Below are 50,865 nucleotides of genomic sequence, written 5' to 3'. Positions count from 1 at the left end.
ATGCTTCACTCACGTGTTGCGCATGTTGCAACGCAATTCACCGCCAGAACACTAGGCGGAGTAACGTTTTGTTTCGAAAACAAAACACACAAAGAAGAGACGTCTTCTTCTTCGTCGAATCTTTATTTACATCGCCACTCCGGCTCCTAATAGCCTATTTCTGGCGGAAAAATCGGCCAGTCAGTGACGGGTTATACAAGTGGTCATACTTTCGGATCTCTTCTGCCATGTGCTCTTCTATTTGTTCCATATTCGTTCTTCTAAATCTTCCGTGATTTCCGCGTATTGTGGGGCATGAAACCGGAAACTAGACACCGGACGGGATGTAGTAAGCAGACCAATCACAAGCCTTGCGGGCTGCGTGAGGCTCGCGTCGTTTTGTTGTGTAGTTAGAAAAATTGGCGGACGCACGCAAGCCCGCAGAGGGCACGAAAGGGGCGTGTTGCTTGTCTTGAATGCATGCGTGCGTCCTTGCAACACGAGTATAATTCGGCCTTGAGGCCTTTAGTAAATAACTCACAAGGCGTTGCTTAGCATACGTCACATACTACGTTGCTCTGATTGGTTGTAGGTCTATCCAATTGAGCGAAGAAGAATTTTACTTCCTGGTCAGTTGAAACACGCCCCATAATCACAGCCCAATGGAGCGGTCTCAGACTCACATTCTGACTAGAATTGTGAGTCTGACAACGTCAGGCTAAGAATCTTGTACATATTGCTATTTATTTTGTAGGACTTGTGTGTGTTTGAGAGAGAGAGTGAATGATAGTGATATGTGTTCATTTTAATCACAGACACTCATCGGGTTTTTGCACCATTTATTGTTGGTTGGTATAGCCTTTCCAAGCTTTATCAGCGGGAAACTTTACAAAGAAATCTGCAATTGAATGAACAAGAAGAACACATTAAACATCCTGTCTTCTGCACCACCGCCTCTCACAGGGTGAATCTTGTTGGCCTGAAGGCTGAATTATAGTCCTGCGACTGCAACCGCGGAAGGCCACGCAGCTGCATCGACGGACTCGTTTTGGTTTATACTTCTCTAACGTGCTGCACGTGTTGCAACGCAATTCACCGCCAGAGCCCTAGGCGGAGTAACGTTTTTTTTTCAAAGACAAAACACACAAAGAAGAAACGTCTTCTTCTTCGTCGACTGTTTATTTACATCGCCACTCCGGCTCCTCATAGCCTATTTCTGGCGGACAAATCGGCCAGTCAGTGACGGGTTATACAAGTGGTCATACTTTCGGATCTCTTCTGCCAAGTGCTCATCTATTTGGTCCATATTCGTTCTTCTAAATCTTCCGTGATTTCCGCGTATTTTGGGGCATGAAACCGGAAACTAGACTCCGGACGGGATGTAGTAAGCAGACCAATCACAAGCCTTGCGGGCTGCGTGAGGCTCGCGTCGCTTTGTCGTGTAGTTAGAAAAATTGGCCGACGCACGCAAGCCCGCAGAGGGCACGAAAGGGGCGTGTTGCGTGTCTTGCGTGCATGCGTGCGTGCCTGCAACCCGACTATAATTCGGCCTTTAGATTAATCACATTCAGATCCTCCCTGCTCACGCCTGTGCCATGCTGCCATTTTTCTCTCTTTGTATAAGACAAACATTTTCGCAGGAAGAATCCTTCATATGGTTGTTTAATGAAACGTAAACTGTGTATAGTCTGTTTAGAATGAGCACAACAAACAGAACCAGCTTGAAGCTGTTTTATGAACCAACAAAGAGCTAATGAAATCAGACCAAGTCTAATCTGGTTTAGAACATTATTTTGAAAAGATCCTGAAACATCAAGCACAGATCCCATCCCATGAAAGGTTTTGGCAAAATTGATATTGTGTGATGTGTATAAAACCTATATATGAAAGAGGATTTCCACAATAATATTATTTGCTGTTCAAGAGCTAAGGTTAAATTGAATTATTCTACTTTACTTGGTTTGTAAAAGTGTCATATCATTCATATGGTGGAAGAATAGATTAAATACCTTCACACCTTTTGTCTGTCTCTTTTATGGATTTGATGATGACTGGACTCAGAGGCTTTCATATAAGGTGGCAAGAAGTTGCAGAGAAGAATTTAATATAGTGCACAGGCTTACAGTTGCTTTGGCTGGTTACACTGCAGAGCTGAGCACATGAACTAACCAGGAGGACGGGAAGCGCACACTACAAGGGCAATAGGGGTTATAGGACCCATGTGAAACCTCAGGATGAGGCAGACAATTGAAGGTCAGGACAGGAAGTAAAGCCGACAACAGATAAATAAGGTAAGTGATATCAAAATAAAACAAGAAATAAGGATCCAAAAAGTCTGTAAAACTGTGACACAATTTATTTAAGTATTTCTGGGTGTCATGGTAACATGCCAGCTTATTCCTGATCAAAATAATGTACAGTTTAGGCTAATGGGTTCTTTTATTTGCAGGTATTACATTTTTGTTGTTTGGAAAAAAAATTAATTGAGGTCTAACAATGTTACTGACAGAGCCTAACAAGTGTTGACAGGAATGCATTACAAAAGTAGTAAGGAAATTTGACTCAACAAATTTCCAGCTCTTGGAGGGACTGGAGAGGATCAGCATAGTTAGATGGATACGTCATCTTGGAACAATGAATGTCTGAACCAAATGTGCCAGAGTTCATATAGTACATTTTAGCCATTTTAGTGAATAGGTGAAAAAATGACTTTGACAATGGTTGTGCTACATAAAAAAAGTCACTTCCAAATTATTGGAGATTGAATCAAAGGACAATGTTTGAGGAGAAGAGAAAGTATTGATTGGATACATGAGTTTCCCTGTTAAACAACATGTTCCCATACCACTGAGATGTTTACAAATGTCAGAATAGGATATATAGCAGCTCAGTATAGAGCAGAAACAAAGGTGTCAGATGTGCTGAAGAGAATATATCCAGGATGCTATGTGGAAAAATGTAAATGAAACATATTGTGAGAATTGTGGGGCATGAATCCATATAGTCGCACTTTAAGCATAGACTCTAAGAGGTTTAACCTGGGGCAGAAGTGTAATTTGGGGTAAACTGTATTACAGGGGAGTGAGGAATCTGATTCAGCATCATAAAGATCTCTCAACCGGATGTTAATTAGGAAGTAATGTTAGGATGGGTTGGGTGTAAAAGCTTAATATGACAAGCAAATGGATAAGGGAAAGTAAGGCAACATTTAAGACAAAGCAAAGACACAATGTTATTTTCTTTTAATGAATAAATGACCTGTTTCACACTACACAAGCTGGAAAGAGAAGCTCTGTGTGTCATGTGTCCCCCGACATTCTAGACCTATAGCAGCATAACTAAGAGCAGGTCCAAGACAAACCTGTACCAACTCTAACTATAAGCTTTATCAAAAAGGAAGGTTTCTTAGCCTACTCTTAAACGTACAGATGGTGTCTGCCTCCCGAACTGAAAGTGGGAGATTATTCCACAGGAGAGGAGCTTGATGGCCGAAAGCTCTGGCTCCTACTCTACTTTTAGAGACTTTAGGGACGACAAATAAGCCTGCATTCTGGGAGCGCAGCGCTCTAGTGGGTTTATAAGGTACTAACAGCTCTTTAAGGTATAATGGTGCCATATTAATAAGGGACTTGAAGGTGAGGAGGAAAACTGTGACAGAAGAGAACACGTTTTTTGGGGGGGAAATAAGTACAAAACACTTACATTTACACAAACCTCCACACACTAGACCTCCAAAAGGGGGGACCTGCATGACTCAAAATAACAAGGACTTACATAGTTCCTTATCAAATGTCTGACACAGTGCATTCCCTTAGTGATGCAGAAAATAATTAAAATCCTTTATAAACCATTCAAAAGAGGGGGTAGCAATTTTTCAATTTACTACAATGAATATATCATTCATCCATAGGGATTTAAATTGTTAAACAAGTCAGACGAAAACAGATGAATTTAAATTATCAAAATAAAAATAGGTTATAGTGTTGTTTACTCTAAATGATAACCAATTTCTATTATGTTTGCAAAAATACAGGGCTTAAAAACAACATGTCTTCTAATGTTTTGCATATATTATTACAAAAGGTATAAAGGTCCACCTCAAAATTAAACAATTTATTTAGAAATTCTGCCACTGGGTAAACCTTGGGAATTATTTTAAAGTGGGTCTCCTTGACCCTGTGGGAAATAGGCCATATATAAAATTTAGGAAAAGTATCCATACTATACAGGGTCTTTACTCTGTAAAATTGTAACACTTAAGTATAATCATATATAACAGCAGTACTTAATTATTATTTTAATGAATATTTAAGTCACAATCTTTGGTTACTAAAATATAAAATTACAATACACAGAGGTGTTCAGGATTAACTGCATTAGAGATAAAGGGATTGCAATCCAATAGATAATTTACAAACAAAATGCTTTACTATACCAATCACATTTCAATATAGATTTCATATTAATTGAAGAAGAAGAAAAAGAAGGAGGAGGAGGAGGAGGAGGAGCATCATGCATCATTATCGATCAGCCCATCGTCATCTCCACATGTCTGGTGAAAGAAATGGTTGCAGATCACAGGACCGACTCTTCTGTGCTTTTGGATCATCATTGTACTAGAGAGCTAGCTGGTTATCTGCTACTTAGCTGACCAGACAATCAGTTTAAACAGACAGGGACAGACTCTATTTACCATTAACTCCTGCCTGTAGACTGCAGATTATTTGATACAGCTCTTTATTCTACTTGTTTATCTACTGCAGGAAGTCCCTACATGCAGATTTCCCCATTTAGAGAACTGAAATGACTCTCCCACATTACCAAAAGCATGCTGTCCCACATTATCAATCATGTTTGATAAAGTGAGACTACTAAATTTTTTTGAAAAAACAAACAAAAACATTTTAAAGAACTTAGTGCATATTCTGTTGCTTGAATACATCACAAACATAGTTAAATAACATTAGGAACATTGTCTTACTACTAACATATGTATATCCTTAACATTAATCTTGTCAGACTCTTATGTCAATGACCTTGTCATCCAAAACCAAGGGGGAGCTTCTGATTGACACTTTACCCCCCCCCCCCCCCCCCCCCCCCATTCTGTGACCTCGCCCCGGAAGTCACATGATGTCCCTGCTAACTTGTAGTGAAGGTAACAACAGACTGAATTTGAAGGGTCCCACATAAACCAGTGTCCCAGATTACCCCAAATTAGAAGTAGTGTTAGTATTATTAGTAATAGTAGTAGTAGTAATGTGGCTGTTGTCCTGCAGGGGGCAGTACAACCCGCTCAGGTTGAACCGCACAGTAGCAACATCAGAAGAAGACAGTGCAGGCTAGGGGTCGAGGCAGCAGGCTCTACTTTCAGCGTACACACGTCATATAGAAACACAGTGTACAACTGAACCCTTTTGTCACCGTGGACATTACTCTGTGCACTCAGTCTTTTATCTGCTCACTGACACGAGAATGGGACGAAAAGTGACTGTGGCAACTTGCTCGTTGAATCAATGGGCACTGGACTTTGAAGGCAACTTGGAGAGAATCCTGAAGAGTAGGTGGAACTAGTACTAATACTAATACTAATACTAATACTGATACTACACTGATACAATACTGGTACTGGTATTCGTAAAGTTTGCTACATTTTCCATGACATATGTCATGTCACTGACCATCAAATGAAGTGCCACCAATCTTCAACAAAAACTAGTGGACAGAAGGGAAACCTCGCATCGTTGTTGTCACATTGTTCCCCTCCCTCATCAAAATGACCAGACAACATCAGTGTGACAGCGCCTGAACAGATAAGAGAACCATGCTGATTGGCTGATGGTGCAGGTACAGTCTTACCATGACAGTGTCTTAACAAATAAACCGTTGACCAAGAAACTACCATAATGCGTAAAATAATTAGCTATTAGTAGTTTTGTATGTGCTCCTGTTAGGGGCCCCCTCTGCTTTTAGTTCACATTTACAGCACTCAGAATTTGTGACTATTTACTATTCTGCCAATTCAAATATTTAGTTGATGTAATAATAATATGCTAATGTTTATAGAAAAATGCTACTATTAATACTTCAGATACTCATCTTAGAAGGTGATAACCTAAGGTTATATGAGAGATGTTATAGAAAAACCTTGCAGTATAATAAGTGAAATACTAAACAAATATGAGGAAGCAAAATGGAAGGTAAAAAAACAATTTGAGATTTAAATAGTATTGAATGCACCTCTGACATTTTTTAATCCAACTATTTGAAGTAATTTTGATACTCTGTGAAAACACTTTAACTTAGTTGTTCTCAGTGATGAATCTCCAGCATGATTTCACAACTCAAATGTTTTTTCCTATATTCAAGAGCGTGGTCTTTCATTTTGAGAGCATTATGTATTCATTGCAGCTTCCGATTTTGTAATGTTTTCCCTGAAAACCCTGCACCATTCTGTCAAACAGCCCCTGTTCCTGTTCAAACCTGTGCACTCAGATATGATGTGACTGCACAAATGTCCTGTGCTCTAGGTGACTCCTCCTCCATTCGCAGCGCACTGCACCCACTTCAGGTTTTGTGAGTTAAGATAGTCATTTGCATGTGAGCCAAGTTTAGGCTCGTTAGAGAAACACTTACAAAAATGTAAGTTATCCTGGAAAGACACAAGCAGATATTTCCAACACAATGAAGTCAATCATTCAAACTCCTTGTCTGTGCATGTCACAGGGACACGGAATAAACTTGAAAGTAATGAAACAAAACAAATGGGATTAACATGTGTCTGACGATGGTTTTGTATGTTAAATGTGTTATATTTAATTGCAGCACCAGTTTTGACCAACTATTTCTGATAGCATCTTACGTAAACGTTAGCCAATGTTCACTTACTAATTCATCTTGGCAAAATCCTGTCTTAGAAGGCTTTTGTCAGATTGTGTTGATGTGATGACTTTCCAGCATAGAGATGAAGATAGATGGACTGTCGTTTTTTTTGTCTTATCAACCAAACTCAGCGCTTTGCAGTACAAGTAAATTTCAGCCATTCACACACTCATACAGCCCTTATATACACTGCTCTTATCATATCACACATTCCGTATCATCATATCACTGCCTATATTGTAGGTGCAGTGAAATAACTTTTCTCTATACATGAATAATTTTTTATTAATTTACAATATCAATATCCCAGGGTATACCATCAAGTCACTATCAAGACTTATTGATGGCATCGATGTCATTGTAAATACAATGTCATTATTTTCTCATCACCAAGATCATGAGATGCCATTATTGAATATTTTAGCCTATCATGGATTTCCACCCAACTTTGCGCAGTGCCATCACCTAATAGGCCTTTTAATAGGCAATTATATAAATGGGTCTGTTTATGTGGGGAAAAAATATTGTCTGTGTGTTTCACTGCAGGTATTGAGATTGCGAAGAATCGTGGAGCCAAATACAGACTGGGACCAGAGCTGGAGATATGGTATGACGGGAAAGCATTAATTAGTATCCAACATGAGTATATCCCTATAGTTGACCATTATAGCAAGATCATATTCTGGTTGGCTTTTGCTCAGGAGGTAGAGCAGGTCATCCATTATTTGGAAAGTTGGTGGTTTGATCCCTGACTCCTCCAGTCTGCTTGTGTCCTTTGGAAAGACACTAAATCCTGAAACTGTCCCTGATTTGTGTGAATGTTTGATTGATTGAGAAGCATTAGATAGTAGTACCGTATGGAGGTTTTGTGAATAAACAAATGTGACTACTAACGTAAGTCCATTGAATAGTTAAGACTAGAAAAGGGCTTGACGAATGCATATCAGCCAAATCATCTGTTCCAAAATACTGTTTAGTGGATTACCACCAGAAAAACTCTGTAAGTGACTTGCACTTTACAAGTTGCTAACATTTCAAGTTTCCAGTTTTACTCACCTAGCATCTCTTTTCTAATTCACTACATTTTTACAGTGGGTATGGCTGTGCAGACCACTTCTATGAGTCAGACACGTTGCTCCACAGCTTTCAGGTCCTAAGGAAACTTCTGGAATCTCCCATCACCCAAGACATCATCTGTGACGTCGGAATGTGAGTTTCACCTCCAAATAGTTAGTCAGACCAGCCACAGTATGAGCATTAGTAGGGCAGAGCGGGGTAATGTGGGACATCGGGTAATGTGAGACACCCCCTGTATCTAGGCAACGGAATACATTTGTGGTCATTTGACCATTATGTTTTCAAGCCCCTCCCATTCCCCCCTTGCCATGAAGGAAAAGTTGGTGCTGGTGCTGTGGAAAGTATGTTTTTTTCTCAAATTGTTTTTGCATGTAAAAGTAAATTTTCTTGCTTTGAGCTTAATCAACTGTTGTGTCAAAACAAATTGAATCAGGTAGACAAACTTATATCATACATGTTGGTGAACTTCCAACATATAAAACCATGTGATTGATGCTAGCTGAAGATTAGCCTGAATTGCTAAGAGATGTTGTTTTTTCTAAAACGTTGGCTGTGGGGTAAAGTGGGACAAATGCTGTGAAGTGAGACAGTGTCTCACTTTACCCCACCATGAAGCACAAGTTAAGTTTAGTCTTAAACATATTTTAGTGTTATATTACATTATATATGTTTTATTTTTAATGTCATAAACACAGAGATCACATGAATCATAATAATCATAAATTGACCAATCCCCATGATTCTGTTACTAGTCCGATATAAGTGGTTGTCAATCTAGCTGTCGGGATTTTAACTATTACAACATGTGTCGTTATGGTAGTTTTAAAGTAGAAACAAATTTGTGGACCACTTTACCCCGTAGCTGGGGTAAAGTGGGACACAAGACCACTTTTTTTAAAACAATCATATTTTCACTGCCCTTTGTCCTGAAGACATTCTGATCATTTCCATTGCTAGAAAACATCCTGAATTAATGGAAAATGAGTACATTTTACTGATATATCATTTTAGCTCGCCTAGAGGGTAGCAAATGTAAAAAAAATTCCCACATTACCCCGCTCTCCCCTATGTCATGTAAGGGAAACAGGAGATCATTAAATATTTTAAAGTATTTTTTGAGTTTAATTCTCTAATTGTTTTGGATTCTGTACCCTTAGGCCCGTAATGCATCATAATGTTCGCTACAACTGCAGGGTTCTGTTCCTCAACAGGTATTGCAGCAGTCCGCTGTCCACACACACACAAACACACAAACATGTTCATATATTAATATTTAGATACATATACCACATACAGGCTCATATACATATATTGATGTTGAGATACATATGATATATATGTGTGTGTGTGTGTGTGTGCGTGTGCGTGTGCGTGTGTGTGTGTGTGTGTGTGTGTGTGTGTGTATTTCTATTTCTATTTCTTACATTGTGTAGAAAGATACTGCTGATCAGACCTAAAATACTGATGGCCAACTACGGGAACTACAGAGAGATACGCTGGTTCACACCTTGGAATCAGTTAAGGTTTGTATTTACTTAGAAGTCACTGTTGTTTTAAAGTCTTTTATAAGCACTTATTATTGTTATGTCTCTGTCTTTATGAGAATACAAACTATAAGAAAGCCATTTTTAATGATTTCTGTACTTGGCTGTTCATTTGTTGGGTATAAGAATTTGAAAAGAGGCAGTTTCAGTTATTACACCCTTGAATTTGAGCCGTCTTCAGTAACTGAACAACCTTAATCAAACAAGTTTTCAGTAAATCATGAAAGGGGACAGAAATGTCATATTGCACTTCCAAAAAGTTGGAGGAAGTTGAAGAGACAGATTTTGTAACTGTGTGCAGCAGAGGTCAATATATCCTGGCGTTTGATTCCTGGTATGAGTCAACCTGCAAAAATCACAGAATCTTGTATTAGCATCATGAAGCAGGATTGCACTTGTTTTTGATTGTCTTTTTGTTTGTATCCTTAAGGAAAGTGGAGGAATATTTCCTGCCCAGAATGATCCAGGAGGTAACAGGGCAGGTAAAACAAAACTTTGTCATTAATGTGTGTTTTTAAAAAGTGCTGTGCAAATAAATCATTATTCTGTGTTTTGCTGATCATCTGAAGGAGGACACAGACCATTTACTATCCACAGAAAGTGGCAGTGATTTTAGTGTACAGTCTTTTTTGTCTTCATCAGGATACAGTCCCATTTGGTGAGTGTGTGCTCTCCACAAAGGACACCTGTATTGGCACTGAAATGTGTGCAGAGCTCTGGAGCCCCAGAAGGTAGAGCAACAGAGGGTTGTGTTGGTAGTTATCTGCGCAATGTCAAAAGTGCTTGAAACTCATCAGACGGAATGCTTTCTCTTTTCCTTAGCCCTCATATTGGGATGGGTCTCGATGGCGTTGAGATCTTTACCAATTCGTCTGCTAGCCACCATGAGCTGCGCAAGGCTGATCAAAGAGTCGCCCTGGTCAAGTCAGCCACCACCAAGGTATGTTTAAACCAGGAGCAGAGATGTTTTCATCTATTCATGTAGAAAGATACATGTTGGTGCTTATACTTGGTCCAGATGCATGTTCTTTCAGAAAAAAACTATCACAGGGTGTAGAACATAGGTGCAATGTTAATCAGAGCAAGCAATTACATATATTCTAAAAATGGTCCTGTGCTACCATCACTTTTGCCAAGACAAATGTGTTTTTGTCACCCATGTGACCGGACACAAAAAATCCCAAATAGAGATCACCAGAGGGCAGTGTTGTACCACAAATGTAGAACATATAAACACCATAACAGTTGGTGGTGACTTAACACTCGCTTGCTTTTCATGTAGCACTCATGTAGGCTCTCCACACACAACAGCCAGTCACCACTTATTTTTTATTTCCAAAACATCAAAAATAAATTCCCCGACAACATAACCTCATTCAGGTCGCCGCTCAGCTCAACCCGCCTCTGTGCCACTCATCTTTGTCACAGCTCCTCCGTTTGTCCTCCGCTACACGGCCACAGTACCCATGTTATCTGGTTAGAGCGGCTGCACTGTGTGTGAGCCTCATGTCTCAGGTGTAAAAGCCTCCTTGGCCTTCTAGAGAGTCAGGGTCTTGCCTATTTACTTTACGTGCCAAATTTGGTTCACAGCCAAAAAGACAGGGGAAATGATTTTTCTCCACAGTTGCAATATTTGTATCTCTCAGTTGTGTCACAAACATAAATGTTACTATGCTTTCTGTACCCATTTCAAAGTAACAGCACTCATCAACATTTCTGTTGACTGAATCCACAAATTTGTGTCTGTTGTTTCAGAGTGGAGGTATCTACCTGTATGCCAACCAGAGGGGCTGTGATGGAGACCGTGTCTACTATGATGGCTGTGCTATGGTGGCCATCAACGGAGACATTGTGGCACAGGGAGCCCAGTTCTCCCTTGAGGATGTGGTATGTGTGGGCCATTAAGTGAGTCAGCCCCAGCTCAAAATGCACTAATGTGACATTACTGTAAAAGCCGATAAAATGACAAACAATGTGTCCAGCTTTCCTGTGTGCAGAGGAGAATTAGATATGTGTTACTGGGCAGGTGATCTGTTTGAGAGCTGTCAGACAGCATTCATGAGCCTAAAGATAAACATAAGTGTTTATATATATATATATATATATATATATATATATAATATGTGTGTGTGTGTGTGTGTGTGTGTGTGTGTGTGTGTGTGTGTGTGTGTGTGTGTGTGTGTGTGTGTGTGTGTGTGTGTGTGTGTGTGTAGGAGGTGATCATAGCCACAGTTGACCTTGAAGATGTGCGGAGCTACAGAGGAGAAATATGCCAGCCACACATGGTGAGACAGCATCAGCTTCCAGCTATTTTAGAGCATAAATTTGCCAATATTATGGCTTATTACTGATTCTAGATTTTATTGTTCTTACTTATTGTTGCTTGTCATCATATCTGAAGTATAAGACTGCATAACAATTACTGATTGATAGTTTGGGTGTTTCACATTAGAGCGTGTCACAGTAGTGCCTCCCTGTTTTCTCTTACTTTTTTGCTGTAGGAAAGTGAACACAAACCCTACCACAGGGTCAAAGTTGACTTCTCTTTATCTACTGATGATGATCTCTACCTCCCTACCCACCAACCATTAAAATGGCACTTTCATACACCAGAAGAAGAGATCAGGTACATAATATGTATTATTCTTTGACAAAAATGGATCATCTTTGCACCTTTTAAAATAAGAGAACTGTAAAGCAGGTGTCACCTGTGTTGTTCAGTCTAGGGCCAGCCTGCTGGCTCTGGGACTACCTGAGGAGGAGTGGACAGGTGAGGAAGAGCGCGCACTGAAAACAATGCTGCAGTGCTGTGTGGAAATAACATTGATGTTTGTGATAATGTGTCTTTCAGGCTGGTTTCTTGTTGCCTCTCAGTGGAGGCGTCGATAGCTCCTCCACTGCCTGTATTGTCCACTCTATGTGTGTGCTGCTGTGTCAGGCTGTAGAGGACGGCAGTGAGTATAATTCAGTTTGTTTAAGTCTAGACACAAACTCTGTGACCATTGATGTATCCCCCTAACAAGTATTGCATGTATGTCCTTCACAAATATTTCAACAACTGTATATCCAACTGGTTGTTAAAAACTACAGCAACCAACTGTTTAGAAATCTCAGCGCACCTTTTTATCAATAAAATCATATTTGTGAGGGGTTTTAAAGATTTACATTTTCATTGTGAAGCTGAAAGCCTCTGAAAATTGTAAAAGTATCATGAAATGTATAAAACATGATGATGAGTTACATCAGCTAAAAACTGGAGATTTTAGTCTACTTTCCTTCTCCACTCCCTCTCCTGTCTCACTTTGTCTCTCTGTTTGTCAGACATGCAGGTACTTGAAGATATTCGAAGGGTGGTTGGGGATGATTCCTACTGCCCCCAACATGCAAAGGAACTATGTGGTCGCATCCTCAACACATGTTACATGGCCAGCAAGAACTCCACTGAGGACACCTGCAACAGGGCCAAAGACCTGGCCAATCAGATCGGAAGGTAGTATTCGACAGGAGATTCTACGTCACTATGTGCTCTGTAAATTTAACAACAACCAGTAGGCACATTTTAGGCACATGACGGGGGATGCCATTTCCTTTAAACCAAAATTACCTCAAGATTTCATTGCGAGTATGTCAATTTTCATCCCTTTTTAATAAATTTTTTGCTTTGCAGCACACACATGAATATTAACATCAACATGGCAGTGAAAGGCATTCTGGGAATCTTCTCTGCAGTCACTGGAAGGTGGCCTCAGTTTAGTGCCAATGGAGGAAGCCACAGAGAAAACCTGGCTCTGCAGAACGTGCAGGTCAGACGACCTCTCACACTGTTTTTTTAACCATCACACATGCGTTCTGACAGTTTAACCACAGTCTTCACACTGATGCATCAGTAACACAACTGTTCTTGTTTTATCAGCATTTCTCAGCACAGATGGACAGTTTTGACTTTGCTTCCTCTGTGTGTGCTTTGGAATGTATGAGTGTCATTAGTGTCCTCACTAAGATAGAAGTACAAACATGTGTGTGTTTGTATGTTCATGTACCAGGCTCGTGTCAGGATGGTCCTGGCCTACCTCTTTGCCCAGTTGAGTCTATGGTCCAGGGGTAAGCCAGGTGGATTGCTGGTTCTGGGCTCAGCCAACGTAGATGAGAGGTATTACTTGAGCAATTAGCTGACCACAGACTGGCTGTTATAAAAAATATAAAAAGAAAAAGCCTGCATGGAAATTCTAATTGAATCAGAAATTTAGGACCTAATTCTTCCTATGAGTCTGCTGCTACACTCATCTATTAACCAAAATGCTGCAGAATACACTGGCCAGTGCAATACTAACATTTTAATTGGGTGCCAAGTATCATAATAGTATTGAATCTGGATATATGCCTTTTGTCATAGCTCCAGTTGTTGGTAATGTTAAATGTCAGGAATGATGATGCAAACCTTTGGTATGGTCCTTTGGAGGTTATTCACTTGTCTACTGGCAAAATTGCAGCCACAAACTACTGAAATAGACATGTTCTGTTTCCTCAGACCACATCTAGTAAGTTAAAGCCAATTAATTTAATCACTGTTTCTTGCTCAGCCTGACAGGCTATTTCACCAAGTATGACTGCTCCAGTGCTGACATCAACCCAATAGGAGGCATCAGCAAGACAGACCTGAAAGGCTTCCTGCTTCACTGTGTTGAGGAGTTCCAGCTCACTGCTCTCAGAGGGTAAGGGCTCTGCTGGAGGACATATATGTTTCTACTGTGAAAACCAAACCAGAAATGAGGACTTTAGGTCTGAGGCAGAAATTAGTTCCAGTAATGTGTGGGGCGGCTGTGGCTGAGGGGTAGAGTGGTCGTCCTCCAACCTGAAGGTCGGCAGTTCGATCCCCAGTCTGACCCATCTGCATGCCGAAGTGTCCTTGGGCAAGATGCTGAACCCTGAATGGCCCCCCATAGAATATCAAAGTGCTGCGAATAGATGCACTGTATGAATGTGTGTGTGAATGGGTGAATGTAACACTGTACTGTAAAGCGCTTTGAGTGGTCATCAAAGACTAGAAAAGCGCTATATAAATACAAAACCATTTACCATTTAATGTAGCCTCTCCCCCAAAAAGCTTGTAAACTTTCTTGATGTGGACAAGAGATACACCAGCATTGATGGGTAATATGTGAAAATCTCCGGCACCATGTGTTTAGGTTTCATGCAGCAGTCATTGTTTTAATGACGCTTTGTGTATACTACTAACCAGAATAGGACCACCTTGTATAGTTTTCATTTTATCAGGGGTTTTGGTTTTCTCTGCAGAATCCTTGCTGCTCCACCCACAGCTGAACTGGAGCCTCTCACAGATGGACAGGTGTCACAGACAGATGAGGTATTGTCTACAGACTTACATCGTTCTCCTAATTATCCTTTTTTTTTTTACATAAACGTTACTAACTGGACTTCGCAAATTTCACTAGGTCCTGATTTGGTTTGAGGGTGGGAATATTGTTTCACCTGCAATACTTATACTCAAGCAATATTTGCACAAGCGTAATATATGGATAAGGCCAAATGGACGATAACATATTTTGCCCTTCTACTATGTGATCTCCCTGAATATCATAAAAAAACAAGCATATAGGGCAAACTATCCCTTTCCTTAAACTAAAGATGTGACCCAGCATTAAATTATTATTTAATACTGTCAGTTGAAGTTGAAGCTGGTCCTGGATGCTATTATGTCAGGTTTCAGGTATAACACTAACTTTATACTTTTGATATTATCTCTTGACTCTGATAGCAGAATTACATTTTTCAAAGTTATAACTTGTTTTGTTTGAAAATACAAACATACAATTAGCTCTTTGTACTTGTAAATGTATTTTGTATTAGTAAGCATTCACAATGAAATACTAGCCTGATATTATAATACTCTATGGTGTACAGGGTCAAATAAACCACCATGCAATAGATGAAGTATGCTGCTCCATCATTTCCATCTGCCCTCTTCATTGATCATCTTCTTGAGAGGATTTCAACCTTTTACCTTGACATGTAGCTTTGTTCTCTCTTTTAAGCCTCATAGGGTTCTTGTTTTAAAATGAATCAGCCAATCCATGGAACTACCAACTTAACTAGAGCAACAACAGTCATCATTTCAGCTGATAATCATCTGTTTTTTTATAACCGTCTGAAATCAAGATCAAATTTCAGCTGGTAAATCTGCCACTATAATCATAGTTCATACTTGGTATTAAAATCAGTCCCGAGAGATTGAAGAATTTTCTCATCCAAAGGGCCTCTAGTTACAATCAGCAATCGTTCACACAAATTCAATTACATTTTATTTGTCTAGCGCCAAATCATAACATATATTATCTCAAGGCACTTTAGTAATATAATAGTAAGGTTGAATCCTTAAAAATGATAAAGAAACCCAGCAGTTCCCATAATGAGCTCTGGCAACTGTGGAGGAAAAAAACTCCCTCATTAGCAGGAAGAAACCTCCAGCAGAACCAGACTCAATGTGGGGAAAAAGGGGAAGAGAGGCGTTGTCGTTTTTTTTTATTTAAAAGGCTTCACTGGTCTATGTCCAGCAGCTCAGAAACTCTTTACATGGGCTCTTTAGGAAAAAGCATTTCCTGTATTTCCTGTTTTCTTTCCTCTACTCTAAACACTACGACTGCTCCCTCCTCAGGAAGATATGGGGATGACCTACTCAGAGTTATCTGTGATTGGGCGCCTGAGGAAGATCTCCAAGTGCGGCCCATTCAGCATGTTCTGTAAACTCATTCACACTTGGAAGGACTCTCTCTCACCAATGGAGGTCAGTCAGCCCCTTCGTCATGTGGAACATTTTCCTGCTTGTCCTCGGCTGTAGGACAGTGTAATACCGTCAGAGGGATTTTGTGTATCCATGCTTAAGTTTAAGGGTGTCTATGTTTACAACAAGCAAAGGAAAACCAGATTTTCAATAAATCAGTAATAATATTTTGGCTTTTCACTTGTTATTTCATTATCAAAGAATATATACACTAGCCTTCTTTTCCTAATAGTCATGAATGTACAGAATAATAATGTATGTCATATCAGTATTATTTATAAATTTTGTGCATTTAGCAGTAGCTGATTATAGTGAATTGTTTTTTTATTTTGATCTGAAAATAAAAAAACGGCATAAACGTATAATCTAAAATTGATCAGTTACAGCACTATTTTGTTGTCTTTCTCCAGGTAGCCCAGAAGGTGAAGCACTTCTTCAGGATGTACTCAATGAACCGCCACAAGATGACCACGGTTACACCATCTTACCATGCAGAGAGCTACAGTCCAGATGACAACCGCTTTGACCTCCGACCTTTCCTCTATAACACACGCTGGCCCTGGCAGTTCAGGTGCATCGACAACCAGGTAGACAATAGTGCAGAAACTTTGCTTCACTTCATTTTCCTATTACAAAGGTTGGCTAAACTGAACTAATTAAAAAGAGAAAGACGATGATTATAAACATAAAGGGAAAAAAAATTTCTTTAAGAAGCTTTTTTCATTTTCTTGCTTGCAGGTGTCTCAGATGTCCGAAAATACCCCAAAGCAATAACAGCCTGAGGTTCGGACTGACTAGCGAAGATCCATCCAGTGTCTTTTCTTGTGATTGTCTACAGCCTTTCTTCAAGTCATGATTAAAAATCTGTACAATTGTGACAGTTGACTACATGTTCACTAGATATCACTAGTCTTAAAAGTTGTAAGGAAACAATTGTGCAATTAAATAGACCTTACCTTTGATTCGTCCTAGATTAAATAATTGTTTTTCTATCAAATCTATTTAAAACCCTAAGGTGATGATGCCCGTCTGACTAAATCCACTGTTAGGGTTTTCAGAGTTTTCTAAAGTGTAATCACAAAGTATATTTCTAATAAATATTGCACAAATATATCTTCATATATGTGTTCAATGTCTTGTATTATAAATAGGACACACTGTCAAAGCCATGGTTGTTTATTTAACCACAGATTGTGATACAGCAATAAAAGTGCTAAATGGTTCGTATTTATATCAAGGCTGTAATCATTAAGTGAACTTTGCGGGGGGAGACCAAAATCTCACAAGTCATTACTACCACGCAAGATAATTTTGTATGTATTGTATGTGCAAACACAATAGGGCCACAATGTTTAATATATTATCGTATTCTTTTATTTTTAAATGAACAGAAATATATGCTTTGGTATAGATATATGAAGGCCAGTACAGTTAGTTTAGCAAATTGGTATTGATTGACCCTACACTAACCTTCCCTTAGAAAGCATCCTTAACCCTTCAAAGTTCCATAGTGACTATTCCAGGTGGAGCTTTTTTGCTTGTCATCATAGTATAACAGTTTTGTTATTATTATTCATTTACAAAATCTTTATAACAAATTTTTCAGAATTGTCAGAATTTTGAGGAAAAGATATAGAAATCTGAAATATAAGTCAGAATTTAAGTAAACACACTAGGGGAGAGCGGGGTAATGTGGGACAACGGGTGATGTGAAACACCCCCTGTATCTAGGCAATGGAACACATATGTGGTCATGTGACCATTATGTTTTCAAGCCCCTCCCATTCCCCCCTTGCCATGAAGGATAAGTTGGTGCTGGTGCTGTGGAAAGTAAGTTTTTTCACAAAAATGTGTTTTTTGCATGTAAAAGTAAATTTTCTTGCTTTGAACTTAATCAACTGTTGTGTCAAAACAAATTGATTCAGGTAGAAAAAATTATATCATACATGTTGATGAACTTCCAACATATAAAACCATGTGATTGATGCTAGCTGAAGATTAGCCTGAATTGATAAGAGATGTTTTTCAAAAATTGTGGCTTCGGGGTAAAGTGGGACAAATGCTGTGAAGTGAGACAGTGTCTCACTTTACCCCACCATGAAGCACAAGTTAAGTTTAGTCTTAAATATATTTTAGTGTTATATTACATTATATAAACATTGTAGAAAAGCCATCATGCCAAGAAACTACACCAGGAAGACAACCTGGGGCCAAACACCCCTCCCAGAGATGGAGAGTGCAGCCGCTGAGGTCATGCAAGGAAGGAAGTCCTTAAGAAAAGATGGAAGGGATAGAAATATTGATAAGACAACCATCAAAAGATTCATAAAGAAAAAAGAGAAAGGGCAAGTAAAATCAGTAGCCTGGGGTGCAGTAGCTGAGGTAAAGAGAATATTCACAGATGAGATGGAGGAGGAGCTTCCCAAACACTTGAAACAACTAGCTGACCAGTTCCATGGCCTTGCTCCAGTTAAGTGCCGTGAACTGGCATTTGAATACGCAGAGAAAAACAATATCCCTGTCCCTGCCAATTGGACAGAGAAACAATGTGCAGGTAAGCTAGGGTGTGCAAGAGATCACATGAATCATAATAATCGTAAATGTGCTTAATTGACCAATCCCCATGATTCTGTAACTAGTCCGATATTAGTGGTTGTCAATCTAGCTGTCGGGATTTTAACTATTACAACATGTGTTGTTATCAGTGTTAATTTTGGCAGCTATTTTTGATTTAGTCTTAGTCTTAGTCTTTTGACGAAAATGCATATTAGTTTTAGTCAGCTTTTAGTCATTTTAATCCTTCTTAGTTTTAGTCTAGTTTTAGTCGACGAAAACAAATTACATTTTAGTCTAGTTTTAGTCGACGAAAACTAATTCCATTTTAGTCTAGTTTTAGTCACATTTAATAGCCACATTAAACTCCTTTTCTATAAAAACATATAGCTGCAGACTAATAGCTTAAAAATATATATTTAATTTTAAATGTGAAAACAAAAAGGGAGAGCAGGTCAGACTGGAGCCGGACACAGAAACTGAACATCGGTACAAACCAACTGCAGCTTCTGCTCTGATGAAGAAGCTGTGGCGCTGATCTCTGAGCAGCTGAGACCAGAGAAACTCTGGTTTTCACTGTTTCCATAGTTAAGAAGCAGCCGTCACTGAGAGGCTGCTCCACGAGAACGCGCTCTGCTTTCACTGTGTCTCTCTGAGCGAGTGCGCGAGGCGGGGGGCGGAGCTACGGACCGGAGCGCTATCTGGGAGCGCACAGGCACACACACACACACACACACACAGATTCACTCGCCCGCTCCTGATACTTCATGACGGCCTGATACGATGATGTTTTAAAAATTATTGTGACTTAGTCAACCACCAACATTTTCGTCTCGTCTCGTCTCGTCAACGAAAATTAAAATAGATTTCGTCATAGTTTTTATTTTCAAAGATTCGTTTTCGTTACGTCTTCGTCTCGTCTTCGTCATGGAAAAAAGGTCGTTAACGAATATATTTCGTCATCGTCTTCGTCAACGAAATTAACACTGGTTGTTATGGTAGTTTTAAAGTGGAAAAAGTAAGTGGACCACTGTATCTGATAGATACATGAAAAACTGTACTTCATTAAATCCCACCACTCTCAGTGAACCTTAGGTCTAGGGTTTCACTTTCTGTACAGGTCGCTCTGCCTGCTCTCTGCTCTCTGCGGACGCATGTCAGGTTCCTGTTCTGTCAGCTGGAGCTGCAGCGTCGAGCTGTAGGTGGAGTTTGTGTTCCTGTGTAAAGTGACACTGGAGACCAGGAGGGGAGGGGGCAGCGAGCAGCTACTTCCTAAACCCAATCTGAATGCTCTGAACCAGGTTTGTTATGTTGTCGGACACAACTTCCACTTTGTACCGTCAGTGACTGAAAAGACGGAGCGAAGCCTGCTACTTCACTCTGACCTGCGGAGCCTTAAGGAGACCATAGCTGCTCATTTCCTGGATGGAGACGGACAGTCTGGTGACCGGGTCTGTGAACGGAGCCGGGGCAGACTCTGGCTCCTCTTCGTGTTCTGAGCACGGAGGTGCCCCGGGCAGGAGACGGATGTCGTACTCTGCCATCGGGGAGGCGTGTAGCGTTGACAGGGGTGCAGGTGAGTGGAGGGGAGATACGTGCTGACAGGTCACTGTTTATATAGCTCTTATTGAAACTACTTTATTAGCGGCTGCTGGTTAGATGTTATCACATTTAGATAAATTAACATGCATACCAAATAAACATCCATGTACGTTAAGCTGCTTCTATATGACAACAGATAATGTAAATGTTTAGCCTTGAATAGGAAGTCACATGCGAAACGTTTGTGAAAGTCAACAACAATAATAACCATGCTTGACTAAGTGTCACCATGGCTGAGAAGTGTCAGCGTCGTCTCAAGCAAAAATCGGTCACTTCCCAGCCTGTTCGTGGATTTGTCCGCTACACATCCATTCTTAAGAACTCTGGTATGATGACTGAGGAGAGGGTTGACGTTCACTGAACATGTTGGTAGTCGAGTGCTTTGGGACATAATGATTATCATGGTGGAAGTGGAGAGATTATAGATCGGCCATAAAGAGATGCATGCAGTATTACCTCCCACCCTTCCTCTCTGCTAAGGTCATACTAATATTGATCCTCATTACCTATCTGCCTCTCATTATTCTTCAAATAATCAAGGGAAAACGAATGAAGGGATTTCGCAAGCATATAATTAATTTTGGTTCTGACTACAAAACAGGTAAAACTGCTGTATACTTTTTTGGGGGCCTTTGGTTTAAATAAAAAAAGACCCAGTATCTTCATATTTTTGGTTTGAAATGAAGAAGTCAATAACCATTCATTCAGTCCAGCAACCCAATGGTAGACATGACATGTCATGTTTCTACTGTTCAACCCCAGATATAATTACTTTCCGATTATAAAAGACCGGAAAATACAGCAAATCTTTTCATCAATTGTTTAAGATGTAGACAGTTCAGGCTCTATTCAAATAGTTACATGAAACACAACCTTCACATGGAAGTTGTTAATATTTAGTCAAAAACAAAGTATTGGTGGTAGATTCCTACTTATATTCCCTTGACTATTAATGCTGATAACCTCAATTTTAAGTTGCTTCACACAAGTCAATGTAAATGTATGTATTCTGAGATGAGTGACTGATGGAACATTTTGAGGACTTGAAAGATTTTCTGCTCTGTAAGTGTACATTTTTTAGGTAAAACTGAATGAAATCAGGCTGGCAGACTGTTATTTTAGATTAGGTTCATGTAAACCAGGGTCCTGAGTCCAGATTTCCAAATGACAGTGCAGGGCAGGCAGACATGCCAACGTCTTCCAAAGCTTCAAACCAGGTTTCCAACAGTAGCGAGGGGGGATGTGTACATTGATGTACTTGACTTCCGGCTCTATTTTTGTTACCAGGTTCCCCATTGACTTCAGGTTCAATCTGAAATGATGGCAATTTTTCACTCTAGCTCTTTCAATGTGACCCCCAAATCCTCCGACTCTCCTCTCATCACCTGATAAGACTCCAATCTGTGGTGTTACTCTGCTGTTGCAGGGAGCACACACTTTCAGTGTGAAACTGTCTCATCAGACTAAGTTTAGATTTATTCCAATTTTACAAACATGATTATGTGAAAATTAACCAAAGAGCTTTAAGGACTATACAAAATAAAATAGATATTGTAACCAGGGAGCAATTTATGTGATAGGTGTGTGCCTTAACACTGTGTAAAACTCTGGTAACACTGACTACCATGGCAACCCTAACATGCAGCTTAAAACTTACAACTCTCCAACTGGGATGTAATGAGACATTGTATCTTGTGAACATTGATTGTAGGTAACTTTTACAAATTTCAAGGGATTTTACTAATATTGTTGTTGTTGTTAACAGCATAAGATTAATTTGACACTTAACCATGTCATTCTAGATGAGATGAGGCAGAAGTTTATGACAGTTGTTAGTTTTCCATGTGGTTCACACTAGTTCTTCCGTTGGTATGTGTGTTATAGTGATTCAGCAGTGTTGCCCTGTCAGTATCTCCCACAACCGTCATGACACATCCTGCTGTGAAGCCATCAGCACTAAAAGGGTGTGAGTGCGCGGCCACAACTGAGTCATCATGTCTGTATCTGTAACTGCTTGGTGGAAAGTCCCTGAACTCAATCATCGGACAGCTGTAGAACATGCTTGTACTGTATGATAGACATTAGTCGGAGTCTCTCATAAACACATTAGGTCAGTGTTGATAGCATCTGTGGCCACTCTCAGCTTTTTCCAAATTTTTAAAATAGTTAAAAAATGTCCGTAGGCTATCTGTATTGTGCTCACTGTATTTTTAAAACAACAACATTTTTCCATCAGATAATCCAGTTCTGAACAACTGTTAGAGCCCTGGGTCAAATAAGATTAAATGCCTGCCTGACATATCCGATTATTTTATAACAAGCGCTTGGTGCACAGGTAGGAGGTTGGTCTTAAGTTTATGATTACATTTTGCAGACGCCCCAGAATCCACTTCTCTGTCTTCCTTCTTCTCAGACCAACACACACACACACACACACACACACACACACACACACACACACACACACACACACACACACACACACACACACACACACACACACACACACACACACACACACACACACACACACACACACACACACACACACACACATACACACACACAGAGCTGTGGCTTAGGGGTAGAGTGGTCGTCCTCCAACCTGAAGGTCGTCAGTTCGATCCCCAGTCTAACCCCTCTGCATGCCGAGGTGTCCTTGGGAAAGATGCTGAACCCCGAATGGCCCCCCATAGAGTAAGAAAGTGCTGCGAATAGATGCACTGTATGAATGTGTATGTGAATGGGTGAATGGGTGAATGTAAAACTGTACTGTAAAGAGCTTTGAGTGGTCATCAAGACTAGAAAAGAGCTATATAAATACAAAACCATTTACCATTTACACACACACACACACATACATACACACACACAAATGTGGCTTAAGATTTTGGCTGTGGCTTAAATGTTGAACTCCTCACATTGATCATGTCCCTGAGGGTTCAGCAAATTATGTTTAACCTTGAATGGAAGCGTCATTGAATCAGCAGTGCCTCAAACTAACCTATTCTAACAAACTAACTAATCTTATCGAGTGAAATGATAACATCTTCAGTATGTTGTGTTTCTTCTGTCTGGTGCTCCCCTAGTGTTAGATATGATGAAGCTGTCAACCTGTACCTATTAATTTGGATTTTTTTGGGTTGTAAACCACACCCTCACCACAGTACTAAGGCGGATCCCGGTTCATGTTTTCCTAGTTTTGCCTCAAGAAATAAAAACAAACCTTTAGCTCAGCTCCCAGTCCAACCAGTTTGTCAGACATCCTCATCGTTCCGGTTCCTGTTGTCTTTGTTAGTCTGGCTCTGATCCATACAGGATCCTTGTATAGTTATTCACAGTGATGATACGCTTGGTGATCCAGGACACTGAACTTCACATTGCTCAGAGCACCTGTGGTATATGTAGAGGTCTTTGTTAGTATGTTTCTGAGACGAAGGAACATTTCAGATGTTCCTGTTATGCTCTTTTTTGTCACTGTCCACAGAGGATGACAAGCTCTACACCCAACAAGCTGTTGTCTTCATTGAGGATGCCATACAAGTAAGTGCAAAGAATTTCCTCACTTAATTCTGTTTAGGTAAATAGTAAGAAAAGGTAAATTAACCTGCAAAGGCCGAATACAGTATAATATTTGGGTAGGACTCGACCATGGAGACTTCTTTTTTATGTCCTGTGTAATTTTGTTTAATTTTGTTGAAGTTGAAATGTTTACCTAATTTTTTATTTTTCTGGCTAAGTAAGAATTGTAAAAGTAAGACACTTAAGGATTGTAAGGATTTGCAAATTATCCTTCAGCGTTTTATAACAGGACACCTCAGCCAGTGTTTTATGACACTGTGCTGGTGAAGCACAGTGGGAGGTTCTCTCATGTGCAGAGAACCTCCCACTGTGCATTCACTGTGCATGTGTAAAAAGCAAACTGTGGAAAATGTCTTGAGAATCAAAGACGAAATGATTGGATTTCGGTAGTTGAAGGTCAAAGATCAACATCACAGTGACCTCATGTTCTCGTGAAAGGGATATATCATGAACACCAATCGGGAATCTCATTACATCTGTATAAACATACTGTACACATTGATTCAAGTATCAGTGATCAAAGGTCACAGTCACCTCATATTATTGGAAATGCAATATGTCTGGAACACCTGGATGGACTGAAACTTTGGCTAAAGGACACATACAACCACAGGACGGTAACTTTAGTTGTCCTCCAAAATTAAACACTTGATTCAGTCACACTAGCTTGAGTGTCTCTCTACTGGTTACCTCTCACTTTAAGGATTGATTTCAAAATGTTGTTTTGAACATATAAGTGTTCCATGGACTGACCACTCTGCCCACAGGGTAGAGGATTGGGAGATGTGGATTTTCCAAGTTCAAGTGCTGTTGTTGGTTCTAGACTCAAGGACAGAGATGCAGTGATGCAGTGATCTTACACTTTAGGCTGTGACAACATCTGATCAACATTAAATACACTTCCTTTGACCATGCAGTCAAATTAATAACATCACAGTTGGCTGCTGTCTCCATTTTTAGTTATGTCATACATACTTATATTTCTTTACTGGCTTACAGTACCGGTCCATCAACCACCGAGTAGATGCCAGCTCACTCTGCCTCTATCGATGGTACTACTCCCGTATATGTCAGTGGTAGGTTTTCACACTCTAGCGTGCTGAGACAAGATCATGTATGAATTAAAATGTACCTAAGTTTACATTTGAATGAAGACATTTCTAGGTGCTCACTCTGCACCTAGAATGTCTGTCATGTCACTATTCAACTATTGATTGAGCGGATACAATAACCAGGATTGCTTAATTCTTTTCAGCACTATGTCATATAATACCAACTATGAGTCTACAGTTAGCAATAACAAGTGTACGATGGTCAGCCTTTCATCTATTGACTTTGACTATGTCAATGACTCTTGTGTGTTTTCCAGGACATTTACGCTGCCCCCAGGCTTAATGCTAAGATAATTTAGTTGGATGCTGGCTCAGACATGAGTTATATTAATATTCTCACTTCACTCTAAGTGCATGAATGTAGTTACAAAATAGTTCCTCTAACAATGTGGACTTTAAGATGATAAGTGATGTGAAATACACAGAGTTAATTTGGCTTTTTCGGGGGCTAGACCTAAGTTTAAACTATCTGGTACAGCACATCATCTCTCAATAAAATGAAGTGAAACTTATTAATACTGTGAATTTCATATTGTTTAAACCATTATTCTAGTGCCCCTACATCCTTTTGTCCATCCACTTACCCATCTTATTCTCTCTCAGGGGCTTGGGCCTGACAATTGCAGTGTTGTTGTTGCTGGCCTTTGTGGAGCGTCCCTCCTCTTTGTCTGTCTCCTCAGACCCCCGACATCGCTCCCCGGCTTGGGAGCCTCCTTGCGGCTTCACTGAGAGCTTCGAGATGGTCTGCCTCATCATTTTCTCTCTTGACCTCACTGTCAAGGTAAACAGAGCCAGGGTGGAAAGCATTTACTCAGATGACATTGACTGCTATCTGGAGGAAAAAAAGGCTTTTCCAAATAAAATTTGCCATGTTATGTTTTCTACCTCGTAACTTTTATTTCCCACTATTGAACCATTTCTTCACAATATTTGTTCTGTCCTTAGAGCTACCTGATTGGCTGGGAGGAATTCAGGAAGAACAAATGGCTAATTGGCTACACTGTTGTCCTTTCAGTCTCCATCATCGACTGGATGCTGTCTGTCAGCATGGTGTGTGATGAGGTGAGGCAGTCTTCTCTCATTCTTCTTGAAGCATTTAGTGCTCAGTGGTTACTTAATCATACAGCAGTGTTTACTAATACAGAAGTCAAATAAAAAGCCATGCAGAAAGAAAACTAGATTTACCGCATTGCGGTTGTATTCCTCCGCCAACAACTTTTTTCCCAGATTCATATAGGATCACTGGGATCTTTGTCCTCTGAAACTTAATCTTAGTTCAAGTTTAAACTGATCAAAAGTTGAAGAAATTTCCCCAATAAGTCTTGAGATATCTCATTATCAAAAACTTTTTATGAGGCCACTGTGACCTTGACCTTTGACCACCAAAACCATATCAGTTAATCACTGAGTCCACGAGAATTGTACCAGATATAATGAAATTCCCTACAGGCAGTCCTAATAAATCACATTCACAGGGAAGTGAGGTCATTTTGTTGACCTTTGACCTCCTAGCACCAAAATCTAACCAGTTCATCCTTATGTCCAAGTGAATATTTGTACCAAATTTGAGAGAATCCCCCACTGGCTTTCCACGGCAGGAGGCATTATAATGGGTTGGAATTTGCTTGCCAACCGTTACTCTTTTTACTGTCAGCAAAAAGTTAATTCTTCAGCATTTAGGAGCCATAGCAGTAAGCTCGGTGTGCCTGTATACTTAAAAAAACTTTGACTTAAACGCCAATATCTGCTTTCTGATTGGTTATTGACTCAACTAGTGGTAAAAGCAGAGTGTTGCGTACATTTACTGTGGTTAACTGTTCCTTCTCTCTGTGTCGACCCAAGAGAAGAAATCTCTGCTCTTACTTTTCACCCTTGCTGTTCTTCATTCAGTAATTTCTGTAACAAGCTGCAGAGGAGAGAATTTGCCTTCTGTTTACACTGGTATGTGCATGACCATTGGATGTGACAATGGAATATTTAAATTTGTGTAATGAGAAACAACTGAATTCAAACAGATCATCAATAAGTCACACTCAATGTGTTTTAAAATGTGATATTGCATTGTTATTATTTATCAGAAACTGAGAGTGCGACGACTCCTCCGGCCCTTTTTCCTCCTGCAAAACTCCTCCCTGATGAAAAAGACATTGAAGTGCATCAAGAGGACTCTGCCTGAGATTGCTAGGTATTTGAATCCATTCCACTGGCAGGCATATCTAAGAAATGCTGTTTTAAAAAGATCTGTATTATCTTTATTATCTGCACTCTGATATAGGCCACTGTGGTGGACACAATTGCAATTACTAGTCAATAAAAACATTGTGCCCTAACCTCGTGCAAAAAAGTTATATTTCCATTGCGCAGGGAGCCTGGCTGATTATTTGCATCAATTCAGTGTGTCAGTGCATTCAGTGTTTGCACTTGTGTATTAAAATGTCCAAAATGAATACAATTTCAAAACATAAATATGTGTAAAGGTAGGGGGTACCATGTTTAAAAGGATCATCCACCATATATATAGTAAGATGCAGGAGAGAACATTGTTCTAAAACCTGTAAATGGACTTCATTCTAGAATTGATGATCACAGCACTTTACTATACAAGTAACCTTCACCCATTCACACACACCTTCATACAGCGCTACTATAGGCAGCATCATTATTCGTTTTCAGGGGGCAATTTAGGATTCAGTGATCTCTTAGACATGCGGAATAGATGAGCCAGGGATCAAACCACGACCTTCTGGTTAGTGAACGACCTGCACAAACGCCCAAAATAGCGCCTCTTTAACTTAATGAAATGTATCTTGAATAAGTAGGGAACCTGGAAAGCTAGATTTATACTCATCACTGGCTCCACAGGCTTTTTGAGGCCTGTCTGAAGGTGTATGTGTTGTCCCTGACTCTGCAGTGTCATCCTGTTGCTGGCGCTCCACCTCTGCCTCTTCACCATGATCGGAATGTTGCTGTTTGCTAAAACTGAGGTGAGTTCATTGTAGTCATTGCCTGGTAAATACACACTAGTGTACTGTTCACACGCTTGTATTTGTGTGTATGTGAGCATACTTTCACCGATATCTGTGAAAGACCATTTGGAGCCTAGAATTTAAGGAGTGAGGACATTTTGGTCGGACCTCACTTTCTGACCCACTTTCAAAGGGCTGTTTGAGGGTTAAGACTAAGACGTGTGTAAGGTTAAGGTTAGGCATTCAGTGTGTCACTTCCATGTTTCTGTTCAGGATCCAAAGAAGAACGGGGAGTGGGAGATATATTTCAGAAACCTGCCAACGTCTCTTACCTCTCTGCTGGTACTTCTCACCACAGCCAATAACCCTGATGGTACACAATCAGTCCTATTGTTGGTTAATGCTATACATTTTGGTGATTGAACTGTCATTTTTTAAGTCTGATCATCTGTTCTACATTTCTATAGTGATGATTCCTGCCTACTCTCTGAACAGAGGATACTCCATTTTCTTTGTCACGTTTAGTGTAATCGGTAAGAAACTATTCTCAGTGTTAGTGTGACAGCTGTAGGAGAAGTGATAGAACATTAGTGTTTGACCATTAAAGCAAAATAAATGTTTTAGGCAGATAATTCGAAGGACATTTTTTTTGTCTCCTGGCAGGAACCTACTGTTTGATGAATCTACTGACAGCTATCATTTATAACCAGTTCAGGGGATATTTACTCGTGAGTCACACACACACACATGCATTTGTTTCTACCCTGGTAAATTCCTATATCATTCAAACTCATCTGTTTTTAATGCATTTAAACCTGATACATCTCTCCTACATCTCCTTTAAAAGCAGACACAACTTTCACATCAACAAACTCTGTATAAGACAGTGTGAGAAATACATATGAAACAGAATTAGTGACCCAAGTCACAGTGCTGGATAAAAAAAAAAAGGTTTCTTTAGGATTATATTGAATTAATCTACATTCACCGTTTTAGTCTGCAGCCATGGAAACTTTCTGTTTCTGTTTTTGTCCAGATGTCAGTCCAAACATCAATCATCAGGAGACGACTGGGGATCCGAGCTGCTTTCCAAGTCCTCAGCTGCCAAGGAGCCCAACAGTCCACTGAGTAATACACACACTACCACACACACACACACACACACATACACATACACACACACACCACACACACACACACACACACACACACACACACACACACGCACACACATATATTCAAGTGTAAAGCAAAAGGTTTACGCCCAAAGTTTGACAAAGTGTTTAGCGACGTACCTGGAGTTATGTTTATTACAAAAATTGACATGATTCCAATAATTTCTTACACTGTCAGATTTGAGAAATCTTTACTCTTTTGTTATAAGTAGATCTAGACTTGGTCAGGCTTTCCTGAAAAATCTCACATTCAAACCATTTGTACGACCTGGGTTTAAAATGCATACATACAGTGAATAATACGATCAACTTTTTCACCTGGTTCTTCCCTCTCTCTCCTCTCCATCCTCCTCTTGCCCTCTGCACTGACAATAACACATAAATATAATATACAGAGCTACAATAATGTGATAATAAATTAAGCAAACAAACAGAGAATTCGTAAATTAAATATATGTAAGAAGTGGTCGAGGAGAATCCACATTTGCAGACAGTATATCATTACACTGCTTAGTATGTAAAATAATTGTGATGATTTTATGTTAATCTGGTTAATAGATTGTATCTGAGAGATGATAATATCACCAATGTGTGAGTGATTTCCAACACCATGGACTCTAAATGACATTGCAAAAGCATAGCATCACCCTCTCGTTTGCTCTCTCTCTCTCTCATTCTTTTGCTCTCTCTTTTTGTCTCTCTCAGAGAAGGGCTCCTAATGAAAAATCACAGAAACCTGTCACTAATTTGACCATGCTCTTATCAGTTTGACCTATCATCTTAATTTAATCTCCCCTCATCTCACCTTTTCCGTTTTTTTCAAATTAGACATTTTGCCCAGAAAAACTACCCTTATTTCCCAAACACTCCCCCTCAGACTCTGTTAGACACCCTTCTCATGCTAAACCCCAATCAGAAAGGGAATATCTCCCGTCAGTGGGACAATATCCTTAAGTTGACCCACAACTCTTCTGTCTGTGCCCGACACGGGCTGATTCAATGTAAACTCATACACAGGACTATACCACTTACTATACCACTACGTCTAAATTCTATCCCAATGTAGCTGACACTTGTAATAGATGCAACCAGTCCCCTGCCGATCTCATACACATGTTTTGGTCATGTCCAAAGCTTAGACTTCTGATCCAAAATATTCGATACCCTTCAAATTGCTTACCATTTTGTGACCGACCCCCATCCCCTCTCTACCCTCTTTGGTATCCCACACAACAGCATCCTAACGGCTGAGGCACGACACTCTATGGCCTTTTGCACTCTGTTGGCTAGGCGCTTAATTTTGCTGAACTGGAAGCACAACTTGCCCCCATCCTACACTCGATGGGTCAAGGAAGTTCTACACAACTTAAAGCTGGACAGATTAAGGTTTTCCCTCAAGGGCTCTCTGAGGAAATTTGATAAATCTGGAATCCCTTTTTTTTCATTATAGACTCATTAGATATTACACCTGAGGAGTCAGATATCTGAGTTCTGCTGACGTACCACCAAAATGTTAGCCTTTCTTTAGTTTAATCTTATGTGTTTTTGTTTTGTTTCTAGTTTATTTTATTTTAACTTTATTTATTTTCTTTTATTTTTTTCTTTATTTTTTTCTTTTCCCTTCACCTAGAGACATGTAGGGTTGGGTGGGTGTGTGGGAGGAGGGCTGGGGTGGGGGGTTACTGGTAATTGTAAAAATTTGAAAAAATGTGAGCATTGTACTCTTTTATGTCCTCATGTTGTATTGTCGGTGCTCAATGAACATACTATAAAAAAAAAAAAGAATATATATCAGATGAGAAAATGTCCTACACTTGAAGCTGCTATTGTATAAAAGGACATTTGATGTTGTTCCCTTAACTCACTCAAACAGTATCTGAGGTGTCTGCAGTGAACTAACCTCATCCCAGAGACACAGTTGACTGTGGGTTCGCAGTGTTGAAGGATTTGTGAAAGTACTTACTCGCATCAAAAGTATTTGGACAGAAGTTGACCCTTTTCAGATACAGTGCCTTGCATAAGTATTCACCCCCCTTGGACTTTTTCCCATTATGTACTGTTACTAACTGGAATTCAAATAGACTTAAATAAACTTTTTCCCGTTTGATCAACAAAACATGCATAGTACTTTGGAGGTGCAAAATAAATGACACAAACAATAATGAGAACAAAAAAGTTGACATCTGTTGGGTGCATAAGTATTCACCCCCCTGTGTCAATACTTGGTAGAACCCCCTTTCGCTGCAATTACAGCTGCAAGTCTTTTGGGGTATGTCTCTACCAGCTTTGCACATCTAGAGATGGAAAGGTTTGTCCATTCTTCTTGGCAAAAAGATGAAGCTCAGTCAGATTGGATGGAGACCATCTGTGAACCGCAATCTTCAAGTCTTGCCATAGATTCTCTATTGGATTGAGGTCTGGGCTTTGACTGGGCCATTTTAAGACATTAACATTCTTTAATCCAAACCATTCCTTTGTAGCTCTGGCTGTATGTTTAGGGTCATTGTCCTGCTGGAAGATGAACCTCCGCCCCAGTCTCAAGTCTTTTGCAGACTGCATCAGATTTTCTTCAAGGATTTCCCTGTATTTGGCTCCATCCATCTTTCCCTCTATTCTGACCAGTTTCCCTGTACCTGCTGAAGAGAAGCATCCCCACAGCATGATGCTACCACCACCATGTTTCACTGTTGGGATGGTGTGCTCAGGGTGATGGGCAGTGTTGGGTTTCCGCCACACATAGCGTTTTGCATTGAGGCCAAAAAGTTCCATTTTGGTCTCATCTGACCAGAGCACCTTCTTCCACATGTTTGCTGTGTCTCCCACATGGCTTCTGGCAAACTCCAAATGGGATTTTTTATGGATCCCTTTCAACAATGGCTTTCTTCTTGCCACTCTTCCATAAAGGCCAGATTGGTGGAGTAGACGACTAATAGTTGTCCTGTGGACAGATTCTCCCACCTCAGCTGTGGATCTCTGCAACTCCTCCAGAGTAACCATGGGCCTCCTGGTTGCTTCTCTGATTAATTTTCTCCTTGTCCGACTCTTCAGTTTGGGTGGACGGCCTCCTCTTGGTAGGTTTGAGGTTGTGCCATATTCTTTCCATTTTCTTATGATGGATTTTATGGTGCTCAGAGAGATGTTCAAAGCTCTGGATATTTTTTTATAACCTAACCCTGCTTCATATTTCTCCACAACTTGATCCCTGACCTGTTTGGTGAGCTCCTTGGTCTTCATGATGCTGTTTGTTCAGTAATGATCTCCAACAAACTCTGAGTCCGTCACAGAACAGGTGTATTTATACTGAGATTAAATTGCAGACAGGTGGACCCTATTTACTAATTATGTGACTTGCAAATGTGACTTGTGAATGCAATTGGTCGCACCAGATCTTTGTTAGGGGTTTCACAGTAAAGGGGGTGAATACATATGCACTCAACACTTTTCAGATTTTTATTTGTAAATAATTGTGAAATCCATGTAATATTTCCCCCCACTTCCAAATGATGCACTATTTTGTGTTGGTCCATTACATAAACTCACGATGAAATAAATTTTAATCTGTGGTTATACCATGACAAAATGTAGAAAAGTCCAAAGGGGGTGAATACTTATGCAAGGCACTGTACATTCAAGTCAATCAGCTGTGATGTCACATGGTTTTAAAGAAACTCTTTACCCACTGATACATCATTTAGAAAATTTTGAAATCAAGCAGCCCCTACACCCACTATCAATAAATCAATCAAATTTTATTTGTATAGCCCATATTCACAAATCATAATTCGTCTCATAGGGCTTTAACATGGTGGGACATCCTCTGTCCTTAACCCTCAGCAAGAGTAAGGAAAAACTACTAAAAAACCTTTTACAGGGTAAAAATACGTAGAAACCTCAGCGAGAGCCACATGTGAGGGATCCCTCGCCCAGGACGGACAGAAGTGCAATAGATGCCACGTGTAGGAAAACATCATCAAGAATAAAGTTGTTAGCAGCATTGATGAGGGTAAACATTTTGAAGGATAACTCAATATGATATTTCAAGCAGTCCAGCTGCAATCATAGTCTATGGTCAGCAACCAGCAGGATCATGATCCACCATCCAGATCGGATCCACTATAGTCCACAGTCATTGTCCACTGCCGCTTACTAGGATCCATCATGAGCCACTGCTGCGGTCCTGGTCCACCACCCGTATCTGATGCCAACGCGACACAGGATCCGCCAATACTACTATGATCAGCCCACACGATATAGAATCCGCCATACTGGATCCACCATTGCGACCTCTGATGCGCGATCCACAAATCGTAATCCATGGTGCGGCCACAGAGGCCCTGGATCTGGGGTGATAAAGCAAAGTGATTCCGGGGAAGGGGGATAGGGATGGAGAAGAGGAAGGAGAAGCTGGAAAGAGGAGCTCCGTGTGTCATGTGTCATAAATTCCCTTTGCGTCTTAGCGTCATCAGGGGTTTTGCCCTGTAATCAATGATACAATGATACAGGCCGAACTTGAGGCTACACTGAGGCTCAAGGTAAATCTGGCTACTGGTTTGTATGGTAGTATGATGAAAACCATGTGGCCCACTCAGTAGATCAGCCATCAATACCTCTATGCCTTTTTAGACTAAACGCTTCCTATTTTAGAAAATAGAATAAGTTACGTTCTGCCGCACTAATTAGCTCTAACTATAAGCTTTATCAAAAAGGAAGGTTTTGAGCCTACTCTTAAATGAACAGATGGTGTCTGCCTCCTGAACTGAAAGTGGTAGATTATTCCACAGCAGAGGAGCTTGATGGCTACAAGCTCTAGCTCCTACTCTACTTTTAGAGACTTTAGGGACGACAAGTAGGCCTGAATTCTGGGAGGGGAGTGCTCTAGTGGGTTATAAGGTACTAACTCTTTAAGGTATAATAGATGTTCACTAAACCCCGTACCAGCTGAAAGTCTGAAAACTGTACATGCATTGAATAAGAGAAGGGAACAGAGGAACTATATGATCTATGAAAAAATGTATTGAACAGACAGAGCTCTGTTCATGAGTTGTGGACAAACACAGCAGCAGTTAATCTGCTGACTGATGTGAAGCGATAGATTGTTTAGTGGGGCATAGATAAAGATAAAGATAAAATATAAGTAGCTTTATTGTCAATTTCTTAACATGTTCAAGACATACAAGGAATCGATACGACGTTTCGATACGACCTCTCCCACAGTGAAACATATAAAGTGCACAGGCACAACAGATACAAGACACAAGAAATTTCCTAATACTAAGTAAACATACAGATTTTAAGTACAGCAGCATAAGGTTCTCTAAAGTGTAAACGTAGTGATTAAAGTGATAAAGTGCAAAAAAGTACAAGAGACAGTTTGTTTTAGAGTCCTGAGTGTTTTTAGGGGGGGGGGGGGTTTCAGCTTCCCGTCAGACTGGACGATATGGCTGGGGGGAGTGGGGGGAGAGAATTTAGCTTCCTGACAACTTGATGTATGAAACTATTTCTGAGTCTGGTGGTGCGGCAACGGATGCTCCTATACCTTCTTCCAGAGGGTAGGAGGCTGAACAGACTGTGTGCTGGGTGGTTGGTGTCACTCGAAATCTAGGTGGCTTTCGGGTGAGGCGGGGTGGTGTAAGTGTCTTGCAAGGAAGGGAGTGTGGCACCAATGATCTTACCAGCTGTGTTTATTATGTGTTGCACTTTTTTCCTGCTGTGGTCAGTGCAGCTACTGCCCCACACAGTGATGCAGCTGGACAGGATGCTTTCATGTAGAATGTGTTCAGGATGGGTATGGGACCTCTCGCTCTCTTGAGTTTGCTGGAGGAAGTAGAGGCGCCGCTTGGCTTTCTTCACCAGTGATGCAGAGTTGGTGGCCCAGGAGAGGTCCTCACTGATGTGCACCCCCAGGAATTTGGTGCTGCTCACTCGCTCCACAGTAGCACCCTCGATGGTCAGTGGTGGGTGCTCAGTGTGGCTTTTTCTGAAGTCAACCACAATCTCCTTTGTCCTGCTGACATTCAGCAAGAGGTTGTATTTTCTGCACCAGGTGGTCAAGAGGTTGACCTCCTTCCTGTAGAGGGTCTCATCGTTCTTGGTGATGAGACCCACCAGAGTTGTGTCGTCCGCTTACTTCACCATGTGATTGGTGCTGTAGGTTGATGTGCAGTCTTGAGTCAGGAGGGTTGAAGAGCAGGGGACTGAGTGCACAGCCTTGTGGGGCCCCTGTGCTGAGTGTGATGCTGCTGGGGTGTTGTTGCCGACCCGTACTGCTTGTGGCCTCTCACTGAGGAAATCCAGAATCCAATTGCAAAGGGAGGTGTTGAGCCCCAGCTGGTCAAGTTTACAGATGAGTTGTTGTGGGATTATAGTGTTAAACGCTGAACTAAAGTCTATGAAAAGCATTCTCACTTGTGATTCTGCTTTTTCCAGGTGGGTGAGTGCTGGGTGGAGAGCAGAGCAGATTGCGTCCTCTGTCGAACGTTTGACAGAGGACGCATGTCGTTTGGCCCGCATGTCTCTGCTGTCCTTGAAGTGGCTGATTAGGAAGGCAATGGAAGGCGCTGGGGAGAACTCTGACCTTCCATCAGGGTGATAGTGGGAGATTTTAAAAGCCTGAATGAGGGGTGCCGTGACTTCATTGGAGACCCTGGGCCGCAGTGAGAGCAGGTGGAGAGCACTATGTGAGTCGAGGGAGGAGGAAAGATCCCATCTGCAGCCAAACAGGCAATTAGACACACAGAGTCTCCGCCACTGCCTCTGTCACAACCAACAAAAGGTGGATGAAGACTGCTGTGTAATTATCTGATCTATCTATCAGGGAGTTTGTGTGTGTTTGTGTGCGTATGCGTGTGCGTGTGCGTGCGTGTGCGCGTGCGTGTGCGTGTGTCAGTGTGTGTGTGTGCGTGCATTCTCCCAGACCCCCCCCACTCACTCATACAGTGACTCACACATTGAGACAAGATAAGAGGAGCACAGTCTGTTTCAGTTTTCTCTCTGGTCCAAAGCTGCTCAATGATCAGAATGTTGGTTTGTACCGAGCTGGAGTTTCTGTGTCCTCCTCCGCTCTACTCTCACTTTAACTAATAAACGCTTATCACGAATTTGCACATCTCTAGATGTGCAAATTCTTCCATTCAACACCATTCCATTTCAATTGGTATATTGCAATTACAATAATGTCTGTAATCTAATAAAAATTCTTTACTGTTTCAAGAATTTTGGTACAAATCTCAGTCCTTTAGACCAGGGGTAGAGATAACAAAATGTTATACAATATATATTGTATAACATTGTGTTTTATATTTAACTGGGCCTAGTGCCATGTATAAACATCGCTACCCTGTTAATGTGTATTCAATACTAAGTTACTCAAATAATACACAGAAAGATACGTCTTCTGGCTCAATGTGTATATAAAGACATTTAAATGTCCCCCTGGAGTTCTTCTGCGGACCCCACAGGGGTCGCGGGCTCCCTGTTGAAGACATCTGCTTTAGACCTTAAAACATTAGTCTGTGCATGTTTGTTGTACATCAGGCAAAAACGGTTCATAGGTGTGTTGTTTAATCTATCAGGGAGCATGTTGGTGTTGATTCGGTGCTGGAGGTGATGTCCAGAGTCCAGATGAAAAGCTACTACAAAGCAGCCATTACTACGGTCAGAACACACACAACACAACTCTGCACATACACACTCAGAGCTTCAAAGGCTTAGGGTGCAGGTATAAATAATAGAACTAGAAATGCCACATAGCTGCTTCATTATGAGAGTCATGTTATTGTTCGTGCTAGCTCACCATCACACATACATTTTCCTCCTCCACAATGCAAGTTATTTATTTCCTATTTGATATTACAATGCTTGAACTAAACAATTTCATGAAGAATGTTCAGTCAACTGAGAGAGAGAGAGAGAGAGAGAGAGAGAGAGAGAGAGAGAGAGAGAGAGAGAGGAGAGAGAGAGAGAGAGAGAGAGAGAGAGAGAGAGAGAGAGGAGAGAGAGAGAGAGAGGAGAGAGAGAGAGAGAGAGAGAGAGAGAGAGAGAGAGAGATGCATCCTCAGGTCCTTCCACTCTTTAATCTTATCTGATGAATGTTTCATCTGCACTTCAACGTCTCAGGAGGCACAGCAGTATGGCCAGATGGATCGAGAGCAGTTCAGAAAGATATTTGATGAGCTGGATAAAGATCGAATCAAGGAGGTAAATCTGTGTCCCTTTCATTCATCATCGCTTTATACTTGGACATCTGTTTTACATATTTGTGTGTGTGTGTGTCCCCAGCACCCTCCCTTGCCTCAGTACAACTCTCCAGTCCTGCAGAGGCTCCAGCTGATCTTCAGTCACTACTATCTCAATATACTTGGCAATGCAGTGGCACTGGCCAATGTCATGTGCATATGTGTAAGTTACAAACACACACACACAGAGTTGTATCTCTGTGACTTCAGAAGACATTACATGGACTTAGACAAATTCCCTGGATAATTACTCCTTAAAAAATGGTCTTGAAATTATGAATAATATTGTTTGTCGCTATAATTTCAGAAATAACATATTGAAAGTGTACACCCACAAACACTTGCCAGCGATTCCTAAGATAACCTTTGTTTTCGTTTCAGACTGTCCTTGTATTAAACTCTGAAAGGTCCACAGCAGAGAGAGACAACTTCTTGTTGGAGGTGAGCATAGATTTACCCAGTGGAAACATTTGTGACGTTTTATTCAATAAAGTCAGATTCATTGTCCTGGTATTCAAAAGGTGCAGGACCAACAGTGGGTCACCCGTTTGATCCAGTGCTTTTGTAGTGTTAAATGAAAATGAACATTATACAGTGAAAACAATTGAATGAACATTGCATCGTTGAAACTTCTTCAGAAATGAACAGACTTTTCCACTCTCTAACCATCAGATTATCAACCTCTGCTTCATCCTCTACTACTTGTTTGAAATGAGTGTCAAGGTCTTTGCCTTCGGTTGGAGAGGATACCTCTCCTACAAGAACAACATCTTTGATGGCTGCCTTACCATCCTGCTACTGGTAAAACTGCTCTGCATTCAAACTTGCATTATTTTAGATTTTTAGAATTTAATATTTACTTTGGAAAAGCGTTCTTTTATTAATTTTACAAATTATCACAACAAATAAATACCCATAGTTTTATTATTTTGTCACTCGTTTAATTTTAATAAGTCTGCTAAAGTTTGCCCTTAAAGATTTAAGATAGAAATATATTTAAATTTACTACCAGAAGTTTCATATAATGGATATTCCACCTTTCAAACGACTCCAAATTTGATGTTTATGAATTTCGTGCAAAAAAAAAGTCCCTCTCCAACATCTACTACCACCACTTCTCTGTAGTGGGGACTGGCTAACAACTTAGATTCTATGTTGCTTCCGAATGACGTACCTCACCTCCTTCATTGCAAATACACTGCATTTATTACATGTTCGATTATCAATTAACTCTTGACGTAGCCAGGGAGAAGCTGTCCCTATTCTTAGCATGAGTAAATCAGATATGAACAGAGTTTAACATCACATCACATGGTGCTGAAGATATTATTTACGATGATCATAACATACAATGTTAATAATATAGAATTTAACAGATTAACAATTTTTTATCACAAGTGCACAAAGTGAAATGTCATGTGATTTGTTGCTATTTATCACTTTCGGTATTAAGCATTTGTTTTTTAATTTTTTTCCCCGTCAGGCTCTACAGATAACTATTTTTGTTACCTACTGGCTTCCTCGTTCAAGAGTGGTGGGTTTCCAACTATTTTAACATGAGTGTTTGTATTCAGCTGCAGCTTCTCTGTCATGCAATGTTTATATGCACGTGTCACAACAGGGAGATGATTCGTTTGGTCAACATGCTGATCGTCTTCCGCTTCCTGCGCATTATCCCAGATATCAAGGTACAAAGCAGACACAGGAGCACAGTGTTCAGCTAATTCAACTTCATTCAGCCTTCAAACTAAAGCACAGACAATTACTAACTTACTCATTTGATGTTTTATGTTTCATTTTGTTCTGCAGCTCATGGCTTTGGTTGCAAGCACGCTGTTGGACCTGGTGAAAAATCTTCGAGCCTTTGCAGGGATACTGGTGGTGGGTGCCATCAGCATACTTCCTTCAACCAGCTGTTCCGCACTTTGAAATATATTTATCACTGTCAACACATTTTGCCTAAGACATGCTCATGCTTGAATAAATCTATGCACTCTTGTTGTGCATTCAGCGTGTACAACCAAGAGTGATGTGCTGGGTAATTAACATGGAAAGGTATCAAGTCTAATGTGGGGAAAGGCTGATGTTCTCTTTATGCCCTCTGTGTAGGTGGTGTACTATGTGTTTGCTGTGTTTGGGATCTGGCTGTTTGAAGGGGCCATTAAACCTCCTCCAGAGATGAGGTACTGTATGAACACGTGATAGTCTGTCAAAACAGGACAAAACTCATGACAAAGATTTTATAGCCCTGCGTGGATGTCAGCCTTGGCTAATATCATTATTCTTTTGGATTGACCGTCCATCACATTTTTGTGAACACATTATGTCAGGAACACACATAGGAAATGTCTTCAATTTGTGTTTGTGTCCCAGTGTGATCTCCAATACCTCCATGGATAACATCACCTCTAACTTCAGTATGGAGTGTGGCACATATGAACAGCTCGAATACTGGCCAAACAACTTTGATGACTTTGCTGTAAGTAACAAGTGAAATTGTGTTTCTCTCCTATTTCCCTTTCAGCAAGAACTCACTTAAAATTCCCTCACTGTACCGTCAAAAGATCAAATCTGGGATTTATATGTATATTTTATTTTATTTCTTATTGTGTATTTTTTTACATGTGATGTGACTGTCAGTGATATTTTACGGATATATATATATCCTTAAAATATATATATATATGTGTATGTGATGAAAACATTATTATAATAAAATAAATCCAGCAACGACAGAATAATGCTGAAGATGAGTGTTGTATAAAGAGAGTATCTTTCCCTCCCTCTCTCTTAGGCATCCATCATGTTGCTGTATAATGTCATGATAGTTAACAACTGGCAGGCCTTCATGGACGCATACAGTAGATACACCACAGAGTAAGAACAAGTACAATTTAAATGGATGATGATGATGACGATGATGATGATGATGATGATGATGATGATGATGATGATGATGATGATGATGATTATTTATTTTTCCAGTTGGGCCAAGGTCTACTTTGTGTGTTGGTGGCTCACCTCCTCTGTCATGTGGGTCAACTTGTTTGTGGCGCTCATCTTAGAGGTCAGTTCCCTAGCAAGGACCACAAGGTTTGAATGGAAATTTATATATTGGATGTTGAGGAAAAATGAATGGACTTTAAATTAAGTTGTTGGTGATGGGTTGGAGGCAGACTCAGTGTGGGGGTTCCAGCTCAGGTATCATTCCACCTGAGCTTAATACAGGCCCTCCCAACACAGAACAAGACATGCAAGAGGAAGAAGAAGGGATATATGAATGAGGGAAGAGCTGTCATTGAGGATTAACATTTACCCAAAAGCAGTTCCCAAGAAACATATTTTTTTCACTTTGATTGGCCCTTTTTTTTATACTATATATTGTGAGCAGTTTAAAAACAAAATCTATCAAAAGAATAATGGTCTTGGGGCTGAAAAAAATTGGGAAAGGTAGGGAAATCAGATATGTAGAATAAGGCGGTTCTTTAAATATACAGTAATCTACTCATTAAAGATTTAACAACATATATATGTTCCTTCTTCTCTAACAGAACTTTACCTACAAGTGGGACCGGAGTCACAGCTGCTCTGTAACAGATGTTGAAAGAATCCGGTATGAAACGTCCGTCCAGCTTATATTCAAGTAAGTTGGCACTGCTCTTGTTTTAAATTCTATAACGGCAAAATCAACCTCTCAGGCTGTAGCTAACGTCTTTTCCAACTTTCCTCTTTTCTCCATGATTTGTCCCCTTTTCTCTGCAGGGGGCAGATCCAGGAGCCAACAGAGGAAGAGTTACTTTGTCAACTACACCTACATCCCCACTTACACCTACACTAGTGAGACACACACACACAACACCAGCTCCAATCTGCAGTGAAGAGCACCGAGAGGTCAATGGTCCATTTTACTTGTTTAATTGAATGTTTATTATATGAATATGTTACTTCTACTACTGAAACTTGTATGTTTTCATATTTTCATGAGTAAAACCACTGTGAGCTGCAGTTTCAGTTGTGCAGGGGTCAACCATTGTGTAGAGGTCAGAGAAGCAGGAATCGGTGTGTCGAAATGTTACTGCTCCTTGTGTGTATCACTACTCTACTGCTATTTCTCATTGTTAAGGATTCGCTATTACTATTGTTTGCTTGATATTTTAGATTTCGCATTCCATCTGTCTGATCTAAGTCTAGTGAATGTGTTAGCAAAGAATATCTTGAGAACTGTTTCTTTAGAAAGACAATAGCGTATTGGGGGCTTGTTAACAAACACAAAAGGTATTTTATCTTAAGTCATAAGTTATGAAGCTTCACCTGCTTTTTATCCAATTAAATCTTGATCCAGGGACTTGAGCCCCTTTCACACAGTCAACCTACGACTCTCCTCCAATGTGGCACATGCTATAGTTGTTTAAACTTTTTTAACACGATGGATCATCCCAGATGATCCTGGGTGTTTGTTACTTTGCACTGCTTGAGAACAACAATGACACACAAACAGAACTTCTCAGCGGTAGATTTTTTAAAGATTTACTCATTTAACAATCTTTAATTGGAGGTTGACTGCTTCACGAAACCCACTGGCTGTTCAGTCTTTAAACCATGTTAACAAACAATGTCCCATTAGCTTGCTTGATATTAAATTCATCGCCACTTTGCTCACTTGCTATAGTTTAGGCTGTTGTGCTTGATAATTATCTTGGATTTGTGATCTTTATGTTTTTGTCGACCTGCGATGCACAAACACATCACACACATCTTATTGAAATCTGATAACAGGTGTGTGATGGACACCGTGCTGACAGTGCAACACATGGAACCAATAAAAACAAAAGATCAGGATGGAATGTAATTTCATACTTAAATGTTTGGGCATACAGTATAAGTTCTTTTACATATACAGTATTTCAGGTCTGGGGACATTGTGCCTTTTGTCTATCAATGTGACTGTTAATATGTGACAGTCTCTCCGTATAAAAAGGGATAAGATCAAGTGTGCTTTGTGCTATTTATATACTTCTGAAATATTTTTGTATTTTGAATGTGTAAGAACACTGGGAGAAAATGTTCTGATATGTGACTTGTAGATTGTGCTTAATTCTGCATTTGATCAACTGTTTGTGAAAAATGGTCCCACAATTCTAAATAAATATTTTACTATTTTACTATTTACTATACTTGTGTGGTGTTAAATGTTTGCTGCATATAGATGTGTTAGTAACCTGATAAACCATAGGGAAGGCAAAGGTCTTATGGAGCAGAAGCATAAGAAACGGCCGTTGTTGATTAAGTAGCAATTTACTGAAGTCCACACAATATCACATAAGAAAGCCAAATTAGGAATATAAAAATTCCAGTGACAACACAGACCTGAGCTCATTCTAATGTCATTTTATTCATCATCTTTCACACAATATAACTGATATAAATATTCATTCATGTAGTATAAAAAAGGGGAAATTTTGCTGCAAGGTTTGATTGAATGTTAATTAAATAAAATAATAAAAATCCATATATTATAAGAAAAGTATATTTTAAAAACAGAATTTAGTTAGAGAGGGGTTAGAAGACGTTACATCTTTTTAACCTATACCTTTGTCCAGATGGCATTGTCGAAAAGTGGCAGTTGTGTGGGTGAGTGTGAGTCATATGCAAGCCAGTCTGAGACGATGTCGTCTTTATCGGAAGTCATACTCCTGAATTAACTTGGGTGACTGGCTATTTTTCCGCAGTAGGAACTATAGTGAGTTTATCGTTCAAGATCTTTTGCAGATTCCCTCAAAGCCAGCTCTCTCTTATTCCCTCTGTTCACATGCAGATTTTCTCCTCTCCTGTTCAAACCTGTTTGTCTGCTCGCTCGTAAACTGTTGTTGCTCCAGTTTGACTCTTCCACATCCTGAGGCTGCTCATGTCTGTGTGCTCACCAAACTTCTGGACTCGCTTATTATGAAGTGACTCATCATTCTCCAACCAATAAAAAGCTAGGCATTACATCCACCACTGAAGTCATCTCTGCTTCACTGCAGATGGGTTCACTTTACTTCTTACATTGTCTTTGTCTTTTACCAGGTTCAGTGCATCACTCAGCAGTACGCATCAATCAAGTCAAGGACCTAATAAGTATTATACTTCACTTTTTCAAATTGAACAGGTAGCTGTGTGGAGTGGCCCAGACCACGGCTAGATGGAAACAATTGTTAAAAGTGATAGTGAGACATCGATCATATTGCAGACTGTAGAGAAAAAGACTAAAGCCACAGCACATATTAAAAGAGCTACTCAAAGGTATCTGAAACTAAAAGTTTATTCTAAGGGTTTAGCTGTAAAAACAGCATTCTTGTAGTTTTTTACCTAGAGATCAATAGAAATAATTATAATAATAATGATACTTGACATTGACACACCATTCCATTCTATTAAAAACAGTTTTTTCTTATCAATGAAAATATAGTTATTTTGTTGATGTTCTCAGTTACACGTGGCTTCTTGCAGTTCTGTTTATCCTGGCAAAGGGATCTCTCACATGTGGTTTCTACGGGTTTCCTCTCGTTAATAGTTTTCTGGTAGTCGCTTGGGATTAAGGACCTTGTTAAACCCTATGGGACTAATTGTGATTTGTGAATATGGCCTATACAAATAATATTTGATTGAATTTGATTATGTTAAACTGTAGGCTACTTCATTCATTGAAGTGGAAGAATACACATTACTTAATAATCATGCTCATCAATGTTAGCTGTGGAATTAGCACACTGAGACTCCAACAGTTACCTGTATTTATTTTTCCTTATGGTTAATGAATAGTAACCTGCTAGAGACATTTGATATGCATTCTAAGGTTATGGCTATTTAATGTCAATCAGCCATATATAGTCAATCAATCAATCAATCAAATTTTATTTGTATAGCCCATATTCACAAATTACAATTCATCTCATAGGGCTTTAACAGGATGTGACATCCTCTGTCCTTAACCCTCAGCAAGAGTAAGGAAAAACTACTAAAAACCCTTTTAACAGGGTAAAAATATGTAGAAACCTCAGAGAGAGCCACATGTGAGGGATCCCTCTCCCAGGACGGACAGAAGTGCAATAGATGCCACGTGTAGGAGAACATCATCAATAATCAAAGTCTCTAGCAGCATTTGATGAGGGTAGACATCCCGAAGGACAACCCCAACATGACATGCCAAGCAGTCCCGCTGCGATCATAGTCCATGCTCAGCAACCATCCAGACCACGATCCACCATCCAGACCAGACGCCACTCCAGTCCTCAGTCACCGTCCACCGCCGCCCACCAGGACCCATCACAAGCCACCACCGCGGTCCTGGTCCACCGCCCGTGCCCAATGCCAACGCGACACAGGGTCCGCCACCAGCACCACGATCAGCCCACATGACTCAGAATCCGCCACACTGGATCCAACACTGCGACCCCCGGTGCGCGATCCACAAACCGCAATCCATGGTGCGGCCACAGAGGCCCTGGATCTGCGGGTGATAAAGCAAAGGGATTCCGGGGAAGGGGGATAGGGATGGAGGAGAGGAAGGAGAAGCTCCGTGTGTCATGTGTCATAAAATAGAACAAGTAACGTTCTGGCGCACTAATTAGCTCTAACTATAAGCTTTATCAAAAAGGAAGGTTTTGAGCCTACTCTTAAATGAAAAGATGGTATCTGCCTCCCGAACTGAAAGTGGTAGATTATTCCACAGCCGAGGGGCTTGATGGCTAAAAGCTCTGGCTCCTACTCTACTTTTAGAGAATTTAGGGACGACAAGTAGGCTTGAATTCTGGGAGCGGAGGGCTCTAGCGGGTTTATAAGGTACTAACAGCTCTTTAAGGTAAAAAGACGCTATATTATTAAGGGCCTTGAAGGTGAGGAGGAGAATTTTAAATTCTATTCTAGATTTAACTGGAAGCCAGTGTAGCGAAGCTAATATTGGAGAAATGTGCTCTCTTCTCTTTGTTCTCGTCAGGACACGTGCTGCGGCATTTTGGACAAGCTGTAGAGTCTTTAACGACTTACTGCTGGAGCCTGATAATAATGAATTACAATAGTCCAGTCTCGATGTAACAAAGGCGTGGACTAGTTTTTCTGCATCTTTTTGGGAAAGGACATGTCTAATTTTTGAAATATTACGCAAGTGGAAAAAAGCGGTCCTAGAAATTTGTTTTAAGTGACTATTAAAGGATAAATCAGGATCGAAGATCACTCCCAAGGTGTTTTTGGCCAAGTATTATAACCTCTGTTTTGTCTGAGTTTAATAAGAGAAAATTGCGGGTCATCCAGGTTTTTATGTCCTTGAGACATGTTCGAAGTTTAGTTAATTGATTACTTTGTTCAGGTTTTATTGACAAATATAACTGGGTGTCATCCGCATAGTAGTGGAATTTACCGAGTGTGTCCTGATAATGTTTCCTAGTGGAAGCATATATAATGAGAATAAAATTGGGCCGAGCACAGAGCCCTGTGGAACACCATGGTTAACTTTGGTGCGCACAGATGACTCATCATTAATTTGCACAAATTGGGAGCGATCAGAAAAATACGATTTAAACCACTTAAGGGCGGTTCCATTAATGTTAATTAACTGTTTGAGTCTTTGTAATAAAATTTGATGGTCAATTGTGTTGAATGCTGCACTGAGATCTAACAGAACGAGGACAGACACAAGTCCCTGATCTGAGGCTATTAAAAGGTCATTAGTGACTTTGGCCAAGGCTGTCTCTGTACTGTGATTGGCTCTAAACCCCGATTGAAAGTCTTCATATATATTATTTTCCCGGAGAAACTCACACAGCTGATTGGCAACAACTTTTTCTAAGATTTTAGAAATGAAGGGGAGATTAGATATTGGCCTGTAATTGGCTAAAACCTCTGGGTCTAGGGTGGGTTTTTTGAGTAGGGGTTTGATGACAGCTATTTTAAAAGACTGTGGTACATAACCTGATGATAATGACAGATTGATAATGTTAAGTAACGAACTATCAATTAGGGGCAGAATTTCTTTAAGTAATTTGGTAGGAATGGGATCTAAGATACAGGTTGTTGGTTTAGAACCTGAGATTAATTTGGTAAACTGATCACGGGTGATCAGAGAGAAGCTGTCTAAGTAATGGGTAGGATTCTCAACCGTTTCTGAGATCTCTGTTGTTGGGAGGGTATTAGTGCCAATTGAGGGCAGGAGATGGTTGATTTTATTTCTAATAGTTTGAATTTTATCATTAAAAAAGGTCATAAAGATATTGCTATTTAGGGATCGAGGAATACTGGGTTCGGTGGAGGTGTGACTCTCTGTCAGCCTGGCTACAGTGCTGAAGAGAAACCTGGGGTTGTTTTTATTCTCTTCTATTAGTTTTGAATAGTAGGCAGCTCTTGCTTTGTGGAGAGCCTTTTTATATTCTTTAACACTATTCTTCCAGTCTATTAGATTTTCAACATTGTTGCTGGAGCGCCACTTCCTTTCTAGTTTTCTTGATAATTGTTTTAACTCATTTGTCTGGGAATTATACCACGGAGCTAATTTACTATGTTTGACATTTGTCTTTTTTAGAGGCGCTATTGAATCTAATGTTAATCGTAATGAGTCTGCAGAGCTATCGACGAGATGGTCGATCTCAATGGAGCTCAGGGTTTTAAAGAATTTGTTGTTTATATCTACTGCTAATACGGGTTAAATGTAATTGGGATTATTTCCTTAAATTTAGCTACAGCACTATCAGGTAGACATCTAGAAAAATAATTTTTTATTAGTGGCATATATTCAGTTATTGAAAAATCAAAGGTTATTAAATGATGGTCTGATAGAACTGGATTGCGCGGAAGTACTGTTAAATTTTCAGTTCCGACACCATACGATAATACCAAGTCAAGTGTGTGGTTACCACAATGAGTAGGTTTGTGCACACACTGACTGAAACCAATAGAGTCTAGTATTGAAATAAATGCTACGCTAAGGCAATTTTTATTATTATGAACATGAATATTAAAGTCACCAACAATAATAATTTTATCGGTCTTTAGGACTAAGTTTGATAAAAACTCAGGGAATTCCTTTAAAAATTCAGTATAAGCCCTGGGAGCGCGGTAAACTACAGCAAATATGATTGGCTGTTGGTGGTTCCTGGATTGGCGTGGAAGACTAAGAACCAGACATTCAAATGATTTGTAGCTGAGTTTAGGTTTAGGATTAATTGATAGACTGGAGTTAAAAATAGCAGCAACTCCACCTCCTCGCCCAATTTCTCTAGGAACCTGTGAATTGATATGACTGGGGGGAGTAGATTCATTTAGACTGACATATTCATCAGGATGCAGCCACGTCTCAGTGAGGGACAATAAATCTATGTTGTAATCGGAGACTATTTCATTAACTAAAAGAGCCTTTTTTTCCAGTGATCTAATGTTTAAAAGATCACATTTAAAAGTCTGGGTTTCCTGTATTGTTTCAGAGGTTGTTTTAATTTGTATTAAATTTTTGTGTGGAGTTCTCGCTCTGTTATTGTTTAATTTCAATAATTTAATCGGACGGTGAACAGACACAATCTCTATGGGGTTTTGTGACTGATCCAGAGGGAGCGCAGAGAAGTGTTTAGCACTGCAGCTCTGCTTCCTAGTCCCAACTATGACTATATAGTCACCTCTGGTTCTGAAAAATGCAAATCTGGTTCTTCTGAAGTTTCTCGTAATGACTGAAATGACCCTGATGTTTCAGCCATGATATGAGCTGGTCTTTTGAAAAAGAAAAGTGCATGTTGTCCCACAATTTCTATCCCCAAATATTGCAAAATGAAAGAAGTTATCCAGAGTGACAGTGGACATGTTCAAGTGACTAAGCAATGCTCCACTCCTGTGGAAGCAGCTCCCACTTATAAATCTTATATTTAGGTCTGGATCAGGTGAGTCCAGAACCAGTCCTTTGTTATGCTGCTATAGGTCTAGACTGCTCGGGGAACTCCCATCATGCCCTACTTCTCCCCTTCTCTCTGTCTCTCTGCCCCCCCACATTTATTTGACTACATTTCATTAACTTAGTGTTTTTTTCCTCCCATAGTCTCTTATTAATTCATTACTATATAAACAGTTAACATCTTTATCTCTTCATCTCCTTAGAGGTTTCTTCCAGTTAATGGAGTTTTTTTCCTCTCCACAGTCGCCCAGGTGCTGCTGTGAGAACTGTTGGGATTCTCTATACATGTTCAAAGTCTTGACTTTCTTTGTAAAGTGCCTTGAGATAAATGTATATTATGATTTGGCGCTATACAAATACAATTGAATTGAATTGAATTGAATTGAATTGAATTGAATTGAATTGAATTGAATTGAATTGAATTGAATTGAAGTGCGTGGTGTCGACTGCAGGGGGCAACATCCTCACATCACAACGGGCAGTACTATGCCTGAACACCGGCAGAAGAAGAGAAGGAAGCGGAAGTGAGAACGTGCATTCGGAGCTTGAAAGTTATTTACCTACATTTGTCTAAACTTTCTGTGGGAAATCGACATATTCGTGCCAATGGATGGTAAGTTTAAAGGCGAAGTGAAGTTAATATTTAAAGGACAACCTGAAAAGGAGATGATTCGGTGCAGTGACGTTCAATGAGGTGAAATGTAAACTACGTACACTACTAACGTTCGAACGAGACGTTTAAGAAACACTAGAAATTAATGAACTCAAATGGAGATGAAAGTAGGAAGACGACGATATACACGGGATGTCCAAATGTTTTTGGTTCTGAATGTTTCTCCTGTGACCTTTTTATTTTACATCTCATGTCCCTGCTTTATATGCAAATACACATGTGCATTATTTTTATATTTTTGTCTGCTAAAACCAAATGATGTTGTCACCCTGAGTATACAGATGTGTCCATCTTCTCTCTCTCTCTCTCTCTGTGTGTGTGTGTGTGTGTGTGTGTGTGTGTGTGTGTGTGTGTGTGTGTGTGTGTGTGTGTGTGTGTGTGTGTGTGATATATATTGTGGCCACATACAAATCAACGTATGAACACTTGAGAAGAGTACAAATATTTTGGGTTCTTAATAAAACAAGTTTGTCAGCTGAGTAGGTGTTCCTTCAATCTGACCCAAGACACGTTTCGTTCACACTGCTAAAAGAATGTGGCCACATATGTCCTACACCATCTCTCAATGTGATCGGATCTCAAATGCATCCTTAATGCGTGTTGGGTGCATTCACACCTGAACCTAGAGGTGTTCACTCGTGATTGGATCACTCTGGACAGATGTACTAGGTTTGAATGGCGTCAGGGTGTGTAGATACACTTTCTTTCAGACACAGAATATTAATTTATCGGTGTCAAACACACTGGAACAGTTTCCAGTTTCAACCTTGCATGTTGATCTTTCTGCCGTCTACTGGTCACTAAACTTTTAAAAGAGTTAACTCTTCTGTTCCTGTCTCGATCAAGTGATCTGATTGCTCATTGGGCAGGCTGTAATCAGATTATGATCTAATCCTCTGAAGTTAATCAGAGCGGTATAGCTCTGTGCAGCAGAGATTACCATGGGGCTCCAGCACCTTTTAAAAGTGCACCAGCTGTCTGGTTCAGTTAACCTGAGTCAAGCCCAGAGGGAGCTGAATAGCACTCATTTCTGTTTGTGGTGGAGGACCCAGATGCTTTATGTTCTGCAGAAATCACCCAAAAAAATTTGTCAATGTTTGGAAGTATTTGGATTTCATATCTCAGTTCTCTGTGGGCGTTGTTTGTCAAATTAATGCTACTCCCTAATTATTTTAGGAATTTTTGAACATTTGCAAATTCGTGAAAAGTAGGATAACTGATATGTATATTGGCTATGGGAGTAGCAAAATGGTACATTCCATTCACATGAAACTTCACAAGACTTTCAATTTCAAAAGAGCCAGTAGAGATGCTTCGCGCATCTGATAACTGGTCTTCGAGGAAAATATTGCAACAATTATCCCAGCAAGGAACCAGAAAATGTTGCTGCAGTTAGACACATCTGGAATACTTTGACTGATGATCAGTTGACTGTATGGCTCTGACTTTGGGCTCTTGGGTGAAAACAATAAGAGCTATAAAAATTATCATGTTAAATTTGTCACAGTTTAATGGCATTTTATAGACTCATCAGTTAATCAGGCAAAAAAGGCTGATCTACTAATAGTTAATGGAAACAATTGTTGCAACCAAATGTACTTTCTGCTTGAAGGAGCCCAATAGTGAGTTACAATAACATAACCATACAAGTCGACAAAGCTACAGCTGAAGTACTTTATAAATAAAAAGTCTTTGTGGCCAGCTGCTACTTTCTGTTTTAGTGTCAGTGAACTGATCCGGTTTTGTATTTTTCTCATTTTATTTGTCTCTCAACAGAA

General features: G+C 40.0%; 3 protein-coding genes across 3 annotated transcripts in view; all 3 read left to right on the top strand.

Moving 5' to 3' along the window:
• The first annotated feature begins 5,291 nt into the window (after positions 1 to 5,291).
• Positions 5,292 to 17,512, top strand: nadsyn1 (NAD synthetase 1). Its single transcript, XM_053424906.1, has 21 exons — positions 5,292 to 5,539; positions 7,408 to 7,468; positions 7,954 to 8,070; positions 9,096 to 9,149; positions 9,372 to 9,461; positions 9,913 to 9,964; positions 10,125 to 10,213; positions 10,305 to 10,422; positions 11,238 to 11,369; positions 11,696 to 11,767; positions 11,984 to 12,108; positions 12,204 to 12,252; positions 12,334 to 12,436; positions 12,804 to 12,972; positions 13,150 to 13,285; positions 13,526 to 13,632; positions 14,063 to 14,194; positions 14,778 to 14,847; positions 16,156 to 16,284; positions 16,692 to 16,868; positions 17,020 to 17,512. The coding sequence occupies exons 1-21, from the start codon at positions 5,455 to 5,457 to the stop codon at positions 17,053 to 17,055; spliced, it is 2,103 nt and encodes a 700-aa protein (XP_053280881.1). The 5' UTR covers positions 5,292 to 5,454; the 3' UTR covers positions 17,056 to 17,512.
• Positions 17,513 to 19,540: 2,028 nt separating this feature from the next.
• tpcn2 (two pore segment channel 2) lies at positions 19,541 to 42,674 on the top strand. Its single transcript, XM_053411535.1, has 25 exons — positions 19,541 to 20,410; positions 23,924 to 23,979; positions 25,018 to 25,094; positions 25,734 to 25,911; positions 26,076 to 26,192; positions 27,209 to 27,315; positions 28,042 to 28,114; positions 28,370 to 28,469; positions 28,564 to 28,629; positions 28,760 to 28,824; positions 29,133 to 29,224; positions 36,843 to 36,924; positions 37,387 to 37,467; positions 37,549 to 37,668; positions 37,887 to 37,946; positions 38,178 to 38,306; positions 38,989 to 39,055; positions 39,126 to 39,193; positions 39,315 to 39,386; positions 39,615 to 39,688; positions 39,879 to 39,984; positions 40,300 to 40,382; positions 40,491 to 40,572; positions 41,057 to 41,148; positions 41,268 to 42,674. Exons 1-25 carry the CDS (start codon positions 20,260 to 20,262, stop codon positions 41,341 to 41,343), a joined length of 2,274 nt encoding a protein of 757 aa, XP_053267510.1. The 5' UTR covers positions 19,541 to 20,259; the 3' UTR covers positions 41,344 to 42,674.
• Positions 42,675 to 48,894: 6,220 nt separating this feature from the next.
• The window catches only part of pop4 (POP4 homolog, ribonuclease P/MRP subunit), a 5,764-nt gene continuing 3,793 nt past the window's right edge, over positions 48,895 to 50,865 (top strand). The window contains exons 1-2 of the mRNA XM_053411304.1: positions 48,895 to 49,027; positions 50,864 to 50,865. The exon at positions 50,864 to 50,865 is cut by the window's right edge and continues 54 nt beyond it. Of these exons, the coding sequence (XP_053267279.1) occupies positions 49,021 to 49,027; positions 50,864 to 50,865 (9 nt within the window). The 5' untranslated portion in view covers positions 48,895 to 49,020. The remainder of the gene's footprint in view (positions 49,028 to 50,863) is intronic.

Source organism: Pleuronectes platessa, chromosome 1, assembly GCF_947347685.1.
Source record: "Pleuronectes platessa chromosome 1, fPlePla1.1, whole genome shotgun sequence".
NCBI lineage: Eukaryota > Metazoa > Chordata > Actinopteri > Pleuronectiformes > Pleuronectidae > Pleuronectes > Pleuronectes platessa.
This window is presented reverse-complemented; position numbering and strand designations above follow the sequence as displayed.

Excerpts from the sequence above, each read along its gene's own strand:
- nadsyn1 (XM_053424906.1), top strand. The coding sequence starts at position 5,455 with ATGGGACGAAAAGTGACTGTGGCAACTTGCTCGTTGAATCAATGGGCA. Across the intron at positions 10,423-11,237 it reads TCAAGTCAGCCACCACCAAG|AGTGGAGGTATCTACCTGTA; the intron begins GTATGTTTAAAC and ends CTGTTGTTTCAG. Across the intron at positions 14,848-16,155 it reads AGGTGTCACAGACAGATGAG|GAAGATATGGGGATGACCTA; the intron begins GTATTGTCTACA and ends CTCCCTCCTCAG.
- tpcn2 (XM_053411535.1), top strand. The coding sequence starts at position 20,260 with ATGGAGACGGACAGTCTGGTGACCGGGTCTGTGAACGGAGCCGGGGCA. Across the intron at positions 37,669-37,886 it reads CCAATGTCATGTGCATATGT|ACTGTCCTTGTATTAAACTC; the intron begins GTAAGTTACAAA and ends TTTTCGTTTCAG. Across the intron at positions 39,194-39,314 it reads GCATTATCCCAGATATCAAG|CTCATGGCTTTGGTTGCAAG; the intron begins GTACAAAGCAGA and ends TTTGTTCTGCAG.